Source organism: Gordionus sp. m RMFG-2023, chromosome 2 (assembly GCF_954871325.1).
Source record: "Gordionus sp. m RMFG-2023 chromosome 2, tfGorSpeb1-WG-v2, whole genome shotgun sequence".
Classification (NCBI taxonomy): Eukaryota; Metazoa; Nematomorpha; class Gordioida; order Chordodea; family Parachordodidae; genus Gordionus; species Gordionus sp. m RMFG-2023.
The window spans coordinates 22,489,242-22,561,330 of record NC_088776.1 but is presented as its reverse complement, the minus strand read 5'-3'; the positions used below and the strand labels follow the sequence as shown (position 1 = coordinate 22,561,330).

General features: G+C 26.2%; 3 protein-coding genes and 1 long non-coding RNA gene across 6 annotated transcripts in view; 2 read left to right on the top strand and 2 right to left on the bottom strand.

Annotated features, from left to right (window-relative positions):
* Positions 1 to 18,426: 18,426 nt before the first annotated feature.
* LOC135925464 (probable serine/threonine-protein kinase DDB_G0268642) lies at positions 18,427 to 59,652 on the top strand. Of its 3 annotated transcripts, XM_065460796.1 has the most exons (7): positions 18,427 to 18,537; positions 18,659 to 18,739; positions 22,209 to 22,919; positions 24,021 to 24,107; positions 55,830 to 56,438; positions 59,060 to 59,200; positions 59,247 to 59,652. In XM_065460796.1, the coding sequence occupies exons 3-7, from the start codon at positions 22,917 to 22,919 to the stop codon at positions 59,337 to 59,339; spliced, it is 933 nt and encodes a 310-aa protein (XP_065316868.1). In that variant the 5' UTR covers positions 18,427 to 18,537; positions 18,659 to 18,739; positions 22,209 to 22,916; the 3' UTR covers positions 59,340 to 59,652. The 3 variants fall into 3 exon arrangements, with proteins under 3 accessions (XP_065316868.1, XP_065316867.1, XP_065316869.1); XM_065460795.1 differs by lacking the exons at positions 18,427 to 18,537; positions 18,659 to 18,739; positions 22,209 to 22,919; positions 24,021 to 24,107 and adding an exon at positions 46,297 to 46,517; XM_065460797.1 differs by lacking the exons at positions 18,427 to 18,537; positions 18,659 to 18,739; positions 22,209 to 22,919; positions 24,021 to 24,107; positions 59,060 to 59,200 and adding an exon at positions 46,297 to 46,517.
* LOC135925463 (hybrid signal transduction histidine kinase A-like) lies at positions 32,581 to 45,673 on the bottom strand. The gene is made up of 10 exons (XM_065460794.1): positions 45,595 to 45,673; positions 45,483 to 45,554; positions 45,309 to 45,440; positions 45,187 to 45,262; positions 43,793 to 45,141; positions 43,510 to 43,611; positions 42,825 to 43,187; positions 40,746 to 40,867; positions 33,157 to 33,338; positions 32,581 to 32,965 (listed from the first exon to the last, which is right to left on the bottom strand). The coding sequence occupies exons 1-10, from the start codon at positions 45,640 to 45,642 to the stop codon at positions 32,703 to 32,705; spliced, it is 2,709 nt and encodes a 902-aa protein (XP_065316866.1). The 5' UTR covers positions 45,643 to 45,673; the 3' UTR covers positions 32,581 to 32,702.
* LOC135925465 (uncharacterized) lies at positions 45,765 to 46,196 on the top strand. The gene is made up of 3 exons (XR_010571645.1): positions 45,765 to 45,868; positions 45,916 to 46,060; positions 46,111 to 46,196. It is a non-coding gene; the product is annotated as an uncharacterized LOC135925465 (long non-coding RNA).
* Positions 59,653 to 63,312: 3,660 nt separating the features above from the next.
* The window catches only part of LOC135924188 (uncharacterized), a 12,309-nt gene continuing 3,532 nt past the window's right edge, over positions 63,313 to 72,089 (bottom strand). The window contains exons 5-8 of the mRNA XM_065459236.1: positions 68,709 to 68,809; positions 68,572 to 68,658; positions 67,237 to 67,597; positions 63,313 to 63,401 (exon numbers count right to left, since the gene is read on the bottom strand). Of these exons, the coding sequence (XP_065315308.1) occupies positions 63,313 to 63,401; positions 67,237 to 67,597; positions 68,572 to 68,658; positions 68,709 to 68,809 (638 nt within the window). The remainder of the gene's footprint in view (positions 63,402 to 67,236; positions 67,598 to 68,571; positions 68,659 to 68,708; positions 68,810 to 72,089) is intronic.

Genomic DNA, 72,089 nt, shown 5'->3' with positions numbered 1-72,089 from the left:
ATCGTCTGAATTAAAAATAATGAATAATGAAAATAAAGTACAATTAACTTATTATTTTAATTTTACCAAAAATTACAATCGTCTGAATTAAAAATTAATTAATATTCAAAACGTCGTAACTAACATTTTTTTGGGTTACAAGTACATCTGAAACAATTTGAATAAGATATTTCTTGTTTAACTGAATATCACAACACCCTTCCATTGAAGCTAGACCCACCATTCTGCGAATGATCAACTTTCTTTCGATTTCGACTTTACTGATCTTGTATCTCCACCAAATCTATTCTTCTTAATTTTTAATATCTTTTAAGTTCTAACGACAGCTGTCCATTGTCTGGTATTCTTATTTTCTAACGACCGTTCAGCTCATAATATAGTGTTGTTCAACAGGTGTTAAATTTTTATACATCCATTAATAAAATATTAACCAAGGAATTTTTTTAAACATTGATTATTAAAATATAAAATAAAAACCTAAATTTGAAATTATGTTTTAAAATTTCACGGCTATAAAAATAAAATAGTAAACTACTATATTTATTTTTGAACCTTTTTTGGCGATAGTCACAATATTTAGTAAAATTTTAAATAATTAATACAGTAGCGTCACTAGAGGGGGAGTTGCAGGGGCTCAATTTTTTAATAACAGTTTAAAAAAAAAGGTAAGTTAGCCCTAAAAAAAAGAAAAAGAAAGAAAATAATTTAGAATAATGTTAGCTAGAAAAAGGGTAATTTTAGAAATATTAGCTAAAAAAAAGATAATTTTGAAAATATTTTTTGAGCCCCTAGAGATATGGCTAGTGACGCTCCTAAATTACTAGTATTAATATCTCATTATAATTTAGATTATTATCAAATATTTAATAAAAAATAACTTTATATTGTTAATATAATATTCTTTCAAAACCTATAATTTTAATGTTCAGAATTACATTAGACTAAATTTCTATTAAAAATACTATTTGTTGAGGTATTTATGAATTTAAAGTAATTTTTGAATCTTTTGAACGAATAATTTGCAATTTTTGGGGTTTTCCCCAAAAGTTAATACACCACTGATACTACTAGATTGTCGATTAATTTATTAAATGCATTTAAAGCTATCCATATATAGGAGTTATCTGTAGTACTATTTTGTGGTCTGCACGTGTATTAAATGATATTAATGTGCATTTATATAATAATAAATAAAGATAATTTGTCTAAGTTTAAATCATGAAAAAACGACAGCCGATTCCTATGAGCGTCTATATGTGAGGGAGGGGTTGGAGCAGTTTGCAACTACGTTGAGTAGGTAGGCGCCTTTAGGGGTAGGGGGAGGATAAACAATTGGGGGGGGGGGGGGTATATATAATTTTTAGAAATAGGCTAAAATATATTGCTGTATAAATTAATACCTTTAATATTGACCTATTAAAATATAATAATATAGCTAATCATCGACCAAATCTATATATTGCATACAATCTAAAGTAATTTAAGATTTTATTTATTAAACAATACTAATTAAAGTAATTTGAAATTTTTATTTATTTTATTTATTTAAAAAAATATAATTTTTTTAACTGAAAAGTACAATAAATTTTTACGCTTTACAAAATCTATCAAGTAATTTATATCGAATTATTGAGTTAATTTTATAAAACGAGTCCGCGAGGTTAAAGTTAATTTAATATAAAGAATTAAAAAAAATCCATCTTTAAGGTTAATATAGAGTTAATAGATTGCCAAAATAAATATAAAAAAATCATTTAGGTCATCACAACATTCCGCCCTCCTTTGAGAAATAAACTCCGCTCAAGTTCTTCTTGGACGTGAATCTTTTATGCTCAAAATATAATCTTGATATCGAGTGGGTAATGTTCTATTTCGACTAGGCCTCGTTACGTCGGCTGTACAATCTTTTTCTTGGTCAATAACATTTCTCCTTTTGTAAAATGTGACCGTTGGTGAAGTGTTTGGGTCATGAATGGATATTTCGTCAGTGGTAAATCTTTTTTTAAGTTGGTCCAAGTGCCTCCTTAATATACCATTTTTCGTTTGAATTTGAAATAGCATATTACTTTCTTTTTTAACTATAACACCTTCATCCCATTTGTTTACTCCAAAATTTTTATACCAAACTTTTTCTCCAATATCCATAATTCTATTTTTCGGTAAAGCTGTGAGCAAAATGTTATCCGTATCTTTTTTATATTTTATAAATCCCAATTAGTTCTCATGTCATGATTGAACATGAGTATTCTAAGTGGGATGCCAGTCGTTCTGTTTGGCGTGTTTCTGTAGTTGAACAAAAAATTTTCCAAAGCGATATCTATATCCATGTTATTTTGTTCCATGCACTTTTTCATATGTGATTTAAAGGTTCTTACCATCCTTTCAACTTGCCCATTTGACTGTTGATGGTGAGCTGAAGTCTGAAAGTAATGCATATCATGGTCTCTACAAAATTTTTTGAACAGTTGACTTGTAAAGTTTGAGCCATTATCAGAAACTATTTGTGTTGGAATACCAAATAAGCTAATTGTTTTCATCAATATGAATTCCGAGGTTATTGATTTCACCGGAGTAACTATAGGAAACTTACTGTACGCATCTACTATAAGTAACCAGTACTTGTTAAAAAATGGTCTAGCGTAGTCAATGTGTATTCTTTCGAATGGCTTCGTCGTTAACATCCAAGGATGCTGTGTATTAATGGGATTATGGGCCCAAATGTTACATGATTTGCATTCTTTTACTTCGTTATCAATATTATTGTTAATTCCAGGCCACCGCCACCAAAGGTATTCTTTAGCTAAATGTTTGGTTTTGCCAGCACCCATGCGTCCTTCGTGTAAATGTTGTAGTATTGATTTTCTTAAAACTTTAGGTATGATGATTTTATTTTCTTTAAATAGACAATCATAATACATAATTCCGTCTATGTTTTATTTTTTATCGTGTCACCGTTTCTAATGTCGTTCATTATTTCCATTAATTCTCTGTCGTTGGAAGTTTCTTTTTCGATCATTTTAAAGTTAATTGGTACGTCCCATAAATCATTATTTTCTTTTATATCATCCACAATGTGTATTTTTTCTTCTGAAGGTGTTAATGGCAATCTGGACAAATCTGGTAACCTGTTGTGTTTACCCGCTCTATGTCGTATTTCGAAGTCGTAAGTTCCCATTGCAATGTTCCATTTCTGCAACCTCATCGACATGGATGAATTTTCTTTTTATCCTTTGGAAAAAATATATATCAACGGCTTGTGATCGGTGATGATTGTAAATTTTGTTCCGATATGATATTCTTGAAATCTTTATCGCCAACGCTTTGCGTTCAATGTTAATGTAATTTCTTTCGGATTTAAGTAAGGATCTTGAGGCAAAAGCTATCGGCTTTTCTTTGCCGTCAGCAGCTATACCTATGGGTAAATCAGGATTGAAAAATTTTAATGTGGGAGGTTACTGATTAAGTTTTTTAATTTTTTATAACATTCTTGATATTCGGTGCCAAGACCATTCATCTTTGTTGATTATTTTATATAGTGGATCTACCAGATCCGCAAAACTGTTTAAAAATTTACGGTAATAGCTCGCCATGCTTAAGAAAGTAGATAATTCTTCTCAATTTTTTGGTTCTGGCATATCTATAATTGCTTCTTTTTTTTATCATCGTTGGGATGTATACCATGTTTGTCTATATCATGCCCCAAAAAGCGTATTTTATCTTGCAGGAATAAACTTTTGTCGAAATTGGGGGTTAATCCATACTTGATGATCTTTTCAAATACTTTTTTAATGTTCTTCAAGTGTATTTCATCGTTATCGCTTGTAATTAACAAATCGTCTATGTAGAATATAACATCTTTTAAATCTCCAAAAACCTGTTCCATAGTCTGCTAGAAGATGGTTGAAGATGTTTTCAGTCCGAACGGAAGTCTCGTGAATCTGAAGTATCCTTTATGCGTGGATATAGTTAGCAAATCTCTAGAGTCTTTATGAATATGAATTTATAGGAAGGCTTGTTTGAAATCAATTTTACTATAATTTTTTCCTCCAGCTAACTTGGCAATCAAATCGTTAATTCTAGGTATGGGGTATTTGAAATCTTCAAGCGCTGGGTTAACTGTGTCTTTAAAGTCGGCAAACAATCTGAGACTCCCATTGTTTTTAAAAACTGGTGTGAGTGGACTCGTCCATCTAACGTCTTCCAGGTATTTAATTCTTTAGTTATAATGTCTATTCTAGAATAAGGTACCCTTCTCGGTGGTATAATTTTTGGCTTAGCATTTGACTTTAGTCGCAATCTGACTTGAGTTTTTATGACAGGTTTATTATTTAATTTAGACTTACAATTGGATATTAATTCCGCCAAATCGTCTTTATGATCCGTGTCAATTAAGCCTATGAATCTTTTAAGTATGTTTTTAAAATGTTTTAACCAAGATCTTCCTAATAAAGGTATCTTGTTACTTACAATCAATGAATCTAAAATTTGAGAACTCCCTTCGTACTCTACATTCAGTAGCGTTGAGCCTATCACTTGTATGGTCTTGCCGTTGTAAACCAGATAACTGAATGTTGGACTTCGTAATGTTTTTTATGCCTACTTTCTCAATCATATACTTTGGTAGAATTGTGAATTTCGTGCCTGTATCCACTTGTAGTGAAGTCAAGATATTATTAATTTTGATGTTTACCATGTATGCGTCATCTTTAATATTTTGTACTTCGTTTTCTACGTTATTTATATCAATATTTAATAAATTATAATCTTTCTTGTCGTTTGATATGATTTTGTCGTCTTCGATCTCTTCTATATCAACTGTATTGATTTTATTTGAATAAGGTGCTTGAAGTCTATGATTATGATTCATATAATTTTTATTGTCACGATCGTAAAATTGTTGATGCACGTTGGATCTATTATAACCTCTAAAATTTTGAAACGGTTGTCTGGTGTTGTCAAATCTGTTGTGGTTTTTGAAATCATTAAAAGACTTGTAATTATTATTATATCCATTGTTGTTATTATTAAATCTATTATTATTGTTATCTCTTGTGTCGTGATTATTGAATGGAATATAAGAAGTTTCCCATCTATTTTGATCATAAAATCTATCATAGTTTCGTCTTGGAAAATGATAGTTATTTTGGTTATTGAATCTTTGGTTGCCATAATATGGTCGAGTCTGCCATAGTTGTCTAAACAGATGTCTTTAATTATTATCATAATGTCTGTTGCTCTCAGTATATGGCATCATCTAGGTATTGTCATATCTAGTATTAGTTGGTTTTTGTTCGTAAACTTTCTTATCTTGTCTTACTCCCTCCAAATGTTTTAGATCAGAGTGTGTATTTTCTTTGATAACAATCTTATGTATAGATGTTTCGATGTCAGTTTCGTCTAATTCTTTGCCTACCTTTATAATATCATCTAAAATGAGTAAATCTTTGATTCTGTATTTAATTTTTAGAAGAGCTTGTTTTCTAAAACCTGTCGTAGCCGATAAAGTTGCAGTCCATATTGAGTTGACAAATACAAGTAACCCAATCTAAAAAACTTTCTCTCTTTTTGAACCGCTGCATTGAATTCGCTAATGTTTCGAATCTTGGCAGGCTGTAATAATCTAAGTTTGTTAATGAGTATCGACGATTTCTTGAGATCGGATATGCATATCGATTGTAATTTTGATCTGGTAAATTATGAAGTAAGGTCGTGGCGTTATCGTCATCTGTGCTGTTGTTTTTTTTTTAAAATAAGTTCAATTTTGGTTAAATATGTATCGATGTTTCCTATATATTTAGGAAAATCGCATTTATATGATATAGTATCATTAGAAACATTAATTTTTTTATCTTCCATCATATTTAATTTAAAAAAAAAAAATTTATTCTTGTTTCTTTTTTTATATAATTTAATTATTTTATTTTTAGAAATATGAAATTATATTTTAATAAAATTTTAATTTACAAAGAAATTTACAAAGATAGCCACTGCCACCATAAAGTAATTTAAGATTTTATTTATTAAACAAGACTAATTAAAGTAATTTGAAATTTTTATTTATTTAAAAAAAAAAATATTTTTTAACTGAAAAGTATAATAAATTTACGCTTATATAGTTTACAAAATCTATCAAGTAATTTATATCAAATTATTGAGTTAATTTTATAAAACGAGTCCGCGAGGTAGTTAATTTAATATAAAGAATAAAAAAAATCAATCTTTAAGGTTAATATCGAGTTAATAGATTGCGAAAAATAAATATAAAAAAATCATTTAGGTCATAACAACACAATCATATATATTAAAATTTTCTGCCATCCTCTTAAATGGGTTAGACATTCTCAGCAAACTCATATTCATGCCAAAACAATATATTATAATAATGCATTCATTGTAAATGAGAGTGTTTTTAAATGAATTCATGATCTCTAAAATAACTCTTTTATATTCAAAATATTTTGATAGTAGTAGAGCTAAAATAAGCTATACTTTTTAATGTTTATGAAGGAAGTACCATTATAGGTTTAATTAATTATGTAACAATTTTTAGAGGGGTACAGCGTCTACATGACAGGATTTTCACTGGATGCAAACCCCCTTCAAAAACCTTTGCCTACCCCCCTAAAAATCCCCGCCGCCTTTGGCGTTGGTGTCTCTTTATCATTATTTTCATCTATTTATTTATTGATTGATGCTCTTTTCAAAGAATTTATAAAGGATAACTTAAATTAATCTATCTCTACTACCAACTATCGATATTTTGTGAATATAAAGAATTTATTTTTTAGATAATAAATTCAATTAAAACCTCCATTATTTACAATGAATTAATTGTTATGCCATTATGAGCTTGCTGATATATCTAAACCTTTTAAATTACATTTAAAAGGATAGTTTATTTGGAAAACAATGTGTATGATTGTTTGCAATATACAGATTTGGTCGATGAAATGTATTATAATAATACTATAATAAAAGTATTAATTTTTACAGCAATAAATTTTGTCCTATTTCATCTCAAAATTTAATAGATAACTCCCCAAAAAATTTATCCCACCCCTATTAAAGCAGCTAACCCCCTACCCCCTTAAAAAAATAGGATGCAAACTGTTCTTACCTCTCCTGCTCATGTAGACGCTGGAGGGGTAGGCATAGGTTTTTAAGGGGGAGGGGGGAAGTGGATGAAGGGAGTTCCATTCAATAAAAATCGACCTCAGGAGGCTTATAAAAATTTCAAATATTTTCAAAATTACCTTTTTTAGCTAGCTTTTTTAAAATTACCTTTTTTTAGCTAACATTATCTGAAATTATCTTCTTTTAGCAATATCCAAATTACCTCTATTTTTAGAAAACATTATCAAAATGACATTAGGTATAAAAAATTCAAAATTTTGAGGGGGATCTTTAATTTTTTCAGGGGGTTCGAGCCCCTGGGCGCCTCCCTTGGCTATATTTATGTGCACTATAATTAATAAATTTTTAATCTAGTAGTAAATATAAAACATTTGCCTTAATTTAATAAAACTATCTAATTTTATAGCCACAGAGCTAATTTTTAGCTTAATGGCATCATAAAAAATAAAATTGTTTTTATTCAATTTAAACATGAATTGATTGAGTCACGAAATTAAGTTCTAAATAAATATAATTAAAAAATAGATAACTGAATAATTATATAAAAAATTGTTTTTAAGTTTTTTTAGACCTGTAAAAATATGACTACTATTAAAATTGAAGATTGATATATTTGCAATATAAGATTGTAAATTTAATTAAAATTCGCCAACGTTTTTTTTAACAATTCATTTAAAAATCATGCAAACTGATTTATAGAATATGGCTGGTCTATATATGAATATTATATTTTATGAATAGTGGCTTTAAAAGAGGGAGAGCTCTTTAAATATTGTGAGATCTGATATGGATGATCTCAAATAAGTTGTTATTCAATCAATATTATTTATATTTTTTATCATTCTCATCAAAATAATCATCAAAAAATTTGTAAACACGACTTGATCATTTTCTTATGTGATATTTTTTTAGGAAATATATAATTCCCAAACTAATCTACAGATTAGTATATCCTTAATTATTTGTGCATCTCTACCTTCAACCCTTCAATCTTCTTTAAAAAATAGAAGTAGAATACCAGTAAGATATATCACATCCAGAAAAATATAATCCACTATTTATAAACTTGAATCAAATATCCGGAATCGAATAAGGATTTTATTACTCGTACGAATATAATAGTGAATTATTCGATTTATACACATATGAATTACACAATGATTTGATTCGTATTTTTATAAGCCTATTATAAACTCTTGGCTAAAAAGGGGAATAGATATGTGTAATGTATAAATAAATTGTATTTTTGTTTGAGGTTATAATTAACTCAGTGTATTTTCGATGTATATATACATATCATTTTTGAAGCTGTATTATCTTTTAAACTTGAAAATATAATTGCTTAAAATAAAATATATTTATTTTAAATATATAAACTTTCAATTTAAACTTTAATAAATATCTCATTACTGCTCCACCATTAAGTCACTATAAATCAATTTTCTTAATCTCTTTAGTAATGTTGTTAAACGGCTCGTTTTGAGCCGATTTTTGAAAACGGCTAACTCAATATTTTATCCAGAAAAATATTACGCAAAAGATTTTGCTCAAAGAAGGAACAAAAGTCTAGCGATATATTATCGAAATCTCGAGGCTTAGACAATATTTTTCTGGCTAAAATATTGAGTTAGCCGTTTATAAAAATCGGCTCAAAATGAGCCGTTTAACAACACTACTCTTTAGACAAGTGTATTAGAATTTATTATATTAATATTCATTAATAATTTTATAATCTTTATGAGATTTGAATCTAAATTATGAAAACTAATGAAGCATCACCAAAAAATTAATTTTAAATATAAAAGGCGAAAAATCTAATCTATGGTTCGCACCATTTGAGTTTTAATCTGACCTGGATTAAAGATCGAACGGTGATCCTTATTTAATTTAATAAATGTTTCATATTCATTTTATATTTTATTAAAAGCCAATCTGTTTTCTAAAAAAAAATGTGATCCTATAAGTCTTTTTTTGGACAGGTATTTGTTTCTATTAGGTCCGGACTAAATATCTAACTGTTACACTCAGTAGATATATTAAATTCTATTATTTTTACATCATAATTAGAAATTGGTTTTAACAGTTTCGTTAAATTTAGTAAATGTTTCAAATCTCATTATTAATACATTTAAAAAAAACGAATCCCCGACTAGCAAGTCAGCTCATATGACTCATTGAACCGCTCTAGTCTGCATTATTTTTACGACTTCAACTTAAGTTTGGATTGTTAAAACTAGATTTCTAAAACATTACTTAGAAATGTTTTACTCTTAAAATTTACAGGCCTATCAAATTATGTTTTTTGGAAAAAAATCTAAAATTTTTAATAAATTATAGGACATGAAGATTGTGCAAATTATAATGTACTCAAATATATGTTTAAATAATTGCGTAATAATTTACAACTATCATATCGATAATTTATAAATTAATTGTAAAATACATTATTAAAAATTATAGCATATTTTATAAGAACTAGATATGAAATTTAACATCTTTGGTAAAAAAAATGAAAATAAGCTTGATGCAAAATATAATAGAAATATAGTAAGAATATTTAGAGATTACTCTTATGATTTTTCATTTGAAACACGCTGGAGAGAAGAACTAAATCCAATTGTAACGAAATTAGAATATGAAGCCTATATTAATGATATTAACAATGAATTCGAAAAATTGTATAATAGATCTATTGATGAACAAAACATTTTCTTATATCTTTATCCATACTGTATGGCGCCTAATAGTCATAATAGGGCTAATAAGTATATGAATTCGCTGATCAATGACATGAATATTAAATACCAAGCGCTGGGGCTTTTGCTATTACCTATAAATAAAAAGTGCAAATATTTAACTATTGAGTTTTCTAACAATGCAGATGGAGACAATTACTAACAGCAATCCCATCCTACGATGGTTCTTTAAATATTGAGCCGTGATTATATAGCTTTGATTATGAACGAAAAAGATAAATTATGAAAAGCGCATTCTATTTTTATAAATAATGAATTTAATAATCTTATGTATAATACTCTAAGGAAAGAGAGTTTACATTATTACAAAAGTATTGGATCACATGACATGCATAATGTTTATTTTATTTGTTCCCTTAATAAAATGATACAAACTGATCTAATTAAAATACTTAGTCGTATTCAAGAAATGTAATAATTACCTTAAAGGGCTAAAAATATTTTATCCTTTCTTGAACCCTCCTTCCTTGACCCTATAGTTTATCCCTTGAGACAAGGTGCATAACCCTTTCTTAAAAATACTTCTTCTCGGATAGTTAGATAGTTTGTAAAATCCTACTCTACAATTTATTTTTTAAATCTAGGACAAAATTGAGATAAAAATAAAGCACTAAATACAGGCGAGGCCAGATATTTCTATAGGGGGTATGGATAATTTTTTTGTATATTAATAATTAAAATTTATTAGATGATCATATAATAAACACAAATAATAAAATATTAGAAAATACAAAATATTTAAAAGCGAAATCTATTAATTTAAATAATTAATCCAAATATCGTTCATGGGAATTTAATCTTCTTTGCGATTGCGCCAATTTTTTAATTGGTTGTTTTGGGGGGATTAAATTTCTATGTAAGTGTATTAAGTAGAGTTATTTCATTTAATCGATTTTTATGACGTACTTCTGAGATAGGTTTTTATATTCCACAATGAAGTCCTCTCATTTGTGCTTGTATTAATTAGTATTGCCAAAATATATAGTAATTTATTTGGAAAAAATTCCAAAATATATTTTAGAGTATGCAATGGTTGCTTCCATGGAGTTTCTTGAAAGATTATCTACTAAAGTTAATCTTCTATACCAAGATTTAAATTATGAAAGTAATTGGTCTTCAGATATATTTATATCCTATTTAATTTTTTGAATAAGATTTAATATATTCTCGGAAGAATTCCTGGTAATAATAGCAATAAGTTAGATAGAGCTATATAATTAATTACAAATCTTTCATTGATTTGACTCAAAAATAAGTAGAATAAAAATGGTTATAGTAATCCTCAATTGAGTCAACGTTAATATTGGAACGATTTGCCTCAAATCGAGGTTTGCGAATCTCAAAATCGTATAATTTCACTATCGCCCCAACAATCACATAAATCTTGTAAAATTCTTGGCCGATATTATCGCTTAGTTTCTAAGTTGTAATATAATAATATTTACAATAATCTGTTGTATTATTGTATAATTTATTAAATACACAAAGCGAAAAAAGATTGTGATGATAAATCAGTATATTATTGAATTTGGGTTATATATTTTTTATATTAAATAATATTACTCTTAGGTTTTTTTGGTTGATAAAATTTTCTTATATCGATAAGTGTTTCAGGTTTAAAAAAATGTAGGAATATACATTAAATTTTTGTAGAAAAAAATATATAAATAAGGAAGAAATATTTAAATTAATTTTAAATTTTTGCTAAAATTTAAAATGAAATATAATCTATTTGAAAACGAATATTTTGCAATTCACAATTTTTTTTCTATGGGGGAATTTGTCACTATGCCCTCCTCCCTTTCTAAATACGTGCCTGACTAAATATTTGCACAAATCTTAGAAACACTGCTTCTAATCTGGCCAACTTTCACTAAATAAAAAAAGGGAAAAAATATTTTAAATGATAATCACTAATTAGAAAATGTATTCTTACATAAAATAGTCGGAGAAACTTTCTTAATTTAATCAAAACAGCTAGATTTTATTATTTTCCTATGAAAAATTTTGGATTCCAAAAACCGAATGAGAAAAAATGGGAGCGCTGATGGTGGCTGTAAAGCGGAAAAGGAGAGATAGAAAATAAAACAAAAATAACGACATGGCGAAGGATAATTTGAGAAGATATTAGTAAAAGATTTAAAACTTGATTTGGAATGAACTGGGCATATTAAATATGCATATAGTTCAAATTCAGAATCTTCCTTTAAATATTTTTTTTTGTTTCTTTGGTAAACAATTGTCAATCTAAATAAAGTTTTTTTTTAAAAAAAAAAGTAAAAAAATAAATATTTTATCTAATCGATCCTTATTTAATTTTATTTTAAGTTAAATAAATTCTGAAAAATCAAAAAAATAATCATTCATAATATAAATAATATTCAACCCAATGTCACTAATTTCTTAATACCTTATTAATAAAGAGATAAAAAAAATATTTTTTAAAAAAGTAAAAAGAAATAATTGATTAAGATAAAAAAAAAAATTCATTTATTTTTTGAAATGAAGAAAATAGTTGTTTTTATTTTATTAAATTTGAATTTAGATTATAAGATAAGATATCATACATTAACTAAATAGTAGTTTCTATTATGAACCCTGATAATTTAGGATAAATAAAAATCGTGATTGTGAACCAAAGTTTTAAAGTCCTTTCAAAGTCATATTCTCATATTCTCATAATAAATATCAGATAAAATAATAAATTTCTTATTATTGGGAAACTTTCTGTTTAATTTAAACTGTCTAAGAGAACAGCGAAGCGTGGCCCTATTTTTTGTTTATTCGAGCCGGGCCAAGCAACTTCTTCAAAATATTTTTTGGTATTAATTTAGAATATTAAGAAAACAGTCCGAGCAAAAACAAAAAAAAACATGAGAGGCTAGGCCGACAATTTGATGGCATAAGCAATTCACTAACAATTATCAGAGATCTATTAAAATGGTAAAAATATTATTATTATATATTGGTTTGTCCCAGTCAAATTAACCTTGAAATAATTTTTATTTATTTATTGCCCAAAGTCAAATAGTTTACCAAAAAACACTTACAAGTTTAAGATTTTAAAGATAAAAATTTTTTGGAAATATTATCTTAATATTTATTTATATTATTATAAATGAAATAATGATATCAAATAGGTTTGAACTTGTAGAATATGATATAGATAAACACTTTTTTTTTAGATTTATCACTAAAACTTATATATAATAATGCCGTTTTCATTATTATATTTCACATATAAATGTATACATAATTTATAAAATATAACAACTAAACAGTATTTACCTAGGACCCGGACCGTTATCTATAAAGGTTCTGGTTCGATTACTGTTTAGAGGCGAAAAATTAAAAATGTAACGATTGGTTACGGTTTATACTTAAATTTTAAAAGATTCCGGGTTTTCCCAGTTTTGAAATTTTTAAAATTTCTCTTAAATAAAAATATAGAAAGACAAACAAAACGTGATTTATTTTATAGGCGAAATATACAATAGACAATACCCACTATAATGAAATGTAATAAATATTTCGAATTAATCAATAAAAATAGAGAGTATAAATAATTTGTGCAGGTCCACAATATTTAATAAAATAAGATTTGATATTTGTAAATTGTAATGCATATTTTAGTCAACCAATGATAAAATTTGCATTATAAGAAAATTATTTTATCATTAAAATTTTACTAGTAATTAATATCCAAATTTAAATATAATCAAGCAAAAAATCAAAATATTTAAATATTATATAAAAATCGATCTAAATTTAAAAAATTACAGTAAAAATAATAAAAACTCAATATGAATTGTGTCAAACTTATCAACTGTAATGGTCTTAAATAACAATACAATATATATATATAACATAACGGCTTTAAGTTTTCGGAAAATTATATAAGTTCGGTTCGCTTCTTTTGGTGATTTAGTATGAAGGTGACACCCAGATTACATTTTGGAAAACCAAATATGTATTGTATTCTGGTATAAAGTTTCAATTCACTCTAGATCCCTGGTATTTAATATTTTTATTAACTTTAATATTATAAATAGTTATTTAGATTAAAATTATTTATTGAACCGATCAGTTAAGATTCTCTTATGTCAAATTATAACTTTAAGATAAACGAATATATTGTTGGGTTGATAATATTTACGCTAACTTGAGCAGTTGTGCATTTTCAAATAGCATATTTTATAATGGTGACTGATACAATGAATCAAATCAAAATTAATTGATAATCATTTTTAGTTAGTACATGCAGGGTCCTCTAACACGGGCCGTACAAATAAAGGTTAGTGCCATTTTAACAACTCGTTTTTGATTCTTGTAGAAGAGACCAGAACGAGACGAAAAGGGGCATGTCAGAACACTATATTTTATTTGATAAATATTAAGAATTAGTGAATGAAATTTGATTACAATATATAATACGAATGTGTGACAATTTTTTTATCTCTATACCAGATACTAATGATCTTATTATAACATGTTATTTACCCTAAATTTTTGTGTAACATTTTTTCCTTTATCTCCCAATTAAACTGAGATATTATCAAATTGAAGGGTACAACCCTTCTCTAGCGAAAATCATGATATTATTTTTTATATTAATTTTTGACAAAAATGAAGAATAAGGGTAGGTTTAAACAGGAAACGTTGGGACATTTACATGCCAATCATAAATAATCGGTATAGAGGATAGCACTGCAAGCATGTAACTTATATTATAATTATATTTAATTTATATATTTTCTGAATTCTATGTGTATATCGTAATGACTTAGGCCTAACCAGGGGAGGTGGCAAGGGAAAATCCCCCTTTAACTATTAGAAATTTATAATTTTAAGTTAATAAATAATTCATTCCTTCAGCCCCCACCCCCATCCTTCTGCTCCCAAAAATATATATAATATATCACTATAAACGATAAGTTGAAATAAAAATAAGCTAAAGTTATTAATATTTTAAAATAATGAGTATAATTCAAAATTGAAAAATAAAAAAGTAAAATAGCCAGGGCCTGCATTAGGTAATCTTAAATATCTCCAATAAAATTTATGGGGAAAACCCAACCTAAGAGCCCCCTTCCCCAGGAAGATCCTGATTACGCTTGTGCCAGATCCTTTGACTATATATATAATATATAATATAAACATTTAATTTTAATTTTAATATTTTATAATCTATTGGATCATTTATTATTATAATATTACTTAATAGATTATCATATAAAATACACAAATTGGATTCTATAATTTTATATTTTTACAACCTGTCTAATTTTTTAATTTTAAAATAATTGATTTATAATAAAAAAAATTTATTAGTTAGATTGATACGACCTGTACAATTTTATTTTTTAATTCTAAAAAAATGATTAACAATCAAATTTTAATATGTATCTAGAGATTATTTAGCTCCTTAATAAATTAGATATAACTTTTATAATTTTTTAATTTTTTAATTCTAAAATAAAAATATAAAATTGAATTTTTATATAATGTAGAAAATAGATAACTTAATAAATTCAATATATTCGTTATTAAATATAAAATTTGTGTAAGATAATTTTAAATTAAACATGAGAGTTCCAATGTGCTCTGGTTAGTGTTCCAACTTACCCTGACTTGTTCTGACGTGCCAATTTTTTTTTATGTAACTAAAATTTAAATTAAAAAAACTTTAAATATTAACATTTATTTTATTTCTTTTACAAAATGAGACCCCTACCGTTAAATGTTTTACTCGAGTCAGTGCTTCTAGATTTAACCGCTTACAAAATTCATCTCATTGGCTCTGGTCACCTTTATATAAACTATATAAAAATGTAAATTTTATAAATATTGAATGTGAATGAGAGCCTTAGTAGATGAATAATGAAATAATGACTAAGTGAAATTCTAAAATTGATAAGATTATTTCAAAAGCAGATGCAATAAAATATGGATGCGATGCATCCATAAAGCACATAACATTATTTAATAAAAGTTTTATATATTTTTTAATTCCTAAGGCCAAAAAAAAATTCCCCACTCTGCCGTTAAAATCAAAAAAAGACTAAAATAAATACAAAATTGGCAACTTTATTTTCAAAGATTAATTACGATTTGTTTTGGAATATTCAAACATAAAATCTTTGTTTATAAGAAACAATAAAGAAACCTTATTGGAATTGTCTCAAAGGGTATGTTAAATTCCAAATATATGAGTCAGGGTGAAAGATTGTGACAGGAAAATGCTTAGAGTATATGTGTACAATTAATGGAATTATGAAATAATTAGAAAGCCAGCTAAATTTAATTATTAAGTCGCCTAAAATGTGGTTTCCGCATAGGGAATTTATCTCCCATAAGACAATGCAAATAAAAAAATTAGATTATATTTATTTGTCAATTGACTTTCAATTTTTTTTTAGTTTTGATATGGGTTCTGTTCAAACTTCTAAGCTGCTTATAATCCAATATTAAAAATGAAAGATCTAGTATTATTAGCGTAAGAAAGAATAAGATCGAAATATCTGATTTAAAAAAAATCCCTATCTTAAAAAAGGTCTAGTTTAAACAATGTATTATTTTTTAATTTTTAAAATATTTTGCTTGCAAAAAATTTATTGCCAAACTATTTAACATTAAGTTCTCACTTCACTATAATTATATTATTCCCATATTTATTTACCCGAATCACACAATTAAACAAACCTTTGTACACTAATATAAAGACCGTCTGGTTTCATTTTTTAGAAATTATGATGATATTTGACTTATTTTTTTATAGCGCTATGGCGTCTCCCCCATATAGTATAAAGCAAGGTATAATATAAACAACAGACAATATAGAATATAAAAACATAATCGTCTTTTTGACCATTTTAAATAAATAGATTTTATTCAAAATAAAAGCAAGGTTTGGACAAAATATTAAAAAAAAACAAATTATATCTTATCTGATATTTTTACATTTTTATTTCGCTTTCCCAGTTTAACAATCCATTTTTTTATTCCCCCACCCCTCCCCATACCACGCCTTTTTACCATTTTTCTATACAAGTGAAAAATACAAAGTGAAAAATATTATAATATTTTTTGTAAGTGAGGAATATTATGGGTCATATTTATTGATGAATTAATTGGAAATTATATTTCACCTGACCCTGCATTCACAGTTAGCGCGAATTAGTGGCGAAGTATTCAATTATATAATTCGCTGCGAATGCGCTAACTATGAATGAGGAGTAAGTTTGGAACCGGAACTAAAAAGACTTCTGGTTCTAGATTTGAATATTTTTAAAAAATGATTCTGATTTTTTTTTTAAAGCTGGATCTGGGCTTTGTTTCTTAAATTTGACGCCGTTTCAATGGTTTCACGTTCTGGTTCCGGTTTTAGCTCTGTTCAAACAATATTTTAACAAAAAATTGATAAATGTAAACAATAAATAAACTCTCTAAAATGAATCATAACAATTTTTGAAACAATGTATATAAATTACTTGCACTTCTGTTATACCAATTTCGGAATGGATTATTGGGAATTTTAAAATGGGTTTCTAGTTTACTATAAATTATAAAGAAACTTATTTTAGCCATATAATCTGAACTAGAGCAACCATGCCTTTGCGCCTAAAAATTTACAGGACTCATCCTCATCCAATTATAAAATTAAAAGGAAATACTCTAGGATAAAAAGGATTATTGTGAGATAGAGTAGTTATTTCTTTTATTGAGGGAAACCTAGACTGTATTAGAAATTAGGATAAATAATATCGAACCACAACCAATAGGTTAGTACCATTGTACAATTTACGGTCTAGGTAGGTTAGAAAACTTTATGACCTAGATCTAAAACTAATTAGCATACCTTCATATGTAAAGTTTATAATTTAACAAAAAAATCTATCAATTATTTGTTGTAATTTATAAACTATATTTATTTTTTTTGTTTGATAGGCTTCAAATTTTTATTAAACTTTATATTTATTTTAAAAAGATAACACAAGATTAGAAAAAATGGATAATATTTTAATTTTTTCTGTATTTTGATTTTAATCTTAACAGTTTATCTTATCAATTTCAACATATCTAGTGGATAATAGTAACTACTATTTCATTTCGTTTTATTTATCAGATATATTATGTATAATGTTAAATGTTTACTAGAGAAAAAAAATTTAAATGATAAAAAAATAAAAAAATTTATGTGAAAGATTAGATAATAAAATAAAAAATAAAAAAAAGATTATTCATAATCATAATATATTTATTTTAACGTCAAATCTTCTATTCTCTAAAAAATGAATAACTTTGAGATTTTTTTTTGAATAATTTTTAAATTTTATGCAAACTATTATTAATTGAATTTACTATCTTACTTTATACTAAATAAAATTATATATTATAATTATTTTTAGAAATTCCTAATATATTACATTCAATAAGATGGTTAAACATCTTGTCACAAAAATTGTCAGAAAATATTCAAAATTTAGGCATGCCAAGATTACGAAACGATACAAATATTACTTAAATCTAGTCTATAGTAAGAAGTGGAATAAAATATTTTCTTATGGTAGAGATAATAAAAATGTTAGAAATATTACTACATATAAAAATAAAGTCATAAATGAAGAAAATATTCAAAAATTATCTAGTAAGTAAATGAATTCAATTTTCCTTTTTACAATATAAGAAACTTATGCATTTAATAACTATATAATATACAAACAAAATTTGCATCTAATGTCAATTCTTTTAATGTTTTTTTTATAAAGATTTTATTTGTAGTGATTGCCGCATCCAATTCCGCCATTTAGGAAATTTAATGTGCCATCAAAAGCATTATTGCAATAAAAGTAAATATTAATACATCTTTAAAAATACATTAAAAAAATAAAATAGAAAAGGTTTCTTTAACAATGTCCACGGTTAAACAGTTTGTATTTTTTTTAAACATATAATTCGCAAATCGTAAGGGTACAGCCTACTAAGGCGGGTAACGCAGAATCGTTAGCAAAATTTTCAGAGGATTAAGGGGTAATATGCAGGATCACTTCAGTAAAATACTCATGGGGATAAAAACAAATTAGACTATTGATTCTTTAGTCCTGAGAAGAGTAATTTTTGATAAACTTAATTGCTACAATATATTAGGGGAGACTGGGGTTAGGTAAACCCCGGCTTGGCAAACCACTTAATCTCATTTTAAAATTAAATGCACCAGAAAATTAAAATTTTATCCTAATAGAGTTTTTATTAGTTATAGACAAAAAATCTTTTGAAATATTTAATTATTAAAAATCTTTTGAAATATTTAATTATTAAAAATTTTATTTAATAAAATTTTGATGAAATTTTCAAATGATTTTTACATGACAGAATTTTAATTTTTAAAATATATAATCATTCATATGTAAATTAAATTTTAAAGCAAAGTTTAAACACTCTTTTATAATTTGGGAAAGTTTCATGAGTATTTATTATATCTAGATATTATTTCAATCATAATTTGTCAATTCAGAGCTAACGGGGCTTGCTAAACCATACACGTCAATTATGCCATTTAATAATGAAAAAAATTTTAAAATCTTAAAAAGGCAATTTTATGGCTGTTTTATGATTGGTATTTAGGATTTATGCTAAGAAATCATAATCTCTCCTTAAGATCCTTATTTTTTTATGTTCATAATGTTTATTAAATTAACCAATATTAAGTTTCAATTTTTATATATAATTAGTTTCAATTTATAAGTATTATGATATTTTGAATAAAAAAACAATAAAATTATTCCATATGTATCATTATTAATAAATAAAAATGCTTTCAATTTATTACTCAAAAATCTAATGGTTAAATAAGCCCCTTGAAGTGGTTTGTCTTACCCAGCTATTAGGGCTTGTTGGACTAAATTTTCACTTTTACAAAAAATAAAAAAAAATGATTAAATTCTTAAAATTTTTTATAAGGCACCTTTATAGAGTATAGTTTTAGGTATCTAATCATATATTATTTATTATTATCTAAAAAAACTAGGAGCTATAGCCAATTTTGTAAAAATCGATTCGACTAACCCCAGTCTCCATATTTTTATTCAGGGTTGTCAAGTCGGTCAATTGTCCGGTCAAACTGACCTGGTCAAATACTCTAAATTATTATTGATGAATAAATATGTTGATTTAATTAACTAATATGTATTTAAAGCCTGTTTATCAATCTAATATGTTGCATATTTTAAAATATATTTATATCATCAAGGCATCGATTTAATTATAATTTAATATTAAAATATAGGATTTTCATATTAAAATATTAGAATTTCATTTAAGAAATAAAAGAATTTTTCTTATTATTAAGTTGATTGGATTTCAATATATAATTTGCTAAAGCATGATTTGAGAAAATTACTAACTGCCAATTTATATTGCATTATATACAATTATCTAAAGAAGATGGGCATCACAAAAAGCTTTGAAAGCAGCTGCTGAAGAAATTGGATATTTTTCCGAAAGAAAATACCAATATAATACATTAGATGAAGAAATATTTGGATGAAAATTTTAAACTATACTTTAACATTTAGCTATCTTATTGTTGAAATTGCAAAGGGATAAATTAGCCCACTTAAAAAACGAGATGCCTAATTTGGACACATAATTCAATCATGCCATGCTTTTATAGAAGAAAATATACAAATGATACGTTTGAAAAAGAAAGAACGATCCAAATACATATGCTCACACTGCTGATTATTTATTGAATTCCCATAAGTGGAGCATCTTACTAGTATTGAGCTTGATGAAGCATGTGGTATAATACAACAATTAGACAATTTACAATGTGATGATAATCAAAATATTTTAAGTGATTTCATAAATTTCAGTAGTAAAAGCGATGGTATACTTAATAGCCAAAATATGTGGAAAGCAGTAAATTTCATAAAAAAAATAATCGGATTTCGGCTTTAAGTTGTTGAAATGGGCTTTGCCCACCTTGAAAATTAAGAGAAGAGTCTAATATCTTACTAACAATTCCAAATTATATTTCATTTTTAGAAAGAAATCGGTCGGTTTGGGGAATTTAGAAATATAATTTAATATTAAATATATTCATTTTTTACTATTATATATAAAATAAAGTTAATATTGTCTTAAAAAACATTTATTTAATTTTGACCGGTCAAATACACAACCTTGCTTTTATTTCTATGTTATACTTTAAAAATTGGAATCAACTACTTTTTAGAAGGGTTCCCAAGCCATAATTGTATTTAAAAGTTTTTATTTGCATTTTTTCCTAAGAAAGAATTCTTTTAGTTCATTTGAAAAGTGTAGATTTTATAAAGTTTGAGGAGAAAAATTTAATTGGTGAACAGAACTATTAGGGTAGAGAAATATTAATTAGTTAAATATATTTCTTAATTCAACCTATAATAATTGTTGTGTTTTTACAAATCTATACTCATTTATAAGATAAACCTGTAATTTTATTTATTGTATTTTGTTTATATTTAACTAATTATTACATTAAAAAGACAAAGGGAGGGTTTTCAGTAAGGATCATATTTTTTTTTGAAGTCAACTTGGTAGTCGCCCTTGGGGGGGGGAGATATATTAGATCTTTAGATCTGACTTGACCACATGATTTCGTTAATTTAAATTAAAAATTAAGTAGGTATTATTGAAAATAAAAAAATATATCTGGCAGTGCCTATCAAATCAAAAATTGTAAATATCGGTTAATTCGGTAATCTAATTGGCGGTAAATATTATTAACCAAAAAAATCGAGGAGGTGTTGGGGAGGATGTAGAAGCCGCTGTGGATTGATAATAAGGTTAGGTTTGAACTTTGAGTCCACCTATCGATTAAAATGATTTGTTATATATTTATATTTGCTATATATATTGGAGGCCTGCAAGTTCGGTCCGGAACCCTGCCTGTAACCCGGTAAAAATAGTATGATCTTAACAATCCTAGCTAGGCCTAATAATTGAAAATACGGGCTGGGCCGATTTAAAAAAACAACTAAATTATATAAATTAATCAGTTAAAAAATCGTATAATGAAGCGTTTAATATTCATTTACTATCATATTTTTAATTTTCGGTTGATGCAATTTGCAAAAATATTTAAATTACAAAAATTTAAAAATTTCAGGCCGGGTCCAAAAAATAATCAATAATAAAAAAAACCGGGCGGGCAACAACTTTTTTAATAAAATCCTGCGCCGAGCTTGAAAATAATTTGTTTTTCAAATGCGGGCCTGGCCTGAAATTGAGATATCTGCAGGTCACTGATAAATATTAAAAACATTTCTTCATTTTCAGATATAAATAAAAAGAAATTAAGTCCCGAACTTCGAACAGATAATGTGGTTTCAAAAAGTTATCAGGCTAATATTGAATCCTCTTTAAATGACTCGTACGAAGTCAAAAGTATCGATTCCTTTTCCAATTTAAAAGATGGAAACGAACCTTTCAAATTCATTAAACGTAAATTTGCCCAGCCAATATCAAATATTATTAACTTAAACCCCTTCTTTACCCATACTCTACATATTCCTCATTTCAAATATCTAAGGCCATCAACGATATCTTCTTATCCTATATCAACATTCGCTCCTTTATATCAAAATTGCAGCTCGAATTATTTATATCAATATTATCACCCTCATAAACTATGGTCACTTCAAGATTACCTAAATTTGGAGGATAATTTTTTAAAATCAAAAAAACTTAATATGCAAAACGATAACATACCGTGGTTGGTTCAAAAGCCAAAGGAATCAACTATTAAAACCCAAGTTTTACATCAGGAAAAAAAGATAAACCTCTATAGATGCCTAAGATGTTTTCTTACATTTAAAGTGAAAGCAAATTTGAATGCGCATGCTAAATATTATTGCAAAAAAGAACCAAATGTACTATTACAGAAGAATAAAATAGCTCAATTATTAAATTGTTCTTATCTTAACTCCTCTATCTCCCAGATGAATGTAACGAAACCCAAATTAAAATTCAGGTCTCGGGATTCTAATGGTATATATTATATAATCCATTGATGTAATTAGTGATGACCAAGCTGACTGGTTTAGACCGTCCAGACCGATTTTGGGAGATAAAATAACTAGATTCCATTTTGTTTTCAAATGCGATTTAAAAACTAAGATCTTAGTTGGCCTTACCTAGATTAGACACCTTATAATTTTTAATATGTATTTATTTAGGGTTTATAGAGATATTTTTGCTCTTAAACCTTCAGTGCCCAAATGTCATATCTATAAATAGTAAGATGGGGTTTATCAAATTTCCTTTTTTAAACAGAAAATCTCACTCATATATCTATATTATTTGTGGATATTTTAAACATACTATTAAGCTAACACTATATTAATCATTCAAATAATAATTTTGAAGATTGATAAATGAAATTTTAAAAAAGTTTTTTAAGTTTGAAAAGAACTCTTATAGGTTAAAAAATTGAAGATTTATTTTTTATAGAAGATCAAAATATTTTTTAAGAAAATTTCTGATTTCATAATAAAAGATTTTATATGCATAAATCAGAAAAGATTTACTTATAAAAGATTTTTCACAAAAAAAGATTTTGAATTTTAGATAAATTTGATTAAAAGTTCTGACTGAGTATTCTCAAAAAAATCTGAATTTAAAAAATCTTGATTAGAAAATATCTAAGATTTTTTTATTCCGAAGAGCATTTTAAACTTTGAGTTTTTATAAAGAAGTCAAAAATAAACAAAGCAAAGTAGCAATAATATTTATAAATAAAAATCATAAAATTTATTTAATTATTTTTGAAAAACGTTATATCTTAAAAAACTCTTGAATAAAAATAATATATTTGCAGAAATATAATTTGGCATAAAATAGGAAGGTATTAAAAAAACAGGCAAAATATCTACAAATTAATACATACCGTTAAAATCTTTAAAGTGTTGATAAACCTCACCTTATTACTGACAAGTCAATCTTTAAAGATCGAGTAAATGTTCAATGATTATAAATTTCAAACGTTATTTGAAGAGTTATCTTATTTTTAATTTTAACATTTGATAAATGATTGTATCAGATTATCTTGACCTTATAAAATTTATAATATCAATTTTTCATATAATTAAGAGGACATCGACAACTCTCATAAATCAAAGTTTGATCCATCTCAAACAACTCGGCATGACTTTTCCCATCAAGATGCGAGTACTTACTGTAAGACATGCGACATTAAATTTATCAAAGAAAGCTCATTTACAGCTCACAAATTGTATTATTGTAATAAAAATAAAATAGAGGAAAACTTGTAATATTTTTATCGAAAACTACAAATAAAAGGCTATTGCGTCCTCCGTGCTTAACACACTTTTGCTCTTGTCTGTCCATGCCAAATTTTAGAAAGAATATTAAAATAATTTTTTTTCGATAAAATTTTTTTTTGAAAATCCATTATATATTTAAAACAAAGATGTGCTACCATTTTTAATAATACTAAAACGATATCGACAGATACCAAAAATAGTAAGAATACAAAATTAGGAAATAATAAACAAAAACCTATGGGAAGAAAAAGTATAGGGAAAACATCAACAAGCAAAAAACAATTACACTAGCAACCAGATCAGTGTATCAGGTACCACAAATTCGCTGTTGCAGTTCTGACATAAATATTTGCTCTTCAACACTAAAAAAGATGCAAATGTTCAATGGAGGCGTTAAAACATGGACTAATTATATATATTTGGTTATTAAGTTGAAAAATTATGTCACGCACTTATTTCAGTCCTAAAAAAATTTTCTTTTTATTATTATATCTACAAAAAGAAAGGGATTTCAAAATATCCAACGAGTCGCATTGAGCTATTTGAATTTCTTCTTAAGTGATTTAGTCTTGTCGGCGTGAGTTTTGTTTGTCTTGTAAGAGTATGGGAGATCGGGGAAAGTGTTATTCCTCGGCAAGTAATTTCTTCTTAAATAATTTTGAAACTAATAAACTTTGATATTTGAAATTTAAATCACAGATGTATTTTAATAAGATGCTCAATGTCCTAAAAATGTCTCACAGAAATATGCTCATGAAAAGCTTTAAATGGAAATTTTATCATGTCAAAAGTAACTCTATAATTTTTTACATTTTTATTAATAAATTTTTTTATTAAAGTTGCTCAGACTAAATATCAATTCTAAATGAAAAGTATTCACAATTTTATAAGTATAAAATTTTTGACAATATTTATGGTAATTTAATATCTTGAGATTAATTTAATTAAATGTGAAATGGAGGTCTGCAATGGGCGGGTTTGAAAGTTTTTAGCCGGCTCACTTATAATTATTATTTTTCTAATTTAGCAGCTTGCCTATTTATTTATAAATTTTGTTTAACCAGCCTGCCTCAGTTTAAAAATTATTTCATTGACTGGTTTGGCCCTTTATTTTTTTTAAAACATTTATAATTAAATATATATAATATGCAATATTATGAAATAAAACTTTTATTTTATAAAATTGAGTCTGTTCTGCTCATTTTGCCTGAAAAATATTAAAAACACCTGCCTATTATTTTAAAAATATTTTTTAACCAGCCCGTAACCCGTTCAATGTTAAGAATATTTTAGAAAACCCGATAAAGCCCAAACCCTTCAAGTATGGGCGGGCTGAAATCCGCCCATTATATCTCTAATATAAAGACCTGGGGAAGGATTTGGAGGGTTGTGTATTAGCCAATTTCAAGCTGGGATTATATGAATAAAAAAATCCAACTATATTTAATAAGAACATTAAAACCCATGAGCTTGTCTAAGGTCACGAATGACAATATGTAGTATAGAAAAAATTATTCCCTAATTTAAATTGCCACTAACAAAATATTTTTACACATCAAAGATAACAAACAACTAATCCTTATTTCACCTTTATCTTTTAAATTAGCTTATTACTCAATTTACAATACATTACATATCCACAAACATTTTACTTTTGTTTATTAATATCAATGACATATATAATAACTAGACTGACGATTCATTCATTAAAATGCATTTTTAAGCGTCGTTAAAAGCAAATCAGCCGGACCCGTCATTTAGATAACACATATAGTAATTATTCTCATGTTAAAAACTACTATTAAATTGATAACTTACTTTCTTATTATCTCGATGATCCGGTAATTCTTTAATAAAGTTTGCACCAGATATAGGAATAAATTAGGCTCTCGTTTAAAATTTTAATAATGATTAGTGTAACGCTGATTTGCATTGATGTACACTTTTAATGAATGGATCGTCAGTCTAGGTATTATATATGTCATTGATTATACATCACACTATATCCTAACAAACAAACCAGGCGCATAGCCAGAATTTTTTATGGGGAGGGCGAATAATTTTTTTTATATTGATTTTTTTTTTAATTAAAACAAACTAATCAACATATAAAATTTATTATAACCAATCCTATTTTGTAAAATCAAATTCAGACATAAAGAAATATTGGGAAAAACTAAATATAAAAAAAAAATGTTAAAAAAATTTATAGCTAAATTTAAATAAAGGTATGTAAATAACAATAAATTTTGGATTAAAATATGATTATTTAAAATTTTAAATAAAATATAATTCATAGAAAATCGCCTTCTTATTTGGGCCAATTTTAGAGTAATTTGTTCTGTGCTTGAGATTAATTCTCGATGAATATTAAGTAAGGTTAAACCATTTAACCTATTGTCTGATGTAGCACTTCTAAGATAGGTTTTTCTTAAATGACGTAAAGTTTTTTTTATTGTTGGTAATGTTGCTAAAATATATAGTAGTTTTAATATATTTAGAAAAAACTAAAAAAATATTTTTTGGTTAAATTGGCGTAATTTTAGGTTATTTTTTTATTAAAAAATAATAAATACATGATCGTCTGGATTTTGGTAGAAATTTTTTAATTGAAGGGGTAAATTAAATATTGATAAGTCTTAAAATTAAATATTTTTCAAAGTTAAAACAATCTAAATGAAAATGGATATGATCATTACTCTGTCAATCATAGCAAAAACATAGACCCTAATGATATATCAACCCACACTCATCGTATTGAGCGTTTATGGAGGGATAAGGCAAGCATCCCCAGAAATGGAAGAAAATCTTCCTCTCATTTATATATATATGTGAATATTCCTATTTTCGTAATATTAAAAATATGTCTAATATAAATAAATAAATTAAATTTTTAAATGATATAAATTTATATAGAACTATTATTGTTTTTTTTAAAATATATATCTATATTATCATTGTATATATATATTGTTTATTCAAATAAATTGATTAATTATCTAGTATTTGATTTAATAGTAAAAATTTTTACAAATAAAAAAGGTTAATGATGCTTACTACCTTAAGGTACTACCTATCAAATTTTGTTTATTTTTCATTTGGATAGGCACTACCAAATATATTTATAATATATATTTGAAAAATCACGAATTTTAGAAAGCCTCTATGGCCTAGTAGGCAATAGCTTCGTTTACTGATCTCATGGTCACGGGTTCGAATCCCGGGAATGGTTATGTTTTTTTTTCTTAATCTAACTTGGTGGTTCCATCCTTGGGGGATGATATATAGGAGGCCGGACGACCACGTGATTCTGTTATAATATATTTAATAATAAGGGTCTTATTACATTTTAATAAATTTTGGTCGGTATTTAGCATATTAAGTTGGTATAGAATATTTTCATACATTCACTTGGTAGTAAGCATCATCCCAAAAAAATATCCAAACGATCTTATATTTATTATTTTTTATAAAATAAATAAATATAAAAAGAATATTTAAAAATAATAAATAAAAAAATATATTAAAAAAAATAAATAAAAAATCATATTAAAAAAAAAAATAAAAAAAAAACAAAAAAAAAATCATATTAAAAATTTTCCCGTTTCAGTGAGTTACCAATTGGCCTTCAGATATATTAATATCCTCTGAATAAAATTCAGCCAAATATTTAATTTTTTAGAGGTCAAAATTTAATATTTCCTCTGAAGGATTTATAGGCAATAAAATATATGAATTAGATAGCGGCATTTGGTGAACCACAAATCTTTCATGAATTTGAGTCAAGAATGTGTCCAAAAGTAGAATAAAAACTGTTATTTTATAATAATCCTTAATTGATTCCACATTTATACTGCAACGATTCGTTTTTCTTGGTGCAAGTCGTATCTTGAGAATCTCAAAATCATAGAATTTGGCTTTCTAACAAATCAAAAAAATTTCACGAAATTCATATATTTCACGTTTTTGTAGTTGCAATATAATTATATTGGCTATTATCATAGTCTCCGATAAATCTATATTATTTTATTGAAAAATATTCTACAAAATTGTTATCTAATTAAATAATTTATTTACACATTCCAGTACAAAAAGAAAATCGGTTATATTATTGACAATAAAGTATGTTTCAGATTAAATATTTAATTCACACCATTCCGAAACTTCTCCAAGGGCACTCAAAAAAGGCTCTTCTAGATTCAAAACTGAGGTAGCCTCTTTATGTCGTAGGCTCCATCCGGTCGGGCATGCCTTTTGCAGTTTCTTTCTTCTTGTAGTACAAGAAGTCTCAGCGATAATTCTATTAGGCATATTTTGTCTATTTGGATATCTGAATATATACTCTAGAAATTTTGCATAACCATAGTTATTAGTAGAAATAAATTAAATAGAATTATACATAATCAATTTCTTATACACGGCAGAGAATAAGAAATGGCTAAGTTAACTGAATGAGATGCACATTGTACATACATTGCAGTTGGACTTGTTTTTTAAATAAAACGCTTAAACTCATACTTCATTTTGTTCAATAGTTTTTGCAATTATTAACGATGCCTCAGATTATATTAAGTTATCATATTTTTTATAACTATTATTGAGGGTTATATTATTTTTTATATTAAATTATACTACTTTTAAGTCTTTTTGGTTGACAAAATTTTCTTATATCCATCAGTGTTTAAAAAAATGTAAGAAATTATACCTTATTTTCGCAAATATTATAAAACAGAAAACCATTTGTCATTTTAGATAGTTCTCAACCGTCAAATAGTATTATTATATAACTCATATATTATTTAAACCTACACATATAACAAAATTTTCACTAAAAAAATAGCGCAAAGTTCCTTTTTTAAAAATAATATTTTTATATTTAATATTCAAAATAAGTTTGTTTCAGACTAAAGACTATCTTGGATAATTCCTTTGTCTTTTAACTATCCACACCGGTAATTTTGAATTTGCTTGTTGGCCCATAATAAATAATACATGTGATAATAGTAAAATGCAGATTATAAATTAATTTTGAAAAAATATAAAAGGCTTTCATGAATTATGTTTAGATTTTTATAATTTTATTTTACAAAACCGGCCGAACTCGATTAAAGAGTAAATCATATAATGGAGCGTTTTATTTATTCACTGCTTTTATTATCAAATTTCTATGAAACAGTCAACAAAATACAGCCAAAAGTATTTAAATTAGATTTAAAAATTTCGGACTGACTCTTAAAATGATGAAAAATAAAAAGTATGAGCCTAAGGAGAATTTCCAGAAAAAGTTATTCGAGCCAGCCTTGATATATATTTCTTTTAACCCCGGGTCAGGACTAAAATTTTGATATAATTTAGTTAATATTTTTAGAAGGTCCACTAGAGAACTGCAAGGGCTGTCCGTAGCCCGACCCGACCCAAAAATAAATAATAATATTAATATCTTAAATAGTAAGTATAATTTATAATATTAATTATAAAATCATATTATTTAATATTAATCACATTTTAGGATTAAAATGTCAATCTTATTAACATGTCATGTCATGTCATTATTAATTATTATTTTATAAACCTAACAACCGGATACCAAACTATTTTATCACTAAATTGTGTGTTTTCCGTGAATTACAAGATAAGACATATTTTATGTACTAAAGATAAGTTTTATTCATTATTTATTATTTATCTAGCCTATACATTGTCTTTTTTAACATTTGTTTTAAAAAATTTCCATATAAAATTTAAGATTGGGATTTGATTCAGGGGAACTTATTTCTATAATTTACATTTCACTACCATAAATGTTAATCATGCTAGAAATTAAAAAAAATTGGTAATGATATTCTAAGTTACATTTATATATAAAATATAATCTTAACTTATTTCGTTTTGGTATTATTATTTTTTATCTATCTACCTTAATATGAGTTGTAAATTTTCCAGCTAATTTTGGTTGTCAATATTTTAAATATGGCAGAAAAAAATTAGGAAATTAATACAAGATTCTCAAAGAAAATAAGATGTATACTGTGATATGTAAAATTTAAAACATGAATATTAAAAAGAATCTGTATCTGTATCTTTTTTCAAAAAAAAATGAAAAAGATACAAGATTCTTTTCAGAATTAAGGATCTTAGATACAGATATTAGTATCTTATTAAAAATGTCAAAATATACTGAGTACAAGATATAAAGGGATATTGTATCATGTATCTTAGATACAAGTATTCGCAGTACTGCCCAACTCTGTTTATTTCAATCTAATTGATTAAAGTCATTTTAAATATTTTTTTTAGATTTTAGACACAGCCATATTAAAAAAATTATCTCAATGGATGCAAAATTAAAAAGAATTGGTGAAAAGATTAAGACAAAAGAGTATGAAGTAAGGGAGAATCTTAATGGAAAATCCGATGTATGGAAGAAATTTTCATTTATAATATGATGAAAATAAAGAAAAGCTTAATTATGTCATTTGTATAATATGCAAATTTATTTATGTATATAATTCAATAACAACAGGTTAGATATTTTAACTCTTAAATTCCTGGCTATCCCTGCTTCGTCGGCTAGCAGTGAAAGGGCGTTTTCAGCTGCTGGTAGGGCCTTTGAGGAGAGAAGGACTCGTTTAAAGTCAGATAAACTGGACGCCTCTTTATTTATATATCATAAATTCACTTTGTGATAATTTTGATAATAATATTGATGAGGTCAATATAATATATGTTCATTAAATTTTTTATATATTTATTAACTTTTATATCATATTTATATTCGCATAAATGATGCTTATTGTATTATATAATCGTTATAATTTTTAAATTCGCTTGTATATTAATCGTTTTATAATATTTTTTACAAATTTAATAAAATGCAACTTAATGATTATGGCCGTCAAATAAACTTTTATTTAAGGTGGCTGAACTGAATAAATACACATAATTTTTTTTTTGGTTATTATAATATTAAAACTTAAATTGCAAAATTTTATTCGGGTCGGGCTCGGGTCGGGTTGGACTAAAAAATGTGTGCTCGGGCTCGGACGAAAAAAATTTTTAAATTCGGGCTCGGGTTGCGAAAAAATTACTTTGCAGTTCTCTAAGGTCCACATCATAATTCAATTTTATTTGACAGATTTTACATAATATTTAAAGATAATAAATAATTTCATTCATTGCTTTTATTTTATTTTCATTTTATTTATTGCCATTTCCATATTTATCTACTTAGAATAAATCTCTTAAATAGTAAATATGAAAGGATTAACAATATAGACACTGAAAAGAAATAACGACATTTATAAGAACATTAAAAGGCATCTTGTTGTCTAGGCCCTTCCCCCATTATTTGAAACTTTATTTTTTTTAGCTTTGGCCCACCTCCATTATATAAAATGTAAAGATAATTATTTACTTAAAAAAGTTATTAAAATCGTATTATTTTTAATACAACAAATCACAATAAAACAATATTTTTTCCAATAAATTTAAACATTTCGATTATATTTAAATTAAATCATTAGCTTTTATTTATTTTTTTAATTATAACTCGTAATATTCATTTTCAACATTAATTATATATCTATTAACAATATTAAAGGGGTTTTAAATCTATAAAAATATGATAAAAAATCTATGCCCCTTTTCATTTCTTTAGAATGCAACAGATATCCAAAACAAATGCGTAGTAGAGAGTAGTTTAAATCAGACCCCACAATTTTTTATTTGTCTGATGAGTGATCATAAACTCTTTTTCAGTGTAATAAACACATTCTTATAAATAAAATAATTTACATCACTAAATCAATTTATTCTCAATATTTTCAATAGTTTTTTCAATCTGTTACACAGAGAGCAATTAATTATTCTAATTGAGGCATAAAATGAAATATAGACTATGTATTTTAGCATAAACAAAATACCTATTATTTTTATTATCGCTAGCTTATTTAATATTTTTATTCAATAATTCTTAGCTCTAATAATAACAATTGTCCTGTTAGGCTATATGCCAACGAGTTTTTTTCTCTGTGAAACAGAGCGAGAACGCAAACGTAGTGCAGCAATCGATGAGCTTATTTTTGATAAGAAAATTCATTTTATAAATTTAATTTTTAAGTGTTTCAAAATTTCTAAAATAACATGTTATTTTGATTTGTTTTTTGGTCTTTTTTATATCTGAAAAAACCGTTTTTTTGTTTTTTATATTACGATGCCACATTCGCGATTTTTGAACCCGATAGTCAAAAAATAAATCATTATAAAAATTAAAATTTTATCTTAAAAAAACAATTAAAAATATTTATCAAGTAAATTTATTAAATTTTACATAAAATACAAAAATCAGTTTTCTATTATTTTCACATAAAAAATGATATATAAAATAATTTAAATTAAAATAAACATAACAATATAATAATAGGTTATATTTAAATTAAAATAAACATAACAATATAAAAATATGTTATATTTAAATGTAAAAATAAGTCTATAAATTATCCGTAGTTGAAGGAGATTGATGGTTCTCTTCACTTTCGAGCGAAGTGTTAGCCATGTATGACATATTATGGGAACTCGGATCATGACTCATAACATTAACATATGAAGTTGAATCGACTATGTCTTCTGTTAAAGTTGAAGAATCTTGTGCATAAGTATTATAGGTGTTGTATGATCCAGAACATTGCCCGATGTTTATACCAACATTAGTAGAACTACTACTATCACATACCTCTTTCTCGTTTTCGTTATCTGATAGAATGAAATATGCAAAAGAAAAAATATTAGAAAAAACTTTAGCAAAAAATATAGTAAAAATCCAGTTCAAACTTTCTCATGGAAGCATAAATTTTAAACGTTAATCGGGTTTACTATATACAATGAATAAGTTATTTTTTATCTTTATAATGGCATTCATTCAAATTACATAGTCATATATTAACCTCTAGGACTGTTAACAACACCAGAGTAAGTTTCATTGCTTGAGACCTCAACATGTTCTACACTCCTATGCGTTGTGCTATTAATGTCCTCAGTAAAATTGGTAAAATTTGTATGAGTTTCAAAGTAATTTGTTCCTATACTATCTCCATTTCCATCATTTGTCTCTTCATTACCTGAACAACTAGCATATAAATCGTAGAAAAGAATATTTTAATATTTTTTATATATTATATTTAATATTAAATAGTGCTGTAAAGTAACAAAGATGAAAGTAATGTAGTTACTTTTTGAGGAAAAGGAATGCTATTCGTTACTAGTTTCAAAAGGTAACTAAACTATACAGGCACAGGTTTATTCATTCTTTAATATATATATTCACAAGGTTGTTAATCATATGGAATCAACTGAGGAAATTATAATTAAATCTGATGGTAGTTAACCTCATCCATATTTTAATCATAAATATATATATCTAATCATTACAACCACATCTAAGTGACGAATATAATGATTCATAATTAATAAATAGTATATTACAATATATTTCTACATTACTACATTTCCACTTTATTAATTGAGAAGAACGTCTACATCTTTTCAAATTCGTTTTGGTGGCTTGTGTGTCCACCCACGTCTTGGGGTCTCATCCCACTCCTTCTGGTCGCTGCCTACCAACACCCGTTCAGTAGTATCTGTTAACACATGGCCCTTTAACTGTGTTTGTGCAGTAGCGATCTGGCATCTATATTACTAAATATAATCCCTTCTTATCTAAAACTATTCCTTTTCCCAAACCCTTAATGGAGTTTCCTTATCCATACATGTTGACCAACGTCAAATTCCCTAACACTGGAATATGTATCATATTCTCGACTTTGTTTATCATTAGATTTATTTATCTCATTTTCCACCTTTGGTCCAGCCCAATCTAAACTATTTCTTATCTGACTGCCGAACATAATCATCGCTGGCGAGACCTACCCGTCGAACTATGTTCTCCCAGGCTATACGCTGCTACCGTTTAAGTCATTGCTTCTTGCGGGTCATTAATTGATTTCATAATACCTTCCTTTCAAGGTCCGCGTTCCCCCTGCCCATTTGTCTTCGGATGTGGTGTTGAACGAATGTGGCAGATTGTTTTTTCCACAATATAGCTTAAATTTTGTAGAAATAAATTGAGGTCCATTTTCAGTTACCCAAAGGTAGCAAACCACTTTGTTAATCTCGTTATTATCTCCTACGTTGATGTGCTTCTCATCAGGTCTACCTTTGCCAAATTTGAACATAAATCTAATCACACTAATTAATAAATTAATATAGAGAGTCAACCGGTCCTACAAAATTTCAATGTATACGTTCCCATGGCTCTTTAGTAATATTCGATGAGTATAAGGGTAACTCCATTACGTTAGGTCGATTTTTTTGACATCTAACACAAAGCTTTATATACCGTTCGATTACCTCTTTACATTTAGGCGACCAACAATACAACCGAAAAATAGATTTCATCGCGTTTATTCCTCCCCGAAGTAGTGTCTCCACTGCATTCCTAAGTTTAGTTGGAATTATCAATCTACCATTCCGTTCGCCTATTCCTCTGTCTACTGTTAGTTCTTCTCGCTGGGAATGAAAAATTACTAGATCCTGTTCTTCCTTCCAATCAAAACCTCTCCAACCTTGTTCAATATGTCGTGTCACTCGTTTTAGTATCGGATCTTGTACCGAATTCCTGAGCAGGTTTTATTCTGAAACCTGCATATCTTCTAAATTGATATTAAGAAGCGCCAATAAGTGTTTTGTATTTCAATTCAATATAATATTGCGGAACATAACCTAGATAAGGCTATAAGATTCACATGACCCGGTTTGTATTCTGTTAAAATTTTACGCAGCCATTTTCCAGGCCCAACGAGTAAGACTATTGTTTAATGTCTTGGGAATATCCCTCTTTTTCCCTAACAACTGTTTCAAGTCTGTCCGAAGTACAAAACTTAGATCGTAAATAAAATTATGGAATTTTTCCATTCCGAACAGCAGTGCCCTCGCTTTCATATCAATTGGAGCATACTGTTTTTCAGACTGTAACAACATCCGAGGTATAAATGCGATGGGTTTCTCCTCGTTTTGGGAAACTTGATGAAGTAATACTGCTCCAAGCCCTGTATCTGAAGCATCACACTCCAAAATCAAAGGAGCATTGTATGGTATTAAAGTTTCTTCTGCTGATATTCATGATACATGACAAAACCAAGTAACTGATGAACATTCTTTGGATTAGGCGTGGCCTGGATTGCTTTTACCTTTTGCTCACTTGGATGCACCCTAGTTGATAACGACATAAAAATGAAATAGAATTCCGTAAAAATTGAACTTTTTCAAATTTGACTTTGTGACCTAATTCACCCAGCCTCCCGAATACTATTTTTAGATTAGCCAGATATTCGGCATCATTTTTGCCGGAGACAATTATATTGTTCAGATATACTCCAGTCATCAAGTAGTTTTTCAAAATATTATCTATGAAACGCTGGAAAATATTTGGTGCGCACGAAAGTCCAAGGTATCGAAAATATCCCTCATGTGTCGAGAAGACCAAATATTCTTAGGCCTCTGGCTCCACGGTCATTTGAAGATATGCGTCCTTTAAATCGATGGCTCTAATCGGTTTCCCCTCTGAATCTTTACTAGTAAGTATCCAACGTTGGAATAACGAATGCCTCAGCACCTTAACTCACCATTATCAGGTCCTTGTTCTCTGGCTCGGTCGGTCAGTTTTTTAATCTCATTGATGCGTCCCATAACTGAAGCCAAGACTCGATCGACCTATTTACTAATATTTCATACTGGGGCCAGGGCAGAATTAAATTATCTGAAGAAATAATTGACATTTTTTATAAAATCTTTTTTTTGCTAAAAAATTTCTTTTTTATACCAAGGATTCTTTACGCACTTCGGTCAACACCAATTTTTAAATATCCTATTCCTCTCCAAACTTACGAAAAAGGAATAAAGGACTTAACCGAAAAAATAGTAAATATCAGATTCAACGAAACTGCTTGGGCCCAAGCAACTCTTCCAACCAAATTTGGTGGTCTCGGCATCAGATCTCCACTTGACTTAGCAACAACTACTTTCATATCGAGTAGTCTCTTGACAAAGCCAATAACCTCCGCCCATAATTCTAAAGAAGACCTTTCCTTAATCGTGGCTATGGATATTTGGAAAACAAGGATCAATGCTGATTCTCATCCCCCCACAACCCATAAACAGAAAGACTGGGATGCACCAGTGGTTGCTCGCTGCGTTGAAACTCTCTTATCTAGCATGCAATCTACCGACCGCACCCTATTCTCTTCCTTGCTCAATGGTACGGGACATGAGTTTCTTGAGGCCATCCCATCTACCAATCTTCAGCTTCAACTATCCAACAATGAATTTACCCATGCCATCGGCATTCGTCTAAATTGTTCCATCACTCACCCCCACATCTGCTCTGGGTGCAACTCGCCAGTTGACTCGAAGGGTAGACATAGTTTACATTGTCGCTCCTGCAATGGACGATTCATCAGACACAAGCAATGTAATACAATCATCCAACATGCTCTGAAATCCGCCCAAATTCCTTCCACGTTAGGGTCTTTTTAGATCTGACGGTAAACGTCCTGATGGGATCTCTCAAATTCCATGGAGGAGAGGCCAACTTTTGGTATGGGACTATTCCTGTATTGACCCCTTGGCCCCATCCAACCACGCCATCAACATCCTTGACCAGAAGGAACAACTTAAAATTTCTAAATACACAGAAATAATAAACGATCATTGCTTCATCCCAATCATATCAACCACTCTTGGCACCTTTGGCAAACTCGCCTTAGCATTTTTCAAAAAATTAGGATCACAAATCAGCAAACTCTCAGAAGAACCCCGAGAGGGTTTTTTTCTTCGTCAACGATTATCCATAGCGATTCACAAAGCTAATTATATCAGTTTCTATGGTAGCCTTCTAGCCAAAGAGCTATCATAGACAACGCTTACTTCCCTTTTTCATTTTTGTTTCCCTGCGTCACACCATCTCCGTTCTTTTTTTTAATAGTATTATTATATATTTTTCAAACATTTTTAAATATATTAAATTTATTAGAACAAATTAGATAATAAATGTATACCATTAATAAAAAAATTATAATATTAGAGAATATAAATTATATATCTTAATTAATTTAATATTAATTAGATAACAATCTGATAGTTTATTAATTGTTAAAAATTATGCTTCAGGCCAAAACCAATACTGTCATAAATATAGTTACACCAATAAAGAAAATTAAGGGCCCTAATTCTCAAATTAGTTAAAAAAAAAAATTCTTTAAGTATTTTTAATAAATTCCACCACTTAAAAATGTTATTAAATTAAACAACCCTCCAATCCTCTGTGCCAGTTGATCGTGTTTAGCACAGCGAATGTGTTATTCATCAGACAAAATTTTGAAAATCAATGGTTGTTAAAAATAAATAGTGTTATACCGATATTTAAATGAACTAATTTTGAATGTGTATATTTCAGAAGTGGCATAAGATTAGTAACATGCATAAACATCTTGGAATATCGATATAACATTACAAGTTGCTACAAAACAAAATTATTATAAGGAAGAATTTTAAATCGGGCGATTTAAAATTCAAAATAGAATCGGGTTTGCCGATCCAAAATATAGCCTAATTTTTTTTGTCGCTGTCAACCCCTCCTTAAGATATTTTTGTTTGATAACATATTTTCAAGTATTATTAATATTCCAAGATGGTTTGGTTATGTATTAAAAATATCTCTTAATCTTGTGTCAATTATGAAATATACACATTTATAACCAGGTCATTTATATTTCAATTGTGTTGTTAAACTGCCCGATTTGAGTCGATCTTTAAAAAAGACCCGATTAAGATTTTAGCCAAAATAATATTATGTAAAATGAAGATTTTACTTATAGATGGCAGAAAGGTTTATATCCCTATTTGCCAAATCTTGAGACTTAAATAATATTATTCAAAATCTTAATCATAACGTTTATAAAAATCGACCCAACATTAAATTCCAGTAAAAAATAGTGCAGCCCTAAAAATAAATAAAAAGAAAATTTTTATAAAACAGTATTTTTAAGTAATAAGTAACGTTACTTTTTAAAAATAGTAAGTAACACGTTCCATTTTTCACAAGGTAACGAGTAGTAAGGCGTTTCTTTTTAGAAATAACGTTCACAAGCACTAATATTAAGTGATTTTTAATGAAGCTAAAAAATTTTAATACCAAGGCATACATATTAGGGATACTTGAGGAAGCACCTCCGAATAAATTTATGATACCCCCCCCCCCCACCTCTATAAAAAAACAACATTTTAATAATTTATTTTATACAATTAAAAAATGAGAAAATTTTACATAAATTAATCTACAATTTATTTATCTAATATTTCTTTAATTCATATTCTAACCAATATGATATTAAAGTATTACCTTTAGTTTTAAAAATTTGTATTTGAGAAAATATACATAAATTTACAAAATTATAATATCCCTAAGTACCTCGGAGTCACTGGCATATCCAGGATTTTTCTAAGAGGGGACCACTATTAGATGAATTTTTTCCACAAAAATTTTGTTGAAGATCTTAAAGTGAACTTAGTGTAAGCCTTTGGCTATATTAGATTTTTATAAAAATAATTTTGGGTTTCCGCTTTTTTTTGTTAAAATGTTTTTTCTAAAAATTTTGAATTATAGCCGTTATTTAAGGTTATAATTTTTCTTTCAAATCCTTTCTTTTTGTATACATTTTTTAGGGAGAGTGAGGTGGGGTGAGGATTATGGGAGAACTATTTATAGCTTAACACTTTAACGCCCAGCAAGATCATTTGTCATCAAAATTTTTAATTAATTTATTTTTATATTTAAAAAGTCAATGTTTGCTACTTAGATATATTAATTAACAAAACAATATTTAATGTTCAAAATTCAGTATTTTACACTTTTAATATATAACCATTCTATATAGATATATATATATAAATCAAAGGTATATAATGTTTTTATTATATATTATTACTAGTATTTAATATTAAAGGAAATGCCAATAGGTAACATTGGGATTTTCTAATGCAATTATTCCCCTAAATGTTTTTTTTATTAAATATTGAAAATATAATATAGAAAACATTGTGTATTATTGGTTATTTTCATTTAGCAAGTTCCTATAATATTTGCAAAAAGTTAAGAAAGTTTAAATTTCTTTTCAATAAAATTTTTTCTACATTTATATGCAGATTTTTTCCATAAATTTTTAGGATGACCCCAACATCTATAACTCAGAGGGAGATATTTCTGAGGCTGACTTTGCAAAGGATGAGGACCTTAAATTTTTATTTCATATTTAAGAATACACACAAATATAAAAAAACTATGATGGGAATTAGTAGAGATATTGTTATTCGACTATTAAAAACTGGTTCCCTATATAAAAGTGGAAATTTTTTTTCCCTTCGTATAAATTAGAAGTTACTCTCAAAGATAATGGCTTTATCATGTCGGGATCCTTAGATCTAATCAATTATCAGGATGCTATATGGTTCATAATAAAATCATAAAAAAATGGATTAGGGTTCCTTGATTATAAGGTTGATTCTAATAATATTATAATTTACAAATGGTTTGATAACAAATCGGTTATAACCATATCATAATTTATGGGTATAAATCCCAAATCACGAACAAGAAGATGGTCGGTATCCGATTAACCTTTTTATAATGTCGAAATTCTGGCCATAGTTCAAGACTATAAAGGTGCTATGGACGGGGTGAATCTCCAGTATATGTTGATTGAACTCTAGAAAATTGACATAAAATGGAAGCGTTTATATATGGAGTGTTCTTTCATTTATTAGTCCCGTATAGTAAACTCATGGTTATTCTAAAGACGCCATATGAAACAGAATATTAGTAAACATATATCTCTTCTAGTATTTAAAGGTCAGATAGCAAAAGTATTGATAATGGTTGAAAAAGAAAATGATAGAAAAGAAGGTAGACATACTTTGAAGATTGATAAAAAAAAGAGGAGATTGAATAGTTTTCACCCAATAACAGATATTAGATTTGATAAAACAGGCAATCAGCGGCTAACAGACAAAGATGTAAGAACTGCACAAATGATTATTTAAGAGTTGAATGTATAAAATGTAAAATATCTCTGTTTAAATAAAAATCACAATTGTTTTATTCCATTCAAAATAAATTGTATATCTTTTTTACAGAATATCCCATGCATGACAAATGGCAACATTTAATAATTCTATATATTTTTTACGTTGAAAATGTGTTATTTTTGTTTTTGTTTAACTAATTTAAAATTTTTGTTCATCGAAAAAATGTCGAATGTGAAAGGGTTAAAATGATATTTACATGAACAGTCAAATTTGGTATGAGGGGATGGGGGAGGGGGGGGGGATTTCCCTCTTTCCAAGAGTTATGTGATTTAATTTAAAATTCATTATTATTATAATTATTTCTATGAAAATTTATATAAATATATGATTATAAAACCTGTTTGTATTGTCATAACTGTTGGTTATTTGGGCATTTTGATCACCTATGTTAGAGCATATTGGATCGGTAGATGAAATAAGATCAGTTTGTTTGCAATTAGTAAGTTCTTCATTAGATTCCTATAATTATAAAAATTAAAGAAATAGAATTGTAATATGACTGATTAAATATTACAGGTTTTCCAGATTAAAAAGGAAATTTTTGCTATTGTAAAGTGAATAGTAATTATATATTGACATATTATGCATTAGGAAAAACGTGTGCATGTATTCTAAATATGTTGTCTCCAATATGGAATACCTTGCATTCACAGATAACGTGAATTCGAGGCGATAAATACAAAACATGCTGTATTTTGCATTCTTTCCTGCAAATAAGCGCTAACTGTGAATGAGGGGTTTAGTGGTAAATAAAACAAGGATATATATAGCGCAGTACAAAAACTACGAACAGATGAAGGTCGAGTTATTTGTAGAGTAGAATTCTTCTTCAAAATTCAGAAAATTTTAAGCCAAATGATAAAAAATGAGCATTATATTATATTACATGGGAAATTTATTTTAAAATGTAATAGAAAATTTTGAAAAGAACAGTAAATATTAATAGAAAAAAATTAAACCATCTACATTATTTAATAATGGAATAAATTTTTATTGAACCAAGATGATTTATGGTGAGACTGTAATGGTTTTTGCTAGGGATGTACCGATATTTTTTATCGGATCGGGCAGATATTTATTTCACCTATTTTAAAATATCGGTTATCGGTCAATATTATAAAATTTTCCGATCCGATATAAAATGGCGTCTTTAACAAAAATAAAATATTATAAATTTTTTAAATATCTAAAATCATTTATTTTTATAAATAAAATCGAAATCTATATTTTTTTAATAATAATAATTAATTAATAAACATTCTGCCATATTGTTATTTTTTTGCGCATTAGAGAATGCACATAATCTCTTCAGAATCTGTTTTAATGAAACTGGTGATATTGACAGTAACCATCACCGCAGGCTGATTTCTGATAAATTGAAAATTTTGGTATTTCTAAAAAAAATCTTCTATATATTAATGTTAAATATTATTTTAAATATTTATTCAAATTTCATAATATATTTGTTTATTCTTATTATGTATATTAGATTAATGTTGTTACTTACTATATAAAAGTTATTTAACAATAAAAATATTTTATATACTTTTAAAATTGCAATAGAATAATCATTATAATATATTTAAATGACATAAGTTATGGTATAATTAAATTATAGATGTTATTCTAAAAAAGTATATTACAAATTAAAACCATTGGTATCTTTACAGAATACAAAATTAAATATGATATCGTATCGGTAATTGGCATTTCATATTGGGAATTTTGGATCAGATCGACCTCCAAAAAGTGATATCAGTACACCCCTAGTTTTTGCAAATAGATTTTTTAATATTTTGAATATTCCTGTCTTTTTTAAAATAATTTCTATATTTTCCCCTCAATTCTCTATTTTTTCATTTCTAATCATTTTTTCCCCTTTTTTTCATCTTAAATATTTCTTGTCTTTTTATCCTTTTTAATCATTATTTTTCTCCTTATATTTTTATTTTTCATTTCTATCAAGTATTTTCTCTTCTTTTATTTTTCAAATTTCTATTAAGTATTTTCTCTTCTTAACATTTTTTGATTAATAATCAGATTTCTCTTGACTAATTATTATATTCCAATAAATGTTGTCTCTTTTATATCCTCAAGTAAATTGAAATAATGTTTTAGATTAAATATAAAGATAGATTTAAAATATTAATAATTCTTTATCATCTTTATAATTCTATTAAAAATGTTTTTAACTCATAATTATGATATTTTCCAAGAAAGAAAATTTTTTTAAATTAAAATTTTAAAATGTAAATCATAAAATTTATTTAATACAAAAAAAATATATAAAATAAAGTGGTTAAAAAAATAATGAATCTCGATAAAGACTTTAGATATGATCTATTAAATTAAAAGAATATCAAATACTATTATGGCATATATTTCAGATAAATCGTTAAATTATGTTAATTTTTACCTCCCCTGGCATCAAACATATATTGTTGTGAGACTGGGTTACATCTTCGTTAACATCCATTTCATTTCGAATTTCCATTTTATTGTTAAAATTTTGGTTGTGTTCTGATATATTATTTTTGATAGGTAATGACTGATCTTGATTGGTAGAAACATCATTGTTAGAAGAATAGTCTAATTGAATGTGATGAGTATTCTCTTCCGATTGATGACTGGGGATTATGATGCTGTCAGACTGAGAAAGTGATGGCCTAGTATCCATTTCCCGCAGTTCCCTTTCACTGGATAGTTGCTTCTGGAATTGTTCTCTCATTCTCATCACTATTTGGCCATACATTTCATCCATTGGCTTGAATTGACAATTCTAAACAATCATGGTAATACATAATATAAGGAAATTGCTACAATTTCAAAATCAATTACTTTTAAATGTGCTAACCCAATTTGTCAAAATAATAGACCAATAAATTATTTATACAATCGATATTGGGTTATTATATAAAAATTTAACTGATAATTATCTTAGCTGATCCACCTTATTATATATGAATCTTTTTATTTTAGTTATTATTAAAAATCAAATCAATATTATCATATATCACATTGGAGTCTTAAAAGTAGTATTGCTACACCTTTATTCTTATTATTTTTGACATTAATAAAATAAATCATTTCCTAGAGATTACTTGTTGAAGCTTTTTATGAAATGCTTCAGATGATGATTTGATCAAATCTTTTTTAATTTTAAATTTTTGTTTGATGTCATCTAATTCTGTTTCAAGCTTTTTCTAAATGCATAATATATTGTTAAAATTATTGGATTTTTTAAACTATTAATATTATTAAAGTCAGTATTAAGCTTTAAAAAGGAAAAAAGTAACATAATTAACCTGAAAAAAATGTAAATGCATAATTTAATAAGTTATATATAAGCCAAAAATTGAAACTTATTAAAAAGTTGAAATTTACTTGATGAGAATTGAGTGATAGAACTTGCCTTTTAAGAACAGCCATCCTTTGACTAGTCACAATGGTTCTAGTATCTGGCACACAAACTTCAGAAAAAATTTCAAGCATCAATCTTGTATTCCTATTAAATCTGTAACTAGAAATTCTTTTTGAATATTTTTCAAAACTATCATCTATCCCTATCAGGTATGTTTGAGAATTGGAATTGTTTGAGCCAAGAGGTAAGGGAGTAGGGTTAGAGGAGGTCAGAAGATCTTCATAATCAAAATCACTAATTCCCTCATCAGTAAAAAGGCTGCTATTTAGATGAACTGATGTTGGCACATTATTCATTGTTAAATGTGATGTTAAATAGGTGCTACTGCCTAAATTATTGGAGAGAGGCCTATTAGGAAATGGTGGTGCCATGTGAGGCATACGTTCTAATGAAGGAGTAACTACATTTATTTGATTGCCTATATTCATTGAGCTAATAGATTGTAGTGAATTTATTTGCTGCATGGTGGGAACAATTGGGTGTGCTTGATATTGTGAAATATTGGGAGCTTGAGGTCGCGGTGCATTAAGGGGTGGGGGTGGATGTTGATGATGTGAATATTGCAAGGACTCTATAGGGGCATTAGCTTGAAAATGGTTTTGATTAATATGTGCTATGTTTGGTGGTACATTTTGATTATAAGAATTTATGTAAGATGGGGCTTGAGGATGAATAAATATTGGTTCAGAAGGTGGATGTGGATATATAGAGCCTATCATATTGTTAAGCTTAGAGTCAGTACTGCCATGTTGCTGGTTATGCACAAATGGAGGCACTCCAGGTGGCCTAGATGGCTGATAAAAATTATTAGGCTGTATATTTGGATTACTGTTTTTAAGATGTATTGGATTATTAATAGGTGGAATGTGTTGTTGGTGATTTGCAATATTATAATTTATTGGATGCGAAGGTGGCAAAGGGATACTATTATTATAATTGTTGGGAAATTTAGATTCATAAGAAAGGGATTGTAATTTTGGAGAATTACTTATATATGCAGAATTATTTATCAGCATAGGCCCCATATATTTGGTGGTATATGGTGAAAAGGGTATATTAAATTCATTACTTGTTTGAGTAGCAAAAGGTGGTTGATTTGCCATAAAATGGTCATTATTCATTAAACGAGAAGTTAAATTATCAGCGGTGTTCAAAATATTTTGATTATTATATTGGTGTGACATTCCATATACTCCTGTCATAGATGAATTCATTGATTCTCCATTTCCAAAGATCTGTGAAGAACTGTAATGATTGTTTGGATTAACCTGATTCATAGAGGATATCATTGAACTATTAAAATCTGATTCTTCTAATAAAATAAATGATTTTTAAAAGTAATATGCTATCAAGATACCTTTTAACTTTATTGCCAAATATGATTGATAAGATGAAGAATTTTGGTATAATTTCATATTTTTTTCATATTCATTCTGTAAAATTATTGGTTAATAATTTAAAATAGAATAATATAATGACCTTTTCAATTTCATATCGATCAAAATATTCCTGTTTTTCATTCATATTTAAATCTCGCCACATTTGACCAATAATTTGATTAATTTCAGAAATTTTTGCATCAGGATATTGATTTTTAACATGTTCCCAAATCTTTATTAAGTATATATATTTTTATATATAAAATACTCTTACATTTTTACTAAATTTAATATTAGGCATCATCGGTTTCTCTAAAGATTTTGGATGCATAATACATTTTTCATCCTATATAAATTTTAGATTAATAAACTATAAATTTGGTTACCATAGAGGGATTTAGATTAGAATGTGAAGAGGTTATAAATGAATCCATTTTTTTCGCCAAAAAAGTTGTCAAATTTTAGATCAACATATCATGACAGCTAACAAATTATATAACAGCTGAACACACTCTAAGTAAATGTCAATCTCTCTATCTTTTATATTTTGCGTTATCACATATGTAGGAGCGAATATTTAAATAGACATTATGTCCTTTGAACCAAACTTCAAGCAACCTGATAAACATAACCAAATCCACACTATAAAGAGATTCGATTGTGAGTTGTATTAGCACCCATTTTTAAATTGATTTCCATTAATAAAGATTCCGATTTAATAGTAGATGGAAAGTCAGACATAAAAGAATTTTCTGCTAGACCTAGTTCTGCTCTTTGGCTTATTTTATGTAGTCTTATTGAGAATTTATATTACATGCTTAATAAATCCAATGACATCAACAAACTAAAAAGGTAATTATCAGATGTGTATACAAACAATTAAGATGATATATAATCATTAGACTAACAAATCTACTAAAATCATTAAACATCATACCAAATATAATGATGTCACCTGAATTTGCAAATTCAAGAAAAAATATATGGGAATATTTTTTGAAATTATTTACAGAAACTGGAACTCCATTTAATAATGAGCCTGTTAACTTTGTACCTATGAATACTTTGTAAATGTACTATCCTGGCTTTAAAATATTTTTTAAATAGCACATACAGTAAAACATTTAATGAAATTTGTTTGATTGGTAAAGGGGGTTATGGCTCAGTATATAAATCTTATCATAAAATGGATGATTCTACTTATGCAATTAAAAAAATAAAATTGAAATGGATGGATTTATTATCAACCTGTTACCACAAATACAGTGTTGGTTATATTGACAATAAAATAGCATCCATTTTAAGAGAGGTAAATTAGACAAATTACATTTTGTCAAAATTATTTAAGTTCGTTTTCAAATTTTTATATATTTAGAGGCCTCAAAATATATGAAAAGATCTATAAGAATATTTGTTTTTTAGGAAAGGGGAGGCCTACACTAATCAAACTCATGACTAGACATATTGAAAATTAAAAAAATTTATAAATATTAAAAGAATAATAAATATAAATTATTTCTAAATTTTCTAAAATCTTAAATTTTTGAATTATTTTTTAATCTTAAAATTATATAGAAATATTTATAATTAAAATTTTTTAGAATTAAAGCCACTTTAAATCAAATACCCCTTAAATTTATAGTTTTGATTGTTATGTTAACTTTTTGTTAAATATTTTCTAAAGCCAAATTAAAATAAATAGTTTACAATCAGAAGCAAAGTAAATAATAGGACCCTTCTACATCTTGTTCTGATTATCATAAATCAGAATTTAAAAAAAAAAAATGAGCATAAATTTCTGAAGAACAAATTATTTATCAAATTTTATATTCTTTTAAAAAAATCTTAAATAAATAAATCTTTTGTAATTTTCATACATAAAAAATCTTTAAGGATGAATTCAAAAATTTTTTTGATGATTTTTTTTTTAAAACTTCCAATAATCATATAGGGATTTAACATAAGGCAAATACAAAATTCCCCCAATTTTTATGTGTTTTTTGATCAAATAATCACATTTTTTCCTATATTATACTAAAAGTTTTCAGTTCTTAAATCTTAATTGTGTTTTGTTTGTATTTCAATCTCAATCATTTTTGAGAATATAATATTAGCTCAACTCAAGTATGAAGGAAATTTTTTAATAGCAGAAATATATTTAAAGTTAGAACATATAATAACTGAGAAGGATAAAGAATGATTAATGGTAAGAGAGATATGGGAAAGGGTTGGTAGTTAATTATAGTTTTGAAGGATATGAATTATGAAAGATTAATTCATTTATTTAATAATAAATCTGACAGATCATGTAATTATAGGCAGACTGATAGAAATTTTATAGAGGTAACAGCAATTTGCTTGAAGCTAAATTCTTAATTTTTATTATAAAATTTTAAGTCTCCAAATTAATCATTATTCTATCTCTTTTACAATTATTAAGATTTTCTAAATTATCTAGCTTAGAATATATTTATAATTAATACAGATGAAATTTACAAAGATAATTTTTAATTAAGAAAACTGAATCAATTATTATTTCCAAAAGAACAAAACAATTTAATGTTATAATGATAGTATACCATCTTAAGAGCAAAGTAAACTAGTTATTGGGATTTGCAAAAGTTATCATTATGTCAAATTGTCTACTTTTCATAATTCAATGTGTGTATTAGAAGAAATTATTTTAATCTTTAAAATCTGCATTAAAATGCCTTCAAGATATCTCAGTAAAAATAGGTTAAACATTAAATATGAAAAAATTAAAAAAATGGTAATTAAATGATTATATATAATTATAAATATCACCCTCATTAGTGATGGATTGACAAACATAAGAGGAGAGTAGTGTTGTTAAAAAGTCGAGTTCTTACGACTTGCGACTCGAGTCGTAGTCGTAAAAAACGGCTCCGACTCAAGCCGATCAAGGAGCCGCATGAGTCGGCTCACTTAGTCGGCTCGCTTAGTCGGCTCACTTAGTCGGCTCGCTTAGTCGGCTCACTTAGTCGGCTCACTTAGTGGGCTCAGAGGGTAGCTTGAGTTTATTTTAAATTTAGAGCCAAAAATTATTTTTATGCTATTGAGAAATTTTAAATAATAATGTAGAATTTTATTTATTTATTTTTAGTAAAATAATTTATTTTATTTATATTTTATTTAATGCAAATAATATGTTTTGATTTGATTATAAAAAAATGGATTTATTTATTTGATTTTTTTTAAATAAAAAAAAATTAATATTTTTGAGCTAAAAATTTTAAGCAAAAAATATTTTTGAAACATATTTTGCTGATTTTTTGAAGAAATTTTATTCTTTTGTTTTATCATAAAATTTTATTCTTTTTTTAATTATATCATAAATAAATAATCTTTTAGGTCAAATCTTCTATAGTTTTTTTATATTATTTTTATAAATATATCTATATTTTAAGTTTATTATTAGAGGTGGCTTTTTCTAAATATTTTTTTAATAAATATATTTATATTTTAAGAATATTAAAAGAGGTGGTTTTTCTTTTTCTAAATAATTTTTTTTAAAAATATATCTATATTTTAAGTATATTAAAAGAGGTGGTTTTTCTAAATTATTTTTTTATTAATATTTATGTCAAACTTTTTTTTAATGCGACAATTGTCATATGCGTTATTTTTTAAGATTTTTGAAATTTTTGGACACAAAAGGGTTATAATATAATTTATATTGTAAAGATATTATATTATAAATTCAATGAAGATGTTCCCTGGAAAAATGATAATTATCATAATAGGTAGGTATATTTTTGAACATATAAGATTTTTTTGTGACGCTAATGGGCAAAAATATGTTTCTTTAACAGGTAAAATTTAATGTAGATGTACCCTAGATAAATGACAATTGTCATAATCATTGTTTTTAAAGTTTTTTAAATTTTTTTGACGTAAATTGGCTAAAATAAGCTTTGCTAACATGTTTAAATAAAATTTTAGTGAAGATGTAAGATAGATAAGTGACAATTGTCATAATCGTTGTTTTTAAAGTTTTTCGAATTTTTTTGACGTAAATGGGCTAAAATAAGCATTGCTAACATGATTAAATAAAATTTTAGTGGAGATGTACCATAGATAAGTGACAATTGTCATAATCGTTGTTTTTAAAGTTTTTCGAATTTTTTTAACGTAAATGGGCTAAAATAAGCATTGCTAACATGTTTAAATAAAATTTAAGTGAAGATGTACCCTAGATAAGTGACAATTGTCATAATCGTTGTTTTTAAAGTTTTTCGAATTTTTTTGACATAAATGGGCTAAAATAAGCATTGCTAACATGTTTAATAATATTTTAGTGGAGATGTACCCTAGATAAGTGACAATTGTCATAATCGTTGTTTTTAAAGTTTTTCGAATTTTTTTGACGTAAATGGGCTAAAATAAGCATTGCTAACATGTTTAAATAATATTTTAGTGGTAATGTACCCTAGATAAGTGACAATTGTCATAATCGTTGTTTTTAAAGTTTTTCGAATTTTTTTGACGTAAATGGGCTAAAATAAGCATTGCTAACATGTTAAAATAAAATTTAAGTGAAGATGTACGATAGATAAGTGACAATTGTCATAATCGTTGTTTTTAAAGTTTTTCGAATTTTTTTGACGTAAATGGGCTAAAATAAGCTTTGCTAACATGTTTAAATAAAATTTTAGTGAAGATGTACCATAGATAAGTGACAATTGTCATAATCGTTGTTTTTAAAGTTTTCCGAATTTTTTTGACGTAAATGGGCTAAAATAAGCATTGCTAACATGTTTAAATAAAATTTTAGTGGAGATGTACCATAGATAAGTGACAATTGTCATAATCGTTGTAATTTATATACATTCTTAAATTAATTGTTTAATAGGTTAATATAAAATAAATTGATTTAAACAAACGAATATATAAAATATAAGTTTTATTTATATGAATAAAATTATAATTCATGCTAAACATTTACTTTTTAATTAATTAAACAATTTGATATATAAATGCCATAATAACAACACGCGAGCTTAAATTAACATGATTAAAATCTATATTTTTATCGATTTGCATCAATAAAATTATAAAATAATGATTATGACAATTGTCACTTATCTAGGGTACATCTTCACTGAAGGTTTATTTAGATATGTTAGCAATACTTATTTTAGCCTATTTAAGTCAAAAAAATTAAAAAAACTTTAAAAATAATTATTATGACAATTGTTACTTTTCTAGGGTACATCTTCACTGAAATTATATTTAGACATGTTAGCAATACTTATTTTAGCCTATTTACGTCAAAAACTTTAAAAATAACTATTATGACAATTGTCACTTATCTATGGTACATCTCCACTAAAATTTTATTTAATCATGTTAGCAATGCTTATTTTAGCCCATTTACGTCAAAAAAATTCGAAAAACTTTAAAAACAACGATTATGACAATTGTCACTTATCTAGGGTACATCTTCACTTAATTTTATTTAAACATGTTAGCAATGCTTATTTTAACCCATTTACGTCAAAAAAATTCGAAAAACTTTAAAAACAACGATTATGACAATTGTCACTTATCTAGGGTACATTACCACTAAAATTTTATTTAAACATGTTAGCAATGCTTATTTTAGCCCATTTACGTCAAAAAAATTCGAAAAACTTTAAAAACAACGATTATGACAATTGTCATTTATCTATGGTACATCTCCACTAAAATTTTATTTAATCATGTTAGCAATGCTTATTTTAGTCCATTTACGTCAAAAAAATTCGAAAAACTTTAAAAACAACGATTATGACAATTGTCACTTATCTATGGTACATCTCCACTAAAATTTTATTTAATCATGTTAGCAATGCTTATTTTAGCCCATTTAAGTCAAAAAAATTCGAAAAACTTTAAAAACAACGATTATGACAATTGTCACTTATCTATCTTACATCTTCACTAAAATTTTATTTAAACATGTTAGCAAAGCTTATTTTAGCCAATTTACGTCAAAAAAATTCGAAAAACTTTAAAAATAACTATTATGACAATTGTCTTTTATCTAGGGTACATCTACATTAAATTTTACCTGTTAAAGAAACATATTTTTACCCATTAGCGTCACAAAAAAATCTTATATGTTCAAAAATACCTACCTATTATGATAATTATCATTTTTCCAGGGAACATCTTCATTGAATTTATAATATAATATCTTTACAATATAAATTATATTATAACCCTTTTGTGTCCAAAAATTTCAAAAATCTTAAAAAATAACGCATATGACAATTGTCGCATTAAAAAAAGTTTGACATAAATATTAATAAAAAAATAATTTAGAAAAACCACCTCTTTTAATATACTTAAAATATAGATATATTTATAAAAAAAATTATTTAGAAAAAGAAAAACCAGTTTATATTCTTAAAATATAGATATATTAATAAAAAAATTATTTAGAAAAACCACCTCTTATAATAAAATAAACTTAAAATATAGATATATTTATAAAAATAATATAAAAAAACTATAGAAGATTTGACCTAAAAGATTATTTATTTATGATAAAATTAACAAAAGTATTTCTTAAAAAAGTTAAAAATTTATTAAAAAAACCAACAAAATATGTTTCAATATTTTTGTTCAAAAATTATTTTTTGCTTAAAATTTTTAGCTCGAAAATATGAATTTTTTTTTATTTAAAAAAAATCAAATAAATAAATCCATTTTTATTATAAGATCAAAACATATTTGAAATAAAATTTAAAAAAATTTTTTGTTTGCTAATAATAAAATATTAACATTAAATTTAAATAAAATAAATTATTTCACTAAAAATAAATAAATAAAATTCTACATTATTATTTAAAATATCTAATAACATAAAAATAAATTTTGACTCTAAATTTAAATTAAACTCAAGCTAACCTCTGAGTCCACTAAGTGATCCGACTAAGCGAGCCGACTAAGTGAGCCGACTAAGCGAGCCGACTAAGCGAGCCGACTAAATGAGTCGACTAATGCGGCTCATTTAGTCGACTCGAGTCTGAGCCGTTTTATCGACTAGAAACTAGGCTCGAGTCGTAGCTAAGTCGACTCGGCTTAGCCGTTTAACAACACTAGAGGAGAGTACATTTAAATTTTATTACAAGGCCAAGTCACATATTCTAGTAAATTTAAACTGAGACCAATATACATAGGGGAATATATATTTAATAAATTTATGCAAGTAATTGAAGAGATAGAAAACACAAAATTAGCACAATCATAATAACTGAAAATACAAGTAATTTGAAGAAAGCATGGACACTTGTAAGAAATAAATACCAACTATCTAATGCATAGAGTTTGAAACTCATGGACTGAATTTACTTTTAAAGGATATAGCAAATAAAATATTGCTAATTAAAAATTTGTAGCAAAGGTCAAAAGTATTATAAAAAACATAAAATTGAAAATAATTTTGAAAAATGGAGGTTAGGAAACTGATTTTTATACAAGCAAATCTCCAGTTTGTGGGGAAACTTCTCCAAAGGACAAATTGCTTGATTTAGATGCTCAAGTTCTGATCTGAGATTGTTTTCATCTTTAAACATTGAAATTATATCGTATTTGTTTAAATAATATCTTAATATATGTTTATAATAAAACATGAAAGAAAAAAGAATCATATCTAGTAAAATATTTTTTAAAGCAAAATTTCTTTATGTTTTTCTATTTTTCCGTTTTTCCCAAGTTTTCTCAGATTATAGTTACACGGGAAATTTACATTCCTAATCATATTTTAAAATAAACAATTCGCTTTTTAAAATAAATTTATATTAAAAATAACTACTTTTATTATAATTTTATCTAATTATGAATTATGCACCCAAAATATTTGTTGGTTTGTACGAATATAATAATACAAAAATCGAAATTTAGCAATGAAATAAAAATATTTCATTATTCGATTTTATTATCTTGAGACCCACTCATTACCATATTTATAACCTTTATCTTCTTTAAATTTTACTGCCGGCTTATTGTCATGAAAACTTACTCCTACCCACTAAAAAATTAATGTTGGCTGGCTATGTTTGACTTTTTTGTCATGTTTTATATTTTAAAATAAAATATCACTTCAATCACTCAAATCTTCTATTTTTATCAGGGATGAAAACCTGAAACCTCGATATTTTGCTGAACCCAAACCCTTTTTTCAAAATTTAGGATTCAGTGTCAAATCTTTTTTAAAAGAAAAATTCTTTTTAATTTTTAAAAAATTTATTTTAAATTATGTTAAAAATAATATAATATAAAGAACATGTAATTTACTATTTTCATTTATAAAATATTTCCTATTTAAAATTGTTACTATTTAAAACAATTGTTTTTTTATTCAAAAAAAAATATTAATTTAAAAAAAACATTTTTTGATCATTTTTTCTTGGGATCATTTTTGTTATATTTAAGGGTCAGCCATTTTTCGTAAAAATTTTTAAATTTTGCCCAGCAAAGTATATTTTAATAAAAGTTTTTTTTATAAATGATGATAATATATAATAATATCTATTTTAGGATATTATTATTTGTGTATTATTAAATTGAGACAAAGAGAAGTACAAAATCACTTGGTAAAATATTTTTAAAAAATGTAAGTTGTAAATTATATATAATTAAGATTAAATAAGTGCAAATAAAAATCTATATAAAAATGGCTATTTATTTATAAAGTAAATTTAATAATCTAATATATATTCCTTAGAATATGTCATATCTAGACCTGTGCGCCGACAAAACTATCGGCGGCCTGCGCAATTTTCAAAAATCTAATCGACGGCTGGCGGCGCGCCGATTTTTAGTCGCCGTCAATAAAATCGGCGCAGTTATAAATTTTTATAGCATAAATTTTTTTAATTGCTTATTAATTTTTTAAAAAAAAACAAATAAATATACACTATTCTACAGATATCTCGGCATATTTTTTATTATTCATTTAATAGAAAACTCATTATAAATCCAAAATCGATTTCGTAATTTTATAATTATCATGTATAAAAATTATTTTATTTAAATTATCGGGACATAATGATGATCTCCTTGAATTTAACGTCAATCCAGCGATAGAGAAAACTCTTTTACTAGGTGTGCTAGTCGCCGGAATGCAAAGAATTTTTTTGTCGAGACTGGAAAGATTGGGAAGTTCACTCTTATTTTCTCTCCAAACATTTAGAACGTCTATATCTTGTGAATGTCGTTTTCCAAGAAAACTGGCATTCTTGTTCTAAGTCACCTAACTTGGAATCATAATTTATATTTGTTGAATGTTTATTTGCCAATTTTGTGAAATAACTTGAATTTAATAATTCATCTTCATTAGCTATATTTACTACTTGATTATCATCATTCTCTATAAGTTTTAAGATGTTTTATTATAAATTCCGAAGTTGAGCAATTTTGCTCTATTAAATACTTTGACACAATTGTCAATTTTTAAAATCTTGGATCTAAAAGAGAAGCCAATACCTGGATAATTTTAAATAAAAAACAAAAATATACTTATATAATATTACTTGCAGATTACAAACCGGAATAACGCAAGTTTTTTTAGTATATTTTCCTTAAGTGAAATAATTTCAGAACTATCACTATCATTTACTATTAAATGTGTTTCAATTTCACTTCTAAAAAGTAACGCCAAGTTTAAAGTAGGCCTTTTTTGTACTGAAAGAAATTCGACAGTTTCTTTAAATTTTGAAAGAAATGCTAATAGTTCTTCTACCAGATCAGATTCATAGAAAGTGCTTCCCAATTCTTTTCAAAACATTAATTAAATCCTTATTTAATCCAGATATGCTTTCTAGCATAATTAATATACTATGCCAACGTATTGGGCTTGGGACATTTAATTTTAAGGTTTTCATATACGTGGAATTATTGTTATTATTATCATTGGAATTGCCAATTTGAAAACTGGTACTCGGGTATAGATCAATGCTGTCAAGGTCTAACATGTCTATTGTTAAATCTAATGTACTTAGGCATTTTCTTTGATATTCCTCGAATTCAAATTTAACTTCTGCAGTTTTATATCTTAGAGCAGTAATAATTTCTCTAATTCTTTTGCAAAAAATTTCCAGACTATGGATTTTTTATTATCCAGGGATACTAAAATTATTTATAAAATTATTAAATTTTAAAAATATGTAAAATTATGGTAACTTTTGGAATTTTTAGATTTTTGATTGATCCAATTCTATATGAGTCAATATAATGATTTTAAAATAGTAGAAAATAAAAATTCATCAAAATCCTGATTGACAATAAAAAATTACAAAAGTGATGTTGACCAATTATTAGAATAAAAAGGTATAAAATATGAAAGAAATTTCTGCTCCGGCCGTGCGCCGCCGACATGAAAATAGGCGGCGCGCCGGCGTGATTTTCTTAAACGGGTCAACAAAAATTCTTTTTTATAGGCTTCTATTAAAAATATCCTTCTCTTAAAAAATAAAATTACCACCTATATCTGCTTAAATTTTAATGGCGGTCCTAACCCCCTCCTTTTATTGTTTCTGTAGATTTGGAATCGCATTACCTTTAAAATTATAATTTAATAAAATATAAATCTGTTTTTTTTAAAAAATGAAAGGCGAAAGTCTTATCAAAACTATGTCATCCAAATGTTATAAAGTATTACAACTCCTGGGTCCAATCCGATTTTTACCTAGATGAATCAGGAAGGTATGATAATTCGACCTTTCCAAGCAATGGGCCTAATTACTTCCTAAAATCGCTCTTGTACATACAAACTAGGTACTATCCTCTGACCTTAAGACAAATTTTATTAAACCCAGATGCTAACACGAATTTTGACTCCAAGCTAAAGCTTCGATTATGGCGAGACATATTAAATGGGTTGCAATATATACACGACACTTGCCTTACGATTCACAGAGATATAAAACCCGAGAATATATTTGTTGATTGTCATCAATGTAATAATGATAAGGCCAATTATACAGCTGTTATAGGCGATTTTGGACTGGCCACTTCTTATAAACCCATTATACCACCTTATAAAAACTTAAATTTTAATCATGAAAATATCGAATCTCACAAAAGAGAAGGTATAATACATTTTGATAACAATGTTAAAATTGATTCTGGGAGACGTTTATTCACTACAAACATTGGCACCAGCTTATACTCAGCACCCGAACAGAATAACTCATCAACTAATGGAAATTATGATTTCAAGGTTAACCTATTTCTGCTCTAATATTTACTCAATATAATTTCGCTGAAATTTTTTTGCTAATACTTGTGAGGCTTGCTCAAATTAAATATAGGCACCCTACTCTTGGCCATTTTTTTGCCCCTATCTAGTAGATATATTCAAAAACATAGGAATTAAATAATTTATTTACTATTTTTAAACCAGTGGTTCCCCCCTTCTGGAATTTGTTCATTCTCTAATAACCTTTTAAGCGAATAAATACCCCCCCCCCCTCAATGTTCACAATATGTTATTATAAACAATAATTTGAAAGAAACATAAGAAAATTAATATTTTTTTTAAATAATAACTATAATTCAAAATTTCTTAAAAAAAGTAAAAACCAAAATTATTCTTGGCCACCATAAATAATCTTTTGCTAATAATTTAGTTTTCCCACTTTCTAAATGTCCTTCATTTCTCATCTTGTATGGTATTATAATTCTATTCTCTTTAAAAAGACAATCTTTGATCAAACTTAATTCCGTTTCCATATTTTTGTAAATTTTATATTTTATCAATTCATTCCTAATATTATTAATAATCTTCATCAATTCTTTATCATCAGTTGTTTCTTTTACTATCATTATTTATCGGTATATCCCATAATTCATTATTATTCATTTCAAAATCTACATTTTATATCCTATTTTCTATATTTGTCTGTGGTAATCGCGATAAACAATCTTATACAATGTTAAGTTTTCCAGGAATTAATGTGAAATCTTGGGTTCCCATCGTCAAATTTCATTTTTATCATCTCATGGACATTGAAGTGTCATCTTTAAATATTTGGTAAAAATATACATCTGACTTATGGTCTGTACTATTGTAATTTTGTTCTAATGTTTTTTGGTAGCATAAATGATTGCTAAGGCTTCTCCTTCACTATTTGTACAATTTGTTTCTGATTTTAGCAAAGTGATTGGGTTTTCCTTTCCATCTCCTTCATTAATCACCTAAACCTTTTTTCGAAGCGTCAGCTGCAATACCTATAGGTAAATCTGGATTATAAAAATTTAACGATGGTGGTTAACTTATTAACTTTTTTAAATTATCGAAGCTTTTCACATGTGTACTTTCTCATGACCAATCTTTGTTGACTATTTTATATAAAAGGTGTGCTATATCCGCGAAATTATAAGTATTTACGATAATAACTAGCCATGCCCAAGAATGTTGATAATTTCTTTTTTGTTTTAGGTTCTGGCATGTTTGTAATAGCTTTTATTTTATCAAATGATAAAATGAAATTCTAAGTTAATAAAATATAAAGGTTATTCATCCTACTGTCCATTTGAATATTAAATATAGAATCATAATGTTCGTCGACAATTGATCTAAAGTAGTTCTTAAATATAACTAAATAATAATTTAATATTATTAAATAAATTAATGTTTCTAATATATAACAGTTCATAAATTAATTTATATATTAATAAAAAGTGGCAAAAATTTTTTTTTCTAATATTTCTTTTGTAACCCCGAGCCCTCCACCTTTAAAATGGGTTCGGGTTCAGCAAAAATATGATTTTTCTGGTTCTTATAGTTTATTATAATTATGAACTTTTGGGCATTGTAGCAGTCAAAAACACACCAACCCCCCCCCTCCTCCTCCCATACTTGTAAAATTCGTTTTAGCAAAAAATAAAAATGCCATTCCATACCCAAAACTTGCCTAAAAGAAGAGACCTGCAGATGTACCATTAGCACGGCCCGGCTCGGATTTTTAATTTTTATAGCTTGGTGATTTAAGATATTCGATTTTAAATATACGACCCGGAATTTTTATAAAGAAAATTTTAGGTCCGGGCCAAATCAGGTATTTAAAAAAATTTAGGTCCAGCCCGGGTATATTTAAAAGAATTAAACTACGGTTCGGGTCTCTGCCTAATAGACCTAAAACACAGATATGGGCTAGTATTTTAAAAAATTAGTATTTTATTATAAAAGTATGGGGTTGTTTAACAACATTTTGTGGTCTAATCATTTTCTTTATCATTTAAAAAATATAGGTAAGATGGATTTTCTTTTAAAAAGATCAAAATCATTTTTTAAAAAATTTGTTATTTTATCATGAACGATTTTTTTACCAAAAATCGAATTTTTTAAAAAAAATTAATCAATAAACTTATTTGAGCATTCTCAAAAATATCTTCAATTTTTTATTTTGAAGACCATTTTAAACTCTAGATGAGTGCATTCTTAATATTATTATTTGTGTTAGTAAATTTTTTTAATCGAACATTATTAATTTCTCTATACAACTACAAGATAAATGGTTTAATTATATATTTTTTTTTAAATATAAGTCTAGGTTATTGATGGTAAATCTATTTATTTTGATCTGATTCTAGAACTGGCGCCACCCAATTTTTATCCTAACCATTTTCGAGGTTTTCGCTGAAAGGATCGCAATCTTGAATAATACGGGAAATAATATCCCGTACCCTAATGCATATCGAATTTTTTATAATTATGCAACACTGGTGGAGTGGAATCTAAATTCAATATAGACCAAGAGTAGAGTCAATGCCTTTAATTAATCAGAAGACGATATATTTAAAATTTACATTTTTACATTATATATTAATTTAATAAAGGTGGATATATATAGTGCTGGAATAATTCTTTATGAATTATTGAAAGATTTTAATACCGAATCAGAGAGAATTAAATCCTTGATGAACATTAAGAATTTGGATAATTTTGATGTTTCTTTAAAAGAAAATTACTCAATATATGTAAACTTAAGAATTTAAAATTAATAAAATTATATATTTTTAAAAGGAAAAATTAGTTCTTAAATGCATCGACATCAATCCATCCAATAGACCCAGGGCAAAAAATTTACTACATTACCTCGAGATATTTGCTATATGATACGCAAGCCGAAATTATTATTTTATATATATTCTTTTTCATATTCGAAATGTTATGCAGCACAAATCATGAAAGCTTCTTACAAATTATGTTATATTAATAATTTCTTAACTATATAAAATGCGCCTATTGAAAATCTTATTAACTAAGAAAAAATTGGTCAGTGAGCCGGAATCCAATTTTTAGTCAGGGCTAAGGGAATTAAATCTAAAAACAAAAGTAATTTATGAGTCTGCTTTTGATTCGGACAAGTAAATAAAACAAAATACTAGGGGTGATACCACGTTTTAGAGGCCGATCCGATCCGATATTAAATTGATATTGGCCGATTACCGATCCGATATCATATCTAATTTTGTATTCTGTAAGGATACGAATGGTTTTAATTTTTAATATACTTTTTATTAGTATAACATCTATAATTTAAATATACCATAACTTATGTCATTTAATTATATTATAATGATCAGTTATAATTTATATTCAATTCAATTGCAATTTTAAAAGTATATAAAATATTTTTATTGATAAATCATTTATATAATAAGTAATAACATTATTCTATATACATAATAAACAATTATATTATGAAATTTGAAATAAATATTTAAAATAATATTTAACATTAATATATCGAAGATTTCTCTTTAGAAATACCAATATTTCCAATTTATCAGAGGTCAGCCTACAGCAATGGTAACTGTAAATATCACCAGCTACACTAAAAACAAATTCTGAAGAGATTATCGCACACTTTTATAAACAGAATGCGCAAAAAAAAACAATATGGCAGAAAGTTTAATAATTAATTATTATTATTAAATAAATATACATAAAAATGGATTTAGATTTTATTCATAAAAATAAATTTTTTAAAATTTTATTTTTGTTAAAGATGCCATTTTATATCGGATCGGAAAATTTTATAATATTGGCCGATAACCAATATTTTATGGGTGAAATATCGGCCCGATCCGATCTGATAAAAAATATCGGTACATCCCTACAAAATACATAAAAGTACTATCATTGATTTTAATGTAGCAATTTAAGAAAAGTAAAAAAGAAAGTAATGCTTCCCTTGTTTCCATGGACGCCTTATCACATTACCATTATTATTTCGTTTTTTATCGTTACACTAAGCATTAGTAAATACTTTTTTCCTCAAAAATATGTACATAGCAGCGTTGCTACTGAAAACATTTTATCTCTAAGCAGCTTCTATATTAACAGCTTTATCCGTAACTAAAGAATACATTTTATAGGATTTAATTCTAAAATATTTTCAAATTGTGGGAAATAAGATTTGTCGTATGCTGATTTTCTGGGTATTTAAAAACTTATAATATACATGAACAAGTGCCATTACCATAAAATCTATAATAATTTATGTATAATATCCACAAACTTTTCTATATTTTCAAAAGATTTATCTTAAATATATAAAATAACATTTTTCCGATAAATAATATAAAAATATCATTTCTGAAAAATTGATTTTCCAAAAATTCTAAGAAATAAATTAATCAAAATCAGATTTATATTTTATTATGCTATTAAATATGATAAACTGGTTAATTTAATCATCAGACACGTGTAGAGGTGCCATTTGCCCCGGATATTTTTGGGAAAATTTTTTTTGACTCGGCCCGGCCATATTTTTTTAATTTTTATAACGAATAATGACGATTTAAAATATTTGATTTTAAAATATACGGCCTGGTTCGGGTATTTTTTTTAAAAAATTTTTTTAGATCCTGCCGGGTATATTAGAAAAAATAAAATATTGCCTAGTAAATTTGTCGGTTCAACTTCATTCCTCCCTAGGGTAATATTTCCTTTCTTTGTTCGGTATATTTTCTTTTAATGCATTATTTAATTACTATTGCATTTTCTTTCTCATTAATTATAACATTTACGTGATACGTGATTTAGAGCTCTTTTGCTCACTATCATCGAAAGTTCTATGCTAGGTATTCCTCAACTGGAATAAGTTAGGTTGGATGAAAAATTGAATATAAGGAGCACTCTACAAGTTGGTGGGCCGGTCAGAAGTAATAATATTTTAGAGTATTTGACTGGTCAAATACTTTCGGTCAATTGACCGACTTGCCACATCTGTTCAACCAAATTCATATCACATTCTTAAAATATAACTTATTCAAAATATGAGATTTTACATTTATCAAAAAAAATAATATCTATAAAAATGTTTCGAACGAGTAAATAGAAACCTCAATGTATTTAGATCTAATTGATTTTTTGAATCATAATTAACATCCGATATTTAAACCTGCGCGTAAAGCGTACTTTCGTTTTTATTTCGCTTAGAGAACTAAAGAGATAGTAAATAAAGAGAACGTAGTAAACAATAACGATGAAATGAACCTAAAGGAGTGAGAAAAATGATACAAATCAAGATAAAGGAAGTATACAAAAGTCGGAAACTACAACAGGTCAAGATCGATATCCTAAAAGATTACGACCAGATCAATTAGATTGGGGGTAAATGTTATATTAGTTTATTATTTTGGCATTTATGAATTTGAATACACACGATAATAGGATTTTAGAGAAAATAAAATAATATTTTGCAATTTCCGAATATATTATACAATTTCAAATCCAAAATGAATTAAATATATTAGTTATCTGGCTAAAATACTACGAATATAGTTAAAGATACTACAAAAATGGTGCAGTCAACAAAAAATTAAGCGGATTGAAATCTGTGCTACAAAGGCTTACGATCTATTTAAAAACAACAAAGTTTAACATCATCACAAAAAAAATCTCTCCTATTGTAAAAGGATGTTATTACTACAAAATACTAAATTTTATTGTAAAAGGATGTTATTACTACAAAATACTAAATTTTATTGTAAAAGGATGTTATTACTACAAAATACTAAATTTAATGTGCACCTGATAATCTGGGAAACTAAGATAGAAATACATAATATTTTCATTCCAAACCTAATATAATTTGTATCAATATAATCAGAAAATGAGAAATAATTAATAGACTATACAAAATCTTCCAAAATTATCGACGACTTGGAGAATATTTGAATACTGCTTTAAGAATTCACATGACTAAAAGATAATTTAGATATAAATAAATCTATTCAAATAGCTGCTGCAGTAGAAACACCTATAAAGAAAACTAATACGTAACATTTATCAGTTCAATGAATCACTGAGTACTAATCAGGCTTATATATTGGCACATTCATACATTTTCTAGCATATTGTCAATTTTTTTTATTTTGCCAATAATGTCTCTTTAGATTATTTACTAAACGCACCAATTATTCATATAAGTTTCAGAGTTAATGCTTCCAGAAGGTGCAATATTATAGTTTTACCTTTTTGTCAAAATCGAATGAAAAATTAATCAATAAGACACTAAATATTAATAAAACCGGATATTTAGAACTTTTATATTCTTCAGGTATGAGATCAGTTTTTATTTTATTTATAATTCAATTCCTTTGTACTGCCTACGATACTGATTAAAGCACTCATGACTAACCAAACACGAAATAGTGGCATAGATTTTAGAACTAGTCCTTTCAATTGTTCAACCAACTTTAACAGATATGATATAAGATTCTACAAAATGAAATGGCAGGGAATATTAGATATAGATTGGAAATTTTTGACTTCCTATTATATCATATTAACGAATAAAAATTATTTATATGCTAATATAAACATAATTATTAGAGTTGTTAAAAGAAACTTGATGTTGGATATAGACAATTGATAATCAATGTATTCAAAAAAGTTTGAGAATTTTTTGAAAAAAATATTTATATAAACGAAGGGGATAGTTGAACCTATTACTTGGCAATGATTTGCTAAATTCATTTTTTTAAAATTTTGCAAGTGTTTATTTTTCATATTCGTTTTTTTTAAATATATAATTATCTAAATGTATATGTTATGCTTTCTTTTTTAAAAATATAGATTAGCCAATGTCATAAACATCATTTTCATCTTCAATAAGTTTGCTTATTTCCTCTTGACTCATCAACGGTTCTATTAAATCTAGTATCACTAAAAATTAATAATAATAAATTTTTAACAAATATATAAAAGTTTTTATAGCTTTTTAGTCACATAATGCCCTTGTAATTATAATTCATATTCAAAAAAAGCATACTATACAAATAAGAGAAGATACTATGTGACTTAAGCATTTAAAAAAATTAGACAATATATAACTAACTAGTGTTGCGTAATCGGCTAAAAACTACGCCTAAGCCTAATTAGGCTAAGCCTAAAAATCGGCTAAAACTAAAAATCGGCTAAGCCTAATTAGGTTAAGCCTAAAAATCGGCTAAGCCTATATAAATCTGCTAAAATTAAATTAGTCAAAATTCTGCATCGATGATTAGTATTAATTATTATTTATTTATTTTAGTAAAATAATTTATTTTATTTATATTTAATGTAAATATTTTATTATTATCAACAAATAAACAGATATGATTTAATATTTTTTATTTATATTATTATATTTTGAAATGAAAATAAATTTATTTATTTGATGTTATTTTAATAAAAAAAATAATATGCTGCTATATTGTAAAATTGTAATATTCTTAATAATATAATTTATTAGTGATTTTCACAATCTTCTTTATAAATACATCTTTTATTGAGGAATTATATTGTGAATTTTATTAGATAAATAAACAATCTTTTAGGTGAAATCTTTTATCATTTTTTTAAAATTATCTATTTATTATTAAATGAGGTGGATTTTATGAAACTTTTTTGATGTTATTTTATATGATCTTTTTAATGATAATATTTTAATGTGACAATTGTCATAATCGTTCTTTTATAAGTTTTTTGAATTTTTTTGAAGAAAATAGGTTAAAATAAGTATTAATAACATGTGTAAATATAAATTTAGTGAAGATGTACCAAAGAAAAGTGACAATTGTCATAATCGCTATTTTTAAAGTTTTTGGAATTTTTTTGACGACAATATATTAAAATAAGTATTAATAACATGTTTAAATAAAAATTTAGTGAAGATGTACCATAGAAAATTGACAATTGTCATAATCATTATTTTTAAAGTTTTTTGATTTTTTTTGAAGAAAATATGTTAAAATAAGTATTAAAAACATGTTTAAATAAAAATTTAGTGAAGATGTACCATAGAAAAGTGACAATTGTCATAATCGTTATTTTATAAGTTTTTTGAATTTTTTTGAAGAAAATATGTTAAAATAAGTATTGATAACATGTTTAAATAAAATTTAGTGAAGATGTACCATAGAAAATTAACATTGTCATAATGGTTATTTTTAAAGATTTTTGAATTTTTTTGACGAAAATATGTTAAAATAAGTATTAATAACATGTGTAAATATAAATTTAGTGAAGACAATGAAAAGTGACAATTGTCATAATCGTTATTTTTAAAGTTTTTTGAATTTTTTTGACGAAAATATGTTAAAATAAGTATTAATAACATGTGTAAATATAAATTTAGTGAAGATGTACTCTAGATAAGCGACAATTGTCATAATCATTATTTTTTAAATTTTTGTTGACGAAATAATAACATGTTTAAATAAAAATTTAGTGAAGATGTACTATAGAAAAGTGACAATTGTCATAATCGTTATTTTTAAAATTTCTTTGATGAAAATGGGTAAAAATATAGATTGTAAAATTAAAATTGCCTGAGTATATGCCATAGAAAAACATATGGTAATAATAGATTCTTCCCCAAAAACAGGAGCAAATTGGCATTTTATTACATTTGTTCATCGGGTCAGAAATTAATATGCAAAATTTATATCATAATATCTAATCCTAAGTTAGAAATTATTATATTTTACCAATTTTCATCAGACAATCTTGTTTAAAATTTGGGTAAACTTTTTTTTCTATTTTAAAATCAATATCGATGCAAGTTAACTATTTTCGTCAAAAAAAATCAAAAAACTTTAAAAATAACGATTATGACAATTGTCGCTTATCTAGAGTACATCTTCACTAAATTTTTATTTAAACATGTTATCAATACTTATTTTAAAATATCTTTGTCAATAAAATTCAAAAAACTTTAAAAATAACGATTATGACAATTGTCACTTTTCACTGGTACATCTTCACTAAATTTATATTTACACATGTTATTAATACTTATTTTAATATATTTTCGTCAAAAAAATTCAAAAAACTTTAAAGATAACGATTATGACAATTGTCACTTTTCTATGGTACATCTTCACTAAATTTTTATTTAAACATGTTTTAAATATTTATTTTAACATATTTTCTTCAAAAAAATTCCAAAAACTTTAAAAATAACAATTATGACAAATGTCACTTTTCATTGGTACATCTTCACTAAATTTATATTTACACATGTTATTAATACTTATTTTAACATATTTTCTTCAAAAAAATTCAAAATTAACGATTATGACAAATGTCACTATCTTCACTAAATTTATATTTACACATGTTATTATACTTATTTTAACATATTTTCGTCAAAAAATTTCAAAAAACTTTAAAAATAGCGATTATGACAATTTTCACTTTTCATTGGTACATCTTCACTAAATTTATATTTACACATGTTATTAATACTTATTTTAACATATTTTCGTCAAAAAATTCAAAAAACTTTAAAAAATAACGATTATGACAATTGTCACTTTTCTATGGTACATCTTCACTAAATTTATATTTACACATGTTATTAATACTTATTTTAACATATTTTCGTCAAAAAAATTCAAAAAACTTTAAAAATAGCGATTATGACAATTGTCACTTTTCATTGGTACATCTTCACTAAATTTATATTTACACATGTTATTAATACTTATTTTAACATATTTTCGTCAAAAAACTTTAAAAATAACGATTATGACAATTGTCACTTTTCTATGGTACATCTTCACTAAATTTATATTTACACATGTTATTAATACTTATTTTAACAAATTTTCGTCAAAAAAATTCAAAAAACTTTAAAATTAACCATTATGACAATTGTCACTTTTCATTGGTACATCTTCACTAAATTTATATTAACACATATTATTAATTCTTATTTTAAGATATTTTCGTCAAAAAAACTTTAAAAATAACGATTATGACAATTGTCACTTTTCATTGGTACATCTTCACTAAATTTGTATTTACACATGTTATTAATACTTATTTTAACATACTTTCTTCAAAAAAATTAAAAAAACTTATAAAAGAACGATTATGACAATTGTCACATTAAAATATTATCCTTAAAAAGATCATATAAAATAACATCAAAAAAGTTTCATAAAATTTACCTCATTTAATAATAAATAGATAATTTTAAAAAAATGATAAAAGATTTCACCTAAAAGATTGTTTATTTATCTAATAAAATTTACAATATAATTCCTCAATAAAAAGATGTATTTACAAAGAAGATTGTGAAAATCACTAATAAATTATATTTAAAGAATATTACATTTTTACAATATAGCAGCATATTATTTTTTTTATTAAAAAAACATCAAATAAATAAATTTATTTTCATTTCAAAATATAATAAAATAAATAAAAAATGTTAAATCATATCATGTTTATTTGTTGATAATAATAAAATATTTACATTAAATATAAATAAAATAAATTATTTTACTAAAATAAATAGATAATAATTAATGCTAAGCATCGATGCAGAATTTTGACTAATTTATTTTAGCCAATTTTTAAGCTTAGCCCATTTTTAGGCTTAGCCAATTTTTAGGCTTAGCCGATTTTTAGGCTATACCTAATTAGGCTTAGCCGATTTTTCCACCTAAAATCTCGGCTAAGCCGTTTTTAGTCGGCTAAAATTAGCCGATTACGCAACACTATAACTAACTGTCTCTATGTAATAAATCCTTTTCCTTGTCTGGAAAATAGAGGAATAGTGCATCGTAAAGCAAAACCAACAATTTGTTATAATCATAAAAATGACAATATTTGTTTTTCAGTGGGTTATCGGTTATGAAATTAGTTTCGTGTATATGCGGGGTAGAACTGAGCCGTGAGGTGAGGAAGTGCAAAATTTGTAAAATGCTGACCACGATTGATTTGACAAAATCTGCGATATTAGACGGAAGGTTAGCTTCCATTTTATCAATGATTTCATCATCCTCAACGTCAGGTGGATGATCCCGTTTTATGGAAGGATATATTTCGTTGCTTAAAAAGTCTAGCACATCCGCCATAAATTTGTAAAACTTTTTGTTTATTATAAATAAAAATATTTGGTGTCATGAGATTTTTGTATATTTCAGTTTTAATTGAAATATAACAATCTTCGCTTTATCTCCCCTCGAACACTTCTTATTGCTAACACTGATAGATTATCATTTTTAATATTATTCTTTATTAATTTTTTATATTTTTCCTAATATTTATCCGCATTCGTTTAATAGATGAAGTAACTTGTAAATAATTTTATAGAAATAAAACCAATGGTAACTATATATATAAATTATTGTAAAACTTAAAAATAATGGCTAGAAATGCTAAATGTTCATTGCCTAATAACTTTATTTTAAAGTCCTCTAGTCCAAGCAGTATTTATTATCTTATAATCTAACATTAATTAAAATTTTGTGTTATATTTTTTTAAAAAAATCGTAATTGAAGAACATTTAATAGACATTGCACTAATTTAATCGAAAAGGATTTTAAATTTGGCAAGATTAATTCAATTAGAAATTTAATAAAAGAAGATTTATATTCAATATCCATGTAAAATCAGCTTTTTTAGTTAAATTTGTCCTCAAAATATAATTTAAAATAGCATATTAAGTGAAATTGAATAGGTTAGATCTTGAAATTTAAAAAAAATTGAATTTAGTTTGCAAAGCCCGGCCTGGTTCGTACAGCCTGTTAACAATTTTTGCACAATTGCCCGGCCCGTTAAAATTGTATGAATTGTCAGGCTCGGCCCTTTATAATTTTTTGCCTGATCAGGTAAGCGGGCCAGTCTTTTCAGGTCTCTAATTCAAATATATTGAAGACACTTTTAAATTTCAAGACTATTAAAAATTTTAAATCGTATCGAAAACTTAAAAATACCACAGTATCAATTTCGGAAAGCGTTAGATTTGAAAAAATCTCCAAATCACACGGCTTTTAATTCACATTCCAAACTTAAGAACTCTTTTTTATGGCTATAAAAATTAAAATAGATTGTTTTTACCAGAGAATTGCAGTACCAAACGCAATTTGTGTTTAACATAGAGTTTATTTGACTTTTTCGGGCCATGTGCGATAAGAATTCTACGAGCTATAATCCAAGAGAAATTATTATAATATATTAAATTTAAATAAACAAACCTTGGATAAAACTAAAACTTTGGAGGGATCATCTTTCTGCTTCTTGACAAAATACTCGAATTGATCAAAAAACATGCTCATGAAACACTGATTTTCGTCATCTTAATTTATGGAAATATAAATTATGCAAAAATTAAGAGTTTCATAAATAATAATTTAATATGTTATCGAAATATAAATTATGCAAAAATTAAGAGTTTCATAATTAATAATTTAATATGTTATCATTTTAACAATATTATACATGTTCGAGATTTTTTTAAAATTCTTATTCATACCTAATTTTAAATCAATATTTCAAGATATGTAAAAAAATAAAAAATTACGAAAAAATATTTTTTAATAAATAAGAGATGGAGTATAATTTTTATTGGAGGATTTCCTAGAGATAAAAATATAGAACCGATGCGAAAGATCTAGTTAAAATTCAAAGTATAATTTTTGATCTTACAAAATGGGATAAGGCGGCATTTACAAAAACTTTCAAAATCTCTTAGTAAGATCAATTTTATTAATATTAAACTCGTGAAATCAATACCAATATATTCTTAGTCTACTTAGAGACCCATGTCAAATTTATAATAAAAAACATAATTATAGCCTGACCATTTTAGATTTTGATAAATTTAATATTAAGGTTCGTGTGTAACCAAGGATTTAAACCGCATGAGCCGTACGGTGAAACCTGGTTAACTGTTATTATATACCGAACCTAAAACGCAAAAAATTTCTCAACCGAACTTTTAAAAATGCCTTTAAATCGGTTTTGATATTTTAACTCTTTTAAAAATGTTTTTGACTAAAAAGTATCAATTATTTTTAGATATTTTTCAATATTGCTATTTGAGAGTGCTGCCTAAGTTAGCATATGTTAGTGCTCCCTAAAATTTATTCTTCCTCCTTATAGGCAATTTGACAGAAGAGAATCTTGAAATTATTTCAATTGTATACGGCTCAATATGATTTTTAAAGAGTAATGATAAAATTTAAAAAATTATCTTTTTTACGATATTATAATAGGCTTGTAGGCAAAAAGGTCTAAACTGATATTATTATTTTTTAAGAACCGAACCTGAACAGTTTTTTACCTGAACCTAAACCAATATCTGATATATTTTAGATCGCTGGTCGTAACTTACACTTTGGCAAATATTTCGGTTTAGAAGATAGGAAGAAATGTACCAGTGAAAGTAATGTATATATTTAAGGATGGTTGGTTACAAACAACCATAATAGTAAATTTGATAATTCAAATAATAAACTAATCTTTCTTTTAATTTTGTCAAGTCAATATCCATATAAAAATTTTCAAAAATGGTTTCCAGTTGTGGTTAAAAAGTTGTTATAAAAAATGATTCTATCACAACCAGGGTTGCCATGTTTCCCCATATCAGAGGGAGACTCCCTTTTTTAGTTTACACGCAGACATCTCACTCCGCAAAACTACCGCAATTAGAAATCTCCCACTATTTTTTAATTTCTCCCGCAATTTTTTTAGCATTTTAACATTTTTAATATATAAATAATAATTTTGAGAGACAGTAATTGATTATTTTTGTATTTTTAAAATCAATTTTAAATATTTATTCGAAAAACATGTCTAATTTGTAAATTTCTTTCTATCCTGTTTTATTTTTAATCAACAATAAATATACAGGGGAGTATATCAACATTCATATAAGTCAATACAGGGAAGTTATCAACAAAGATTGCAATACAAAAATATTCTCCAAAAATAATAAATAATCCAGATGCAACTACAGTTGCGGACATAGTATACACCTATCATGTAGTTCAACATTCACAGAGATATCTATCCAATGTGTGTCGAATCTTTTCCCCATCTTGTCGTAGAACAAAAATGAGCAAGGCTATCATAAATGTTTTAGAACCTGAATTTAAGTGGCGATTCTAGACGATTTGAACGATGGGCATCCATATGCAATTCTAACAGATGCATCTAATAAGGGAAATATTAAAACATTTCCCTTGATCCTTCGCTATTTCAACAAGAATAAGGTCATTTCAATAAAACTGCTATAATCTTTTTTCTCGGATAGTCAAAAATTCAACGATATAGCTAACCACATAATAAAAAATATAGCTGATTCAGGGTTATCAATGAGTTGCATATCAGCTTCAGCGCTGATAATGTCTTCTGTAAATTTTGGCAAAAACTACAGTGTATTTACCGAATTAAGGCAGCACAATTATGAATTAATGCTAATTGGCTGTATATGCTATATACTACATAATTCTTGCAAGAAGGCAAGTGGATGAAATAATTGTGATGAAATGTTTTAACGATTTAGTTCATTAACTAATAGTTAATGAATTAAAAGAGTTGGTGTGATCTGATTTAAAATGGTGTGAGTTGTTGCGACATGCACCTATCAGGTGGTTATCATTAATACGAGCCATAGATAGAGTTTTAAAATTTTACGAACCCTTAAAAAATACTTCTATAAAGATTTTAAACGCTGTCCTAAAATTTTGAAAAATTTTTTCGAGAATGAAATGGCAGAAGCCTATTTATGAAGGAAATCTATCACGCAGTTAACATTCAGTTGCAATCAGAAGATTCTATTAATAAGATCACAAAATCATGCAACAGTTCTGTTCATACTGTTAAAAATTGAGAATAAATTTTATGGCGCTATTGCTAAAAATATTATATTAAAATAATACTCTAATATATTTTTAAATGAAACAAAATTTTTATTAAGACAATTTTAGAATATTTACAATCAAAATTTGATTTTAATAACTCTATTTACAATTGTATAAATATTATGACATTGGAACAGAACCCATCAATTGATGGTTTTTATAATTTAATAAATATATTAAAAATACCGAAAGACATTGATGTCTTGTTTGAGGAGATTGTAATTCTCTCTATTTATTATGATTCACCAAATTACTTAAAGTTAGATGGTCTATAGGCAGAGGAGAAATAGGTAGAATTTTTTCCTAATAACGATAAATCCCCATGCTTGGAAAAAATATGCGAGTATGTTCTCTCCTTACCTCATTCTAATAGGCGCATTTTTAGCCTGATGAGTACTACCTGGAGAAAGGAGAGAAATCGGATTGCTTTAACAACATATATTAGGAACGCCACAACCAACATTGTGCTGATTCAATTCTGTAAATACAGTCTGGTTTTTGCCAAATTCACTGAAGTATTATCAGATCAGAAAGCTGACATGCAATTCATTGATAATCCCGAATCTGCTAAATTTACCATTATGTTATCTATATTTTTAGATTTTTCACTATTTGAGGGAAAAAATTTTAATAGTTTTATTAAAACGACCTTAATTTTGTTGAAATAGCGGAGGATCAAGGGAAATGTTTCAATATTTCTTTTATTAGATG

Coding starts and splice junctions, on each gene's coding strand:
- LOC135925463 (XM_065460794.1), bottom strand. CDS start 45,642: ATGGATTCATTTATAACCTCTTCACATTCTAATCTAAATCCCTCTATG. Junction 45,142..45,186: donor TTTGGCAATAAAGTTAAAAG/GTATCTTGATAG, acceptor TTATTTTATTAG/AAGAATCAGATTTTAATAGT. Junction 32,966..33,156: donor TGTTGTTAACAGTCCTAGAG/GTTAATATATGA, acceptor TCATTCTATCAG/ATAACGAAAACGAGAAAGAG.
- LOC135925464 (XM_065460795.1), top strand. CDS start 46,395: ATGGATGATTCTACTTATGCAATTAAAAAAATAAAATTGAAATGGATG. Junction 46,518..55,829: donor TAGCATCCATTTTAAGAGAG/GTAAATTAGACA, acceptor AAAAAATGAAAG/GCGAAAGTCTTATCAAAACT. Junction 59,201..59,246: donor AAGAAAATTACTCAATATAT/GTAAACTTAAGA, acceptor TATTTTTAAAAG/GAAAAATTAGTTCTTAAATG.